Here is a 72,089-nt window from a genome sequence, read left to right on the forward strand (position 1 = left end):
CAGATATCAGGGTGATTGAAGTCTCCCATGAGAACCAGGGCCTGCGATCTAGTAACTTCTGCGAGTTGCCGGAAGAAAGCCTCGTCCACCTCATCCCCCTGGTCTGGTGGTCTATAGTAGACTCCCACCACGACATCACCCTTGTTTCTCACACTTCTAAACTTAATCCAGAGACTCTCAGGTTTTTCTGCAGTTTCATACTTGAGCTCTGAGCAGTCATACTGCTCCCTTACATACAGTGCAACTCCCTCACCTTTTCTGCCCTTCCTGTCCTTCCTGAACAGCATATATCCATCCATGACAGTACTCCAGTCATGTGAGTTATCCCACCAAGTCTCTGTTATTCCAATCACAGTGGAGCTACATTAATTTACATATGTTGAGGATCTGACCCCTCTGGTGTTGTGTTTGCCATATTCTAGTCCCAAGTAATCAGACCTGTCATCAGAGACATTCTAAAACATTTGTGAAGATATTATTAATGTCTGTCCTCATTTCCTATCAGAAATTTCAAACTTGTATTTTTACTCACTGTTCTCAGAATGACCCTTGGTAGCTTTGAATCTGAAGTTATTTCCTTTCCAACCAGCACAATGGTTTGTAGGGAGATTGTTGTGCCATACGGACAGACCAGGCAACTGCCTAGTGTAACAAATGTTCAGTGGATGTTAACTTTATGCCTAAGTTTAAGGCTGGACAGAGAGGATGGAAGATATTTTCTGGTTTGATAAGGAAGTAATGACAATTATGATTTGAGCTGGCTGGAAAAGGGGTACCTGCCACATAGTAAATGTTGACTTTTTGGCAAAACATCTCCCCCGCAGCAGCCCCCCTCCCCACCCCCAAAAAACATAGATTTGGAAATGCTGGAGTGCCTCATAGGAATTGAAGTTTGGGTGTCTTATGACCCCCCTCCCCATTCTCCTCTATGGGCTGGGCTCCCAAAATCTCCCATTGTGTACCACAGTCTTCCTTTTTGCTGAGCCACCTTGATGCATCATGGGCAATATAGTCTAGCTTGAGAACCTGGCCTGTAAAGAAGAACTAGGGCATGAAGCATCTGAACTAAAATTTCCATGAGGCACTGTCGTGAAAATTCGAAATCAAACATTTCAGCAGAAAACTGAAAACTTTTAGTTTTTCAGGTTTTCAACAAAAGGACAGAATTTTCCATGGGAAGCAAAAGTCAAAGACTCACTTTGACCAAAAAACAAGTTTCGATGGAAAATGTTCAATCAAGCCCAGCAATGATACTTTTCCAAGATCTGCTCACTCACGATACCATGATGAGATACCATTCACAATAGATAGTGCATGTCTGGATACAGGATTCAGGGTTGAATGAGATCATCTCGCTTTTTAATTTTGTTGACATTTAAAATGTCATAATTGGGCTCAGAGCTGACACCCCTTAAATGAGGTTTGTTTCACACATCTTACAGAGTTATTATTTCAAGTTGACGGAAGACTCACATAGAGTGAGTGCTGCTGTTTAACCTTCAAAATGTGATCTGAGGGTATCTTCACAACCATAATAGCTGGAGAAAAACAGTCTGGAACAGGAGATGTTAGCCTCCAGAAAAAAGTATCCGTTCAGTAAGCCACTGTGAGCCACCTCATTCAACCCTCAACCGTGTCTAGTGCACCCAATCTAGTGCAGATTTCCCTCATATAACTTCATATATTTCAATCTTGATCTTCAACATCCCTGCTATCCCAGGGCAGGCCTTCTCCTGGCCAGAGATTCTAAAATATTTCCAGTTGTGAAAGGTTTTGTGATATGCATAAGTAAAGACTAGGTTGAAATGACCATATTTAGTTCTCACCCATATGTTAAAAAGAGGTTTGGATTTCAGGTGTTCAGCTGTGAAAGGCTAATCCACCAAAGCACTGAGCCACTTACAGTAACCACAGATGTGTCTGATGATGGTAATAATGCTTGGAATCTGTAGCATCCAAACATCGCAAAGCACTTTATCGGCATTAATTAATTCAGACTGACAACATCCCTGTCAGGTGGATATTATTATCTCAGCTTTACAAAAGAGGAAAAGTGAAGCTCAGTGAGGTTTAGTGAATTGCTCCAGGACACCTAGCACATCAGTGTCCAGGATGAGAACAGAACCCCAAGCTCATCACTCCCAGTTATAGGGGTTAGCTATCAGGCTCTACTTGTCTCCTTTTGTGGGCTGATTTACCTATCCTTTGCCATGTCAGGAACTATAATGAGAAATCATGCCTGTGAAAGATAAAGGCCTGGTTTTTCATTCTTTTTGCATGTGTAACTTCTTTTGAAATCAATTGCATGGGAAAAAGCTGCAGGATCAGAATAGCCATTAAACAATTCTGTTCTCCCCTAATTCACTTTCATCGGATCCTCACTATCATTTGTTAGTGGGCCATTTTTTTGTCTGCCGTGAAAATTCCATTAATGAGTCTCTTAGACTCAATATTCAGAATTTCTTTGTGTTTTTATAATGACCTTTTTGACTTGAATCTGTTTACTTTGTAGGTATCCCTTTCCTTTTCTTTACTAGAATATTTTCTAATTGATTTATCTCTTAATCATATGCAGATTCGTATCACTCACTAATAGTTGCTCCCCAATACCATCTTTAAAAAATAAAACTATTACACATAGCTTATTTCCAAGTACTAGGTCCTGTGTAATCCTGTTGGCTCCTCAGTAAACTAAGAGCACTTCTCTGGAAACACGTCCCTTTAGCTTCTATGTAGTTATTATCCCAACCAATAGCTGTGTAATTCAATTAATCCATTTTCAAATTCTGGCCTTTCTTATCAGCAATTTTGTTGTTCTAATCTACCTAATTTCTCTGCAAGTCTAAAGGAACATCAAAAATCACTTTTACTTTTCTTAAATCCTGTCCAAGCAGTATTTGCCATCTTACCCAAAATACTTGATGCCAGATTTTGTGGCCTTTAGTTGAACTAAACTCTCATTGAAGGTAGTTGGAGTTTGATCACGCTATTCTTTGTTTATGAAGATGACTGTCCCTCCTACTCTGTTCATCGTTTGAGTAATCACTTTACACACAGGTATTTCAAATTGCCATTCCCTTTCTTGATTTTTCCCTCTATCTCCATCTAATGAATATTGGAGATGGGGCGGGAGCCAGCCCTCTGGTCCAAACACGTGAACTTTGGAGAGGTTTGATTAGTTTCTGAACTTCAGGACTCAGAGCAAGTCTACATTACTGGCTAAGTCAATCTAACTTATATCTAACTTATGTGTGAAAAAGCCCCCCTTGCCCCAGTGTGACACAAGTTTCATGCTGTTCACACCGGCGCTATATCGACAGGAGATGCTCTCCCCCTGACATAGCTTACACTTCTCGACGAGATGGAGTAATGATGCTGGTGGGAGAGCGCTCTCCGATCGGCATAGTGAATCCTCACAAGACATGCTACAGCAGCGCAGCTGTGCCGATGTACTGCTGTAGAGTAGAGTTGCCCTAAGGCCCATACTTAACTAACAAATGCAAGCCATGTAGTTTCCCATATTAGTGTCTAATCTTTTTGCTTCATTTAATTCAATTATCATGTAACTATCCCTACTACATTTTGGAAGAAGCTGTTCACATCCTATGTGCCAACAGTGAGCTAGGCTGTGTCTCTGTGACCCAGCCCATTGTAAGGGGAGGCATGTAGCTGGGTCTTTGGGGGGGAAAGAGTTGTGTATCAGGGACCCACAATACCCTCTTTCTTCTCCCTTCTAGTTCCCTGGGGGAAGTATACCAGAAGCAAAATACTGTTCCCCTGTGTTCGCTGAGGTGGAACTAATGAGGGATGGCTCACTCCCTGACCACATACTTTATAGCAGGAGTAGATGGGTGCTGCTTATACTTGGACCCAGTGCTGTGTAGACTATGTAGAAGTGAAGTGGGAGGGGTTCTTATTCCCTTGCACACATGTATAGGCCAAGTCACGATCTGCCTTTGTAGCTTGCATCAGTTATTTACTTTTTAAAAGTTTATCATTTTCGAAAGAAAATGCATTGTTGAAATAAAGGAGAAGGTGGGATACAAAGCCAAGGTTGGATAGTAATGAATTGAACTGATCATCTGAGTTATTTTCAGTACTTCACAAACATTAATTAATTAAGCTTCACAACAACATCCCGGTGAGGTTGGTATCACAGGTGCATCTCCTCTGGCTGTTATGTGCCATTTCTATTTCTCAAAATCATTTTGTTCATATGTATTCTTGATGAGTGCACTGAAATGGTGCCTGGCTAGTAGAGATGATTCTGCATATATTTAAGGTGTGAATATTCTGTATAATGAGCACTCTCATGGAAAAAGTGTTGTGTTTTTTTATGCAGCCTAGTTCCCACATAAAAAAGTATATATAGTGAAACAAAGGGGCTGCTATAGATATGTAGTTATATATAGTGAATACTTTATATTCTGTTACTGAATCAGACCTAAAATCTACTCTCCCTTTTATTACTAAAAATGACAGTGCACTTTACGGGAGATGCATTTTTCTTATTTTGAAATATAATTGTTACAAAGAACTAACTTTATAATTGTAATTGCAGCTGTCGTACGTTTGAAGTGCAAATTAGTTTCTGATTTTTATTAACAACAAATTGTGAAAGTTTTTTTCTTTGAGTTTTCATCATTAAGGGAAATACACTTTACTTTTAGTATATATTTAGAGTTTTGACACTTAAAGAGTGCTTGCCTCCTTTTATTTCCACCATGCCACTCTAAACAAGATGTTGTTTATTACTAGAAACATTATATGTACGTCCCAAGAATATGTTAAATATGATTGAAGTTTTGGCAGACTTTGAGCAACTGAAGTTTCCAGAAATTTTGCTATGTTTAAAAACCAAAACCATGCTTTAAGGAAAGATTTCTACTTCCAAATGTGTGGTTGCCCAAACCTTTTACATTTTCAAGTCAGATTCTCCTGCCAAATAACACACACTGTACCTTAACTACAATATAAAAGCATAGACTCTGTGTTTAAAAAAACATTGCAGGAGCAACTACGATCATATTTCTTAAATTTATTCTATTCATATGCACAAATGTGCATTTTATAGTAAGCTTTCGATTGCACTGGTCACTTACACTAGTAGAAAATGACATGTACAGACACAAGGTTGGCACAGTGTAACAAACCAAACTGGTAAAGTACAGGAATCCTGAGCCAGACCAAAATATGAGGTCAAGGAAGTTGCTCTTATAATAATAGTGGTTATCTGTTTAATGTGTGATCTGGCAGTGACATGTTGTTGACCATAAGCAATTATGCATGTTTCTAAACTGGCTGTATAAAAGCCCAAAGTAACTGTAGGCAAGACAAGCTGTGAGGACTGGGCACTCAGTACATTTTTATTGTTCTTTGTACTTGAGTTCATCAATTAAAATGTACAATTTAATAGTGGCTACAAATTCGACTGAATTTTTAAAAAATCCCTATTTCATTCGTTATATCAGTTATCATACACATTACAAACTCTAGCCGAGACCACCCTGATGAAGCAAACTTCTGTCTGACCTGACAAATACCGAGTGCCATTCTGATCCACCTGTGTTAAGCGCCTGATTTTAGTAGCTGTCTTGAGTGTTTTTAAAAGGTATCTTTCACTGTATTAAAGATGTTAATTTCAATGGCCAGGAATGATGCCCATGTTCTATAAACTGTAGTATGTTTATCTTGAAGATAGTGTGCAAAATTCTGGGCTGTGTGTATGTGTGCCTGCATGTATGCACATGCTTAGTTTTCAGTAAAGATCTGCCAATGCATCAGAGAACAGAATTTGACCTGGTTTAGGCAGAAGGGGAAATCCTTGCAATGCAGAGAGAAGTGTAATCTGACTACAGAGTTGGGATCCAGGAACTCCTATATTCTAATCTCAGCCCTGACACCGATTTCTTCTATGACCTTAGTCAACTCACTGAGCTGGGAATCTTTCCATTGAGCTTCAGTGGTCTTAGATCAGGCCCTTAAAATCTCTGCCTCAGTTTTCTCATCTATAAAATGGAGATATAATAAAGTTTCCTCACAGTGCTGGACATTTTTTAAATTATGTCTGTAGAACCAGAAGTGCAGAAAAGCTAAGAGAAGGCTCCCCTTTTCTACTCACAGGAGGCAGTCACAGTTTGGCTATCTGAGCATCAGAAGGCCCTGTGAATACTGCTGGCAGAATTCAGTGGCTTGGGCCATTTGTATTTGTACAGATGAGGTGTAGTCATTGCCCTTTCCACACACCAGACATCACTAGAGAGCTTTGCTTGGAAAAGTGCATGCTACCGCCTTTAAAAAAAGTAATACAAAGGCTTTTGGGGAATATGTTTTCCCCAGCCATGCTGCAGATAATCTGGGTGCTCCTGGCCTTTGCAGGTAAAATGTCTTGTGTAAACAGGTAATCATTTTCCTAGTTACCTTGCATTTTTTCTTGGCACGTGGAACTATTGTGGTTGAGCAGGGAGGTGAAAACATCTTTATGTTTTAAAGGAATTTCAGTGACCAAAATAGCCTCATAGAATTTACTCATTTTTGTACCCTTCCTAATAAAGTGTCTAAGGATAACCGACATAGAAGAATGATGGGTAGATTCTGTGTTATTGAAGTGAATGGGAACTTTGCTATGGATTTCAATAGGGACAAGATCAGGACTTCACTATTTAGGGAATATAATGTTCTTTATATAATAGTGCTGCAGCTATAGTTGTGGTAATATAGGCTGTGGTAATATTAACTACAGCTGGTTGAAACATCTTTGATGGAACAATTTTCTGTTGGAAAATCCAAATCGAAACTTTTCTTGGAAATATGTCAATTTTGGTGAAAGTTTTGATGGGCAAAAAGTCTAAACATTTCATTTTGATCATGTCAAAATGTTTCATTTTGAAAATGTAAAAACACTTCATTTAGACTTTTTTATTGTAATATTTTGACATGATGAAAACAAAAGGTTTCTATGTTTCCAAATTGAGATTTTTGGGGATTTTCTTCCCACAAAATTGTTTTGACTGTTTGTTCCAATTCGGAATGAATACAGATTTCAAGATGTCAGAATTTCTTGCTGGAAGGAAATTCCATTTTCTGACCAACTCTAGTATTAACTTAAATTTATAATATTATTGTAAAAACTCTGTATTTAAGAAGTCCTTAAGCTCAACCAAATGCATTATTAAAATTAGTACTCTGTCCCGAGATTGAACAAGATGGGCTTTGTTGCAAGGATAGGTTCTTTGTTGGGCCTGTCCTGTAGTAGGTAACTTCTGGGTACTCTTCTGGCTCTGTCAATCTGTTTCTTCACTTCAGCAGGTGGGTATTGTAGTTGTAAGAACGCTTGATAGAGATCTTGTAGGTGTTTGTCTCTGTCTGAGGGGATGGAGTAACTGCGGTTGTATCGTAGAGCTTGGCTGTAGACAATGGATTGTGTGGTTTGGTCTGGATGAAAGCTGGGGGCATGTAGGTAAGCATAGTGGTCAGTAGGTTTCTGGTATATGGTGGTGTTTATGTGACCATCGCTTGCAACAAAGCCCGTTGCCAACTGTGTCCACATATCTATTCAGGGGACACCATCGTAGGGCCTAATCACATCAGCCACACTATCAGAGGCTCGTTCACCAGCACATCTACCAATGTGATATATGCCATCATGTGCCAGCAATGCCCCTCTGCCATGTACATTGGTCAAACTGGACAGTCTCTACGTAAAAGAATCAATGGACACAAATCAGACGTCAAGAATTATAACATTCAAAAACCAGTCGGAGAACACTTTAATTTCTTTGGTCACTTGATTACAGACCTAAAAGTGGCAATTCTTCAACAAAAAAACTTCAAAAACAGACTCCAACAAGAGACTGCTGAATTGGAATTAATTTGCAAACTGGACACAATTAATTTAGGCTTGAATAAAGACTGGGAGTGGATGGGTCATTACACAAAGTAAAACTATTTCCCCATGTTTATTCCCCCCTCCCCCCCCGGCCCCATTCCTCACACGTTCTTGTCAACTGCTGGAAACGGCCCACCTTGATTATCATTACAAAAGGTTTTTTTTCTCTCCTGCTGGTAATAGCTCACCTTACCTGATCACTCTTGTTACAGTGTGTATGGTAACACCCATTGTTTCATGTTCCCTGTGTATATAAATCTCCCCACTGTATTTTCCACTGCATGCATCCGATGAAGTGAGGTGTAGCTCACAAAAGCTTATGCTCTAATAAATGTGTTAGTCTCTAAGGTGCCACAAATCCTCCTTTTCTTTTTGCGAATACAGACTAACACGGCTGCTACTCTGAAACCTTGGGTTATATTGCAACTCTGTGAGGAAAACCTTGCAGGAGGAAGATGGAGGATCTGGGAAACTTGATGAGCTTCATCTCATAGAGCTTCCTTCTAAGGAAGAGAGGTTATGGGGGAGCCAGAGGGGTCTATATGTCCCAAACTGCAGAGCCTAGGTAACCACATGGAGCTCTGTTTCCAACACTGGATCTTGGAGCATCTTGCAGGCCTTCTGTGGTGTTCTGTTGACCTTCCTCCTACTCTAGCACAAATTCTTCGGGAGCTGTGCTAAGCCTCCCATTGTGGTGGTGTTTTACAAGCTTCTTAAGGGACATCAATGGAATTAAAATGCCACATTAGCGGATAGTCATGTGGCTATCTGCAAGGTCCTGAGGTAATCACTCAGAGTGGTTGCTCCCTGTTCCCATGTCCATCTGCCAAAACACATGGGGTCCTAAACCCCACAGAGCTTGCATGGGGGCCTTCTTGGTGAGGTATTGGGAAGGAAGGAGCATGTCACAGCAGATTAAAGAACTAGTACAAAACTTTGTTCAAATCATATACTGTTGTCATGATTGTTAGTTGGCCTTTTATACAGTAAAGGCAGGTCTTCCTACAGAACTACAGCAAAATTATCTTTTCCAGGACAGCCTTTGGAAACTTGTATTTCTTTGAAGTAATTCTGGGATTTGATGTTTTCTTACATGTTGATATTTCTTTTAAATGGCCTTTATAGGTCTGATCCAAAGCCTATCAGAGTTAGTGGAAAGCCTCCCATTGTATTTATAGACTTTGCATTAGGCACTATGCTATATTGCATTGCCAAAATATAGCATAAGTACCTTGATTCTTATGCAACTTGCAGCAGTTTCACATCAGTGGAACTCACCATGACCAGTGATGTTAGTGGAGTTACTCCTGATATACAATGGCTTAGATGGGATCAGAATCAGGCCTCTAGTCTTATCTTGAACGATAAAATTTGATATTGTTTTGAGAGAAATACAGTAGTTGCTTTTTTAAATGATTTCTGTTGTGTTACTTTTCAAAGTAGAGGGGAAAGTTGGAGGGGAAGGGGAGGAATTGGTAAAAATGCATAGCGTGTTCGTTTTGGTAAGGAAACCTATATTATAACAATTTTCAGATCCTGTTTATTCTCAAGGATGTTTATGTATTCATGCTGAATATGCGATAACAGACCGTGTAAGGATATATAATATTAGAGAAGGAGAAAATGACTATTCTAGTACTTCCTACTCTCAGTTTCTTCTACAGTAATGCCCTTACACCTTTTCTTTTTCAGGCTTTTTGTAGCATCCTAAACAGAAGGATATTGAAGGGAGCTGATTCTGCTTTGATCCTTATGCTTGTTGTCAAAGCGCTTGGGATTGAAGAGACTGTTGGCTACAATTGACTGTGACAATTAGGAGATGATCAGAGCCCTAGAGTGGAGCACTTAAAGGGTAATTTACATGTCAGTTTGTCAAATAAAAAAAAGATATTCAGCTAAGATTTTTTTCCCCCCTCAGAGCCTTGTAAACTGCAATTTGTGCTCTGGTAAGAAAAACCTGGCAGAGGAGTTAGGATAGCCATTTCCATTTGAAAAGAGGCAATCATAAGGCCACTGCTGAGCCTATTGTCCACTAAAAATGCTGATTTGCAGTCAGTGAGTGAAAGAGTGGAACCATCACTAAACAGAACCTTGTGCAAGGTAACTCCCCCTTGGTGGCTTTTTAATGTTGGGTAAAGGTTTTATATACCTTAAATCCCACATTTACTGTCATTATAACATTGTTATGAATGTCCTTTATCATAACAAAAAATGAATGTATTGAGGGGGAGGTAGGTGGAATGCTAGCTAACAGCAAGTTGATAGACTAACACTGGGTATCTGTTGTTATCAGATCTTTCTTATTCTCTTGCCTTTTGTATTCCATCACAATTTTCTTCTTGTAGCCCTTTGCACCTTGCCATTCAAGCTCTTCCATAACAGTTTTCTCATAGGTTTTCCATACTTGTTTACACTCTATTTTACCCATGCTCCCAGCAGATTATTAACATTTCCCACATTTAACCTAGTGGGATAAGTAAAGTGGGAGGGAGGTGACACGAGCAGATTTAATTCAGAATTTTCTGTTCTCTAACTATTCCATGATTACTGATTGTAATAAATATTGTGTATGTACCAAAGTGAGATCAGCACAGTTAAAATAGTTGATTAAATATACTTGTCAGTAATTAATTTGTTTTCTCATATTTGATAGGGGTCTGATATATCTAGTCACTTTGACTGCAGTGTCGTACGTTCTTTGTCATGTAAAAATCGCAGTTACTCTGGTGGGTCTGGGCTATAGCATATGTTATATTATTAACAACAGTTTAGGGAAAGGATATAAGGGGATTTACATAACCCTCAAATGTTCGTATGTGCAAATGTGTGTATAATAAGCTTTTCTCTCAGAGATAGCACCAACTCTGGTTTTATGGTGGATCTCCCCAAAAGAAGATCTAGTAATATGCAAAATGCCAGTTTTGTGTTACGAGTTAAAATCTTTACTTTGTCATAATTTTGACTTCCCCTGCCATTTGCTGTCAAGAGCTAAAAGGCTTTGCCATTAACACCCAGAGGCTACACTTTCAACAGATCCCAAGCATGGACACAATATGTTTGATTCTGACCTCCTGGACACTGAAGTAACGCCATTGACTTGACTAGACTCCTGATTTCTGCTGCAGTGAGATACGAATCAGGCCACATATCTCCATAGGGTCATCCAAATGCCCTTTCATTAGTTGTCTTCTCTACATCCTTAGGCACTGAATACGTTAAATACCAAACAATGAAGCTTTTATTTCCAAATTTGTACTTGCAACATCTTTTAAAGTGACTTTTGTATTTTGTAAAGAAATCTTCTGAAATTCATTCTAAGTTGAATGGAGCAATGTACACCCCCCCCAAGTTTGCATTTAGAAATGTATTATTTCTCTCTCTCTCTCTCCTTTTTTAGCACAAGTTTTCTTGTTTGGGAGAACTGTTCAGTTTCATCAAGGAAAAATAACATATAATGCAAGCTGGAGATCTTGGCTTCTGCTCTTACTGCTCCCTGCACACCCCCCCCCCCCCCCCCCCCCCCCCGTGTTTTAAACTTCCTGAATGCCCAGGTTTTCATGTGTGCGTGTCTTTCTAACAAAGAGAGATACATAAAGAACAAATGAATAAAAGAAGATATGAAGGGCAAACAGTGTAATGACAGAGGGAGTCTGGGATGTCTTTGGCTTAGCATGTATCTGCAAAATCGAGGCAGTCATAAATCTGTATCAAAAATAAGGCACAGCAGGAGGTGTTCGTCTCCCAGGTAATGGCTAAATGACGAGCAGATGAGCCATCGTCATATTGATTTAAGCATTTTGTTCCAGCCAGTCACAATTAACTTTGATTTGTTTTTACTTTCCTCTTACAGGTTTGCATTTAAAGCACCCTCAGAGCACTAATTGTATAAAATTCTAGTAACTGCACATTCTCTTGCTGGAGAGGTAATGAATGAATGAATAGGCAGGAATTATTTGAGATTCTAAGCAGGGTTTCTCAGTACACTTCTAGCTCTGACTGAAATTGTTTCTGAAGATGAGCAGCAAGGAAGAAGAAAGTTATATCCAATTGGAAATGGCTGTTAGAAATTTCTTATTTTAGGGATGTGGGCCTTGGCTAAAGAATTCAATAGGAGTGTGTTGGGATGCGAGATTAAATAGGACTTTACTAAACACTTGTTAAAAAAAAAAAAGTTAAGGTTGACAATGTGTACCAAATGAGTCTAACCCCCAGAAAATGCATTTTTACAGTGTCCATAGAATAATTCTTCTACCTCAAAAGCACCTCAAAAGTGTGAGAGGCTCAAAATGCAGTTACGGGATGCATCTACCAAGATATATATTTTTCTTCATCTCGACCTGGTCTATATGTAGCTTTTGTACCAATTTAACTGTTTTAAAAATCAAAATAGTTATACCAGTATAATGGTGCCTTATAAGGATGTAGTTCCCTAAATTTATGGGGATAAGCGCCATTTTACTAGTATAACTGTCTCTGCTTTATGGAATTGTACCACTTTACCTATAGTGGTTTCAAACCAACGTAATTAGTAAACTGTGTGTTGACAAGTCCTTACTATCATCCCATACAATGTACACTGTCCCACTCAACCGGAACTATGATCCTTTGCTGCATTCTGAATTAATATCATGTTGGATATAAACAAATGACATAATATGCTATTTATTTTAATTAGAACTAAAGATTTCAAATCTGATTCAGTCCCAGGGTGTACTAGCATGTCAGGTTTCAGAGTAGCAGCCATGTTAGTCTGTATCTGCAAAAAGAAAAGGAGGACTTGTGGCACCTAAGAGACTAACAAATTTATTTGAGCATAAGTTTTCATGAGCTACAGCTCACTTCATCGGATGCATCGCCATGCAAGTTCTACTAGTGCAATATGTTGATGGAGTAGCCAAATGTTTTTATGAATAAGAGAGGAAAACATATTGTAACATTTTTCAAACCTAGATGCCTAAAGAAAGTCACCCAAATCCAAGAGGCATTTAAATGAGTGGCTTGATTTTTCGGAAGTTTTGAGTTCCTGCAACTCCCGCGAAGCCAATAGAAGTTGTGGGTGCTCTGATCACTTATTTATGTATCTAACTTTAAGCAATCTCCCTCCACTTTTGTTTTCTTAAATGAACAACAAAGTTTAAATCAAATTAGCGTATAAGGTCTGCAGGAGTGGGGCATCCCTCCGACAGCTCATGTGGGGACCAAAGCAGGATGAAACTTTCCCTAAGGTTATCAAGTCAATGTATTATGTGTGATGCTGGGAGTTGTACCTGTGTAGGATGTGAACATAGCGAATGGTATAGTAATGGAGTGGAGGAGGTAGAAAGGCTTTTATCGTTATGAAAAACTTTAGGCACTCTGACTTTCCCTGTCCCATTCCCTATTGGCCCAATTCACTGTTGTCCTATGGCTCCTTTGCACCCATGCACCTCTCACAAAACGTCAGAAAAGCAGCTGCAGGAGTTTTCTGGAGGATTGTCCCAACTCTCCTCCTCTGACACTGTGCTCTCTGCTGCTGGGGCCATTCTGGGGAAGGCTGGGGGTGGGCTGGGAGTATACTGTGGGGTGAAGAGGAATGGTTGGGACATTTTTATGTCCAATGTTTCTGTTCTGTTGCAATAACCCATAGGGCTTCCTTAACCTGCACAAAGGTCCAAACAGGTCCCTGCAATTTGGAGGCAAATCCTAGTTTAACCTAAATTCTGAATCTTTTGAGATGTACTCATCCCTAGATAAAACTTCCTTTACAGTAATTTGTTATAGTAGGATAGGTGATATATTTGTAATTGTTCTTAGGAATAGGCTTCTAAATTTTACAGCATCTTATTGTGTATGTTAGGGCCATGTCCGGCACATGGATGTCTTGGCCCAGTACAATGTATGGAGCTGTCCAGCTTGGGGGTTCTCAAATGTCATTGCACATGACCCCCTTCTGACAACAAAAATTGCCACCACCTGGGGTTGGGGGGTCAAAGCCTGAGCCCCAGTGCCCTGAGCCGGGGGGCCAAAGCCGAAACCCAAGGGCTTCAGCCCCAGGCAGGGGGCCTGTAACGTGAGCCCCACCATCTGGGATCGAAGCCATTAGGCTTTAGCTTCAACCCCAGGCGGTGGGGCTCAGGCTTCGGCTTCAGCTCCGGGTGGTGGGGCTTAGGCTTCGGGCCCCAGAAAGTCTAAGCCAGTGCTGGTGATCTCATTAAAATGGGATTGCGATCCACTTGGGGGTCCTGACCCATAGTTTGAGAACCGCCAGTCTAGCCTATGGAAGTTATCTAAAAAGAGAATTTGGACTTCAGACTCACACTGAAGCTGCCAATATTCTGTCACCCTCAGGATGTGATGGGAGTGATCTGGTTTATGAGTGTCTCCTATGTATCAAAAGAAAGGGCCAGATCTTCAGCTGGTGTAAATTGGCACAGATCCCTTAACAGTACTGGAGCTGAGGATCTGGTCTAAATTATTTTTGCTGGGCCTTATTCTGATCTCACTTATGCTGGAGTAACTCCATTGACTAAAGTGGAGTTACTTCTTGTTTACATCTGTAAGTGACAACAGAATCAGGCCAAATAGGTAAAATACATTTACAACTAGAATGTTTAAGCTTTTTTTTTTATTTATTTAAAGAAGTCATTCTTTATGTGTGGAACATACTTAACAAATGAGAGATCGTCACATGCATATAAATTCACTATTTAGATTGGCCAGCTTTTAATAAATGGTGAACAGTGGTCATGGTGATGGCATGAATAATAAAGCAGAGTCAGCTGAAGCACCATGAAAGACAACACGCTCATTTCTAGCAAAACAGAGGTAGCAGGTCACAATTTTATCACTCTTGCCCAGATACATAATCCAACAAGCCAAGCATGCCAAATGGCATGACATCACCATCACTGGCTTATCCAGGGCCTGAACACTCACATGTCATACTCTAGTGATAGGTCTATTTTCTGATCTGGTAGAGTTGCCGTTGGCACAGATCTGGTGGTGGGGAAACAGGGAGATGGTGTTATGCCACTGCAGCTCCCTGCCCTTTCATTGACTGGGGGCTGGCACAAGTTAGAGCAGTCCAAAGGGCTGCTCTAAGTTGCCACCAGTTGAATATGGCCCCAAAGGATCATTCTAGCAGCTGAGGATCACTGGAGTCACATCACATACCAGGAAAGGATGATGTAAATCTAATATAGTAGCTCTATGCCATCCGGAGATTCTTGCCATGCTGACTTCATTGGCACTATGCTGATTTACACCAGCTGAAGATCTGGCCTTTCGTAACTCTTTTGTTGTAAATAATCCGTCCATTAAATATCTAAACGAAAAGAAAAGTTCTTAATTGAAGAGCCTGGGAAACTGAGCATGTTTTATTTGTATTTGTCATTAGCTGACAGACAAAAAAACATGGAAAGATTATGCACTAAAGTTGAAATTCATGCGGCTCAAAGCTACTGCAGAGTGCTATCCAATGTATCAGAGCCACCACTGTGTATAAGAACGTACGTTGATAGTGTGCACCCCATGCACATGGAGAATTCGGATTGTATACTGGCTCCGCTTAGATCAGTACAGAAGAGAGGAAGGATTGAAGCGTGAGCTGAAGAAAGGGAAGGGATATAGTCAAAGGATCTGCAGTTATGTGGCTCTAGTGTTCACAGACCACTGTATAGCGTGCGTGTAGGGGGTCACAATCCAGGGGTTCTTGCAGAGGCTTGTGGGGCTGCCCCTACTCTGCATGTTGGTGGGGAGGATAGATTTTGTGTACCCTGTTCCCATACACAAAATCTGTTCCCTCAGACTTTATGCAGGGACTGTGTGTGTGAATTTTACTTTTAATGTGTACTAAATAAAAACTGAGTTCATAATGCATGCACATTTCCTAAAATGAATACAGCCTCTAACACGGCTATGAAGAAATACTAATTGGTCTTTATCAGGAACCTGATTTTGTTATATGTCGAATTAGATTATTAGAGTTTTCTTTTGGAATAAATAGAGCAAAAGGCGGAGTTTCATTAATTGGCTGAACCAAATTCTGTTCTCATTTGCATTATTGTAAATCTGGAGTAATTCCATCCAAGTGAAGGGTGTTACTCTAAATTTACAAAGGTGTATTTGACAGCAGAATTTCTCCCTCACACTTTTGGGCCCTGATCCTTATTTCCATGAGGCCTCTTTGTACCATTCTGGCAGCAAAAAGGGGCCTTAAAGTGGAGCAGGGTGTGTAAAGTGGCCTTAACATCTATAAGAATTAGATCTCTGTCTTCAACAGATGCGTGCTCAAACTTGTTAAAAAGATTTTTTATATATATCTTACTTACTGTATACATACATCTCATAAAATCCAGCAGTGGAAGTCCAGTAGATTTATTTCATTTAGATAACTCAATGTAGGCTTTTGTTATGTTCCATAATGATAACAAGGTGTTAGAATCACAGAAAGTACAACTGCAGATTTCTACTTGGTATGGTGCCAGGAACTGCAGGGTCAAAAGAACCTGCAGATTTATGTACTTTTAGTTGGATTTTTACTATTAGATCTCTGGCACTCCAATAATTCAGAACCAGATTCAGATCTCATTTATTCTAGTGTAAATCTGACAATGGAGTTACGCTGCTGTCAAACCAGGCTGCGTGAGAGGAGGCTCAAGTCCTGTGTATCCAATTGTGTTTGCAATTCTTTAGATAATGTTTAAGTTGACGAGAAAATTAGCTTTGACATTCTGTATTCATGCTGAAAGTATAAGGGAAAATAGGATTATTATTAATAATCAGTAGTGGAAGTCAAGTGTCTATAAAGTTAGATTTGAATATAGTTAAATTACTTTCATACAAGACCCTAAAATTCGTATTAATTTATGTGTTTTTCTTTAATCGCTGATTTGTTAAAAGTGTGGATTTTTTTTTTTTAAATAAATGGTTAACATTTGGCTCCTCCCTTGAAATGCAAAGTATATATCAGAACTTGGAAAATGTTCACAAAAGATTACTACTACCTGTAAAGTGAAGTTGCCTTTCAGACCAATACATTATATTTGGCCATTTGTGATTGTCAGCAACGGCTATTGTATTTTTTAAAAAATTGCTACCATATATCTAAATTTTCATCAGCATCTCCAGCATAATTTGGTATGTATTACCACTGAACTGTAAATTACACATTTCTGGGAATTTAGGGCCAAATTCTTAGCTGGTATAAATCATCAAAGGTTTGTGGATGTCCATGGAACTATGCCAGTTTACACCAGCTGAGCACTGGGCTCAGCCATTCACCCTGCCATTCCAACTGTACATATTTATTCTGAGAAAAATATTTTCACAATAAAAGGACATATTTATGATGATTGAAATTCTTTTTTCTTTGGTATTTTTTCTCTTTTGCCCTTTACCTAGTAAGGAAATAAGCTGCTATTTTCAAACCACAATGTTTCTTTTCACATCCTTTATAGAATCCCTCTCTCCCAAAACAATTAAAAATAAAACCAAGTGACATTCTGAGTGTGTCAGGATCATGAACAAGGTAGGGAGCATGGGGAAGAAAGAGAGAGATGTGTGTATTCTGTCTATGCCACCATTTTGTTGCAGCTCTAGAAAGCAGCAAATGGTGGATATTGTTTCATTGCAGAGTATGGTTTTGTACTGGATCCATCTGCAAAGAATAAACATGTCATCAGTCCTCATTTGCTATATCAAAAAAAACATTCCCCATGTCCATATTTGATTTTCAAGTGCATCTGTGCACTGGTTGAAACCCTCCCAACATGCGGCTACACAAATGCAAAACCCACACATTTCTGATTTTGAATCAAGCACTGTTATGCTCCTGCACTCCTGTATCAAAGTTTGCTTGAGAGTTGCAGTGCGTGTTCTTTTAACACATTTTTTCTTACTGAGAGATCCCTGTGTTCATCTTAAGAGCATGGTGCAGTCTTTCCATTTTGTTCTTATTTTTGCCTTTGGAGCCAGCTTTCATTTTCACTGTTTATGTATCCTTTATTTACAGCCCACATGTGCTTTTAAGCAACAAGACCAATATTTAAACAAAGGAAGTATAAGCCTGAGTTTTAATTTAGGAATTTCTGGTAATCAATAAGTTGAACTACATGTAGCACTGACTTTACTATCAGCGTAGAATTTAAAAGAAAGAGAAAAACCACCACCACACTGAGCCACAAACTTCCTAAAAAGGATGAATCTGATATAAAATATCATGGATTATTTTTTTTTTGAACATTGATGAAATTGTTAGATAAAAAAACAAGATCAGTGCAAAGCTGAAATTTTAGAAAGAATTTTGTTGTACCTAATTATTTTGTGCAAGCCCAAAGTCCAAGAGTTACCTTAACTGTGAAGCTCTGTAGTAGCCTTTGCCTGTCATTTTTAATCAGGTTGTTTTAGGTAATTTTTGTTATGCCCCTCATTACTGAATTGTTTATCAATAGGTGCACCAAGTGTCACTAGCTTTTCTCATCAAGCCAGGTCTGACAAAGAGCTGCAGTGCATGGGAAAGAGGCAGCTAGGTGAAACTAATGCCATAGATGTTTGATTCATTAGGAGCTTATTGTTAACGGGGATGTCTGATTGTAAAGGCTCAGTCAAGCAAAAGAGTGCAGAGTAATCAGTCGGATTTATAGTTTGCAGGGCTCAAAAAAAAAAAAAATCAACATAAACCTTTGGATATAGCAGAAACAGAAAAATCCCCTTTGGGCAGCCCTAACCTGAGACCAGCCAAATAAGGTCATGCTACATGAAGGTTGCCTGTTAGGTGATGGAAGATATAGGAGGATTAAAGCCATATGGCACGGCCTATCATACCTTCTGACTTAAGATAACAAAGCCAAGCTTTGTGCTTAGCTGTTTTTGACTGACATCATCAATTTTATTTTATGTTGGTCACCTCCGGTAACAGGAAAAAATGGCCTAGGGTTGATAACACATGCCTGTTTTTTTAGTATTAAGATGCCTTACAGCTAGTTTTGTGCTGTAAAAAATTTCAAAGAATTAGTAGCTTGTTCTTCTATCAGCCATCCTCCAGCAACTGTCAGCCTCCCCCCTTCCCTTGTTTTCAGTTTGTACCTTGCAAATGAGAGACAGCCGTATTCAGAACCAGATGTAAGGCTCCTAGAGAATGAGCGTAAGCTGTTGTACTTTAAGCCTAATGGGAAGTTTTATATGCAAGGGCCTTGAACTGATTAGTATAATTCCCTCTTTAATACAGCTGTCCCTCCAGATTAAGGTAAACCAAATGTTGCAATCAGAGATTAGTGTACCTTGCCAGTTATTAACATCCCCGGTTGCTCAGCAAGCACGTCAGACACTAATGCTGTGTATTTATTTGCTACTTCCCCACTGTAACTTGAACTTCTGCACCTGTCAATGCATTCCAGGGAAGAGAGGGGTATTATTGGAAAGCAAAAGTTTTATACCTGTTACACCTGGTTTGGTTTGTCACAGCCTAAGATTTTCTTCTTTTCTTGCCAGGATTGCCAGGTGGTTTAATCCGTTACTCTGCTGGTTTTATGAAAAAAGTCTTTGTATGCGAAATTGCATTTGTTACTCTCATCTGCTCTCTCTGCTATCGAAGCTGAGCTACTCACCTAAACTGGGCCTTTTCTTTTCTTTCCCTTCTGTAAGGGAGTTTTTTTTTTTTCCTCCTTCTTCTTTTTGTGTATGTAGAGGATGCAGCACAAGGCTAGAAGAATCAGCACCCTCTCCTGCTGTGCTCTAATCAGTTAGTGGTGCCTCTCTCACAAGGTGGGTCACACAGTTGTCTTATTACATTTGGCAGGATATCCTGTCCACCAGCAACACAGATGTCAAGAAGGACAATGTCCTGGCTATCGCAGAAAGATTTTTGCTCCCCCCCCCAACCCAGTCTGATTTTACAGATAATGTATACCGTAAACATACTTAAAAAGCTAAGAGGGGTGAGTGTCTCTTGTGCTGTGTGTAGGAAACCAGTAAAGTCAGGACATTCCAAATAACTACCTCTCTAAAGCATTTACCGGTAATTAATTTGGCAGATGTGTTAAAATAAGTGTAAATAACATGTAGTTTGGGAGAGAGAGAGAGAAAGACTTCACATACAGAAGAAAAGGCTACCATGGAGCTATCAGCTTGTTTTACTATGAAAACTATTATCTGAGGATAGCAGGCAAAAAGTTAAAATAAATAGCAGAAGACAAGTACATATCTTTGCTTAGGAAAAAAAATACTGTTTAAGCATTCCATTGTTTATATATTGAATTCAGGATTGAATATCAACTATAGTTTCTGAGATGTTACTGTTCCCTAACCAAGATTATGCTAAAATTTTTATTACTGAATAGGTTCTTTCTTAAATAGATAATTGACATAAGGTAAAAGGACCATTTTTAGCACACTCCCCTTACAGAACTGGGTTTTCAAAGTTCATTGCCTGTTGTACGCTGTCTGCACGTTATAGCTTAATTGCAGATTTTTGAAAAGACAAAATATGTTCATATCTTAGGAATTATGTCTTGCAGCCTACTAAATATGCTAATGCAGTACTAAGCAGGGATAAAGTTCTTGCCATACCACCCAACAGTTGCGTGGGACACGCTGCCAAGTTATTGTTAATTGTAAAGCACAAGCAGGCTTTGCAATCCATCTTAATTGTCATACTTACTTCAGGTTTTGTGATAAGGCTAGATGTTCTGTTTAAAGTGACAGTGTTGACAAGGGGAAAGGGTGTGGGCCTGAGCTTGTGGTTCTAGAGGGGTTATATGTTCTGACCTGCCGTAGGTTGATATGGACAGTCTGCAAGGGGATTTTAGTTGTCATGGGGTCCCCAGGCAGTTGAATAGAGTGACTGTCTGTCCTGCTTTTTCCTGTTAGGATCCTGACACGTGGAGCATTGATGAACTCAGCATAACGTTGAATAGGAGCTTTTTGGCAGCTGAGACACAAGGGCTAAGCTGCAGGTCAGAGATAACACTAGTGCAGATCTCCTCATGCACACAGTTAGTAGCATGCTTTCTTCCCTCCTGAGTGCAGGAAATAGCTCATGTTAAATACGTTCACTTTTCAGTTTTCCTTTCTTCTAAAATGGAGCTTGACAGATTGGGCTTTTCAGCTCCCCCTTTTTTTCACCACCTCTGCTTTCTACCTCAGAAATACTCTTCAGGAAGCAGGAGTTAATCTTGGTGAGGAAACGATAAGGTGATACTTGATTTTTCAGGGGAAAGCAGAAGGATATGACTGCTTAGTAACTGCACAGAAACGTACAGGCCTCTCTTTTTAAGGCTTCCCTTTGCTTTTCCTTTCACATCCCTTAAAGCTGAGAACTGCAGCAGACTGAAGGCCTGGTTGGTGGGATGCAAGAATAGTTTAAATAGCATCTAGAATAGGAAGGAAGTGTTAGGAAGGTACAATGATAAAACAGCTTCCCTGTACTTTTCTATCAGCTAGTAGGATCAGGTGAATTGGGTCGTTAGTTTCCCTACTTTGATGCATCCTGGCTGGCACAGAAATGTGTCTTTTGAAGTTGTTTCATACTCAGCCAAGTTTTTCACATGATTCCAAATACTGGATAACAAAGAGAGAGAGCATGAACATTGTCTTTATTAAATGATGTCAAGCCGGCATCCTGTACATGGAGACAATGTAAAAGTTTTTGTCTGTTTTTGGCATTAGGATTAAAACTGCCCTAAAATGCTTACATTAAAAGGCCTTGAATAGGACAGAAATTTGGGAGCTTATTCTTTAATAAGTGTATGTGTTGCTCATGAAGGATAACAATTGAGGCCCTCACCAGTGTGCTATAATCATGCCATGGAGAGATCACCTCTAGCGGTGAGGGGGGTTCACTTATTCTCAGTGCCCAGTTAGTTCTTGGTCTTTTTGCTAAGACTGACAGCAAGAATGTTAGTTAGGAGCAATTATGATAGTGGATTTTCTATTGACCCCTGTCCAGTGGGAGCTGGACTGAGACCACCAAATTCATTTAACTGAGCATGGTGTTGGACTACTAAGAAAAGTGAAACTATTGATAAGTTCTCCCTACTATATACCCAGATGTATTCTTTTCTTCCCTACAGGCTCAGCTCTGCCTCCTGTACCTGCGTGCAGCAGTGCCTTTCTCTGTGAAGAGTCCCATTAATTTCAATGGGGCTACTCATAGAAGAGAGCACAGATCAGCATGAGTAAGAGTGGAAGAACTGGGTCCTGACCCTGCAGGCTTTTCCGCATGGGTGGATTCCTGCACCCATGTTTAGAGCTCTGTTGACTTCATTGGGTCACTGTGCTGAACAGCTTGTAGGCTAAGACCTAATACTGTGTAGGTATGTGCGTGTATTGTTCCCATTGATATCAATAGGAGTGATGTGGGAACAGGGAGAGGAGAATGGACATAATACTGTATGAGCTACAGTTCTGATCATCTTTTGATACTTGGATTTATTTTACTATTTGCCAATGAATGGCCTGGACAGTTTTTTTTCTGCTCTCTGCCCAAAGAAGGTCTTTGCTCTCACGTTCTTTGATTTTTAAGAAAAAGAAAATGGGTGGGAAAAAAATGACTCAGGAACTATTAACTCTTACTTTTATGTCTTGTATATGTGAAGTGAATAGGTTGAAGTGTGTGATCCATAGATGAAGTGCTTCTATTCTTTTCTTAGAGTAACTTTTATTCCTGTGGTTGGTTTACTCTGAGGGGAGAAAGAGGCATAGAGTACAATAGTTTATGCTGTTTTATATACAAGGACTAATTTCAAACTGCTTTATGGTGGCTTCAATTTTTCCTTGGAAAGCAGCATTGGGAGCTCTATGTACTTTCCTGGTTAACATGTGAATCATTCTCAAGTTTATATTAAAAGAGCTATGATAGTGCTAATATTACCACAGAGCTGAGCTTGGCCCTTTCATTCCAGAGGTTAAGTCACTGGACAGGGAATTAGAGGATCTGGCTTTTGTTTCCAGCTCTGTTGCAACTTCCTATATGACCTTGGGCAAGTCTCTTAATTTCACTCTATCTCAAAGCTTTCATCTGTATCATGGGGAAAACAATACTTGCCAACATCTCAAGGAGGGTTGGGAGGATATATGAAAGAATGTCTGTGAGGTGCTCAGATATTAAAGTGGTGCACACCAGAGAAAACCCCATAAAATAAATAAATTCATAGATCTCATGACACAGTACCTCTCCTTGACTGAGTTTGTAAATATGGGTCTCAAATGGTTAATGATAGAAGAAAGCCCAACTTACATGAATCAGTGTCTGGTGAGTGTAAGCCTGAATTGGGCAAGGAATTTTCTAGTGAAGTAATAAAGAAGGGGAAAAAATGCAATGAGTTTTGTAAACAGATGTCGATGAGTGCAAGCAGAAAGAGCATGTCTGAGAAATCCTAAAACCTGACATTAGGTTAGGACAAAACAACATTAAAGACTTAGATGCCACATGGTGGAATTATACTAGATTTTGAATCTGTGTGTAAGAATGCAGACTTTGTTAGTTTTATAGATGTTGATGAAGAAAGTATATTTAATAAACCTGCTGAGAAAGAGGAACTTGTATTGAGATGAGCTTTTCAATTAAACAACTCACTCTAATTCACGGAACATAGCAGATGACTGTCAGTTCAAGAAAGCAGATGACCAAATTGCTTAGAAATGCTGGAATGTGCACAAGCGTGCACGTGCGCACACACACACACAAATATATATGTGTGTGAGAGAGAGCTCACTTCGCTTTCATTAGGGAGATGGACCAATCTATTTGCTTAAGAGAACTGTGCTAAGAAATATCAATGTTTGGCATCCTTTTGCAGCACTAAATCTACTAATAAATACAGGAAAATCTAAGACCTTTATTGTAAGTAAAATGGGCTGTCCATATCTAGGAAACAGAATGTAAGCTCTTTGGGCTACATGCTGTAGTTAGTTACTGTTAGGGGAAGAAAGAAAGTTGTACAGTATGAAATCCAATATCAGGAAGCCCCAAGTAAATAAAAACTATCTAAGGCTCTTTGTTACTGGTATTTACCAATTTTCATGCAATTTCCCCAGTTTTTGAAAGAGTCAGTATTCAGATTTTACCCATTTTTCACCCGAATGTTGGCTTTTCTGGGACCTGAGAATTTTTTTGCAGGGGAAGTGGGTGGGCTGCATTGAAGGCCTGGGGTCCGGAGGAGGCTCTGCCAGCAGGGGTCAGTACTCAAGAGTTGCAGCTTTCTGCTCCCCTCCTAACCCTGGCCCTTCAGTTGGGCCCTGTTCACTTCCTCTGTGTAGTGGGGGAGTGAGAGGGGCCAGGAGTAAGGTCCCAGCAGCTGAGACCACCAGATTGCTGCAGGGAGTGGAAGGCTTCCTCAACTGCTACATGGTGAGTAGCACCCTTTCCTCCCCTGTATGGGTACTGGGCCCCCTCCCTCCAATGCCCTTCATTTTTGGTTTTACTGATTTCCCCCACAATCCTGGGTTTTTGCGATTTTTAAATAAAACCTGATACATTCCTGGGAGATTAAAACAAACAAACAAACAAACAAAAAACCCTGAAAAAGAAGGGCCTTAAAAATGTCTAAAGAGCAGTCAAAAGAGCATCCTAAATTATTACTGCTTCAATCAATATTAAGTTGTGGGGCACAGGTCTGGGAAAACGGTGGTAGATGCTCAATGGCAAGGGAAGAGTTAGGAACCTGTAAATGCATCTATTTCTTCACCCAGTTCTTTTATCAAAAATCTTTTACCCACTCTTATCCGACACCAACATTTTGTTTAACCTATGAGAATATTTCTGGGGAGAAAATGCCCCAAGCAACCAAATCACTTATTATTTTTTATGAAAAGAGTGCTTAAGCTTTACAGACAGAAATATAAGGACCCTGCCCACAAAGAGCTTACAATCTGAATTTTAGATGTGGCCTAATGAGAGAGGGTAACGAACAGTAGAGAGGGACTGATGGACGGTAATGGAATCATATGGTTACTCAGTTTAGGCATGCTTGCATCTTGACGGTTCAGTTATGGTTTATGTATGTATCTTTATAATGTGAAGAGAATGACTGTTTCTCTCTGTCAGGCTGATGTGCAGAGCATCTGTTCCCCAGAAGTGGGTGGTCAAACTGGCTCGGTTGACTATATACACTCTCTAGTAATCCTGATACTATTACTTTTCTTCGAAGCCTGCCGCCTTATCTTCCCTGCAGGTGTACCAAATGCACATGGTGGACCAAGTTTTGCCCTCAGCTATACTGGATTCCAGTGACATCATTGCAGTTACTCCAGATTTACATGATGTAGCTGAGAACAGAATTTGTCCCATTTTGTTGATAGAATAAGGGGATACGTTCGATGGGACATATTCTGATCTTGTTAAGTTTGTCTGGAGTAATTGCATTTCTTCTAAAGAACTTTTTGGATTTGCAAAGGTGTAAACAAGATCAGAATATATCTCTGAGTCTCTGTATCCCAAAATAAGAAAAATGAATTCGGAAGACACATGGGGCTGGGATCCTGATGAGAGATCAGAATTTATTAATGGATGATCTATAACTTTTGTAGCTCAAAAGCAGATCCATGCTATTGAACATTGCTTTGGAAAAAGATCATTTACTATTTCATTACTTTGAAGTAATGCATGAGGGTCAGTGGTTCGTACGGAAAAGTGCAGAGTGCATTCCTGCAGTCTCCCAAATCCTACAATGTCTAGTGGTCCCCATTGGGCGCACAATACATTATAATGGACAATCCTTCTGGACCTGCTGGAATGGACCTCTCATGAGGGCAGATATGGGTAAGCTCAAACATAAATAGGAAGCAGCATTTCCTCTGCATTGTCTGAAGTTAGTGTATTTGTTCAAGAAAAATTATAATACGCTAATAATCCAGATAGATGAATCCCAGCTTTCCATATCTAAAAAGTGGACCTTTGACCCAACACTGTTATGTCTAAATTACAATTCTTAATATTCAGATAGACAGAGTGTCAATATAGTCAGAATAGGGCCCTGCAGGCTAAAATATGTTAAGGGTTCAGATCTCTTTAAATAAGTCTATGCTGATTTGTTTGTTCTTTCAGCTGAAACAGCTGGATGGAATGTGTGTGTGTGGGGGGGGGAAGGGTATCAGAAATGTCGGATCTAAAGGGAAAGACAGAGTGGAGAGTGCCTCTCTTGGAAATACTTTCATCTGCTGACAATTAAATAGCAGTACCAACACCTCTCAGGGCTATGAGGTATGACAAAATAACTCTCAGCAGCAGTAGCATTGCTGTACTTCATTCACTGGTGCTCTTAAACCTGGTGAGTTTTATGAGGGGCATAATCTACATTTGTTTCACACATGGAATATACTTTTCTCATTCCTCGTTTGTTTACTATTTTGTTAGCTTTAAAGAAGGACAAAAGAAGGAGAAATATCCCTCAAATGATGGAGAGGAAATGGGTGAGTGTGAGAGACCTTCACAGTTAAATCAATCTAAGCTTAAAAAAAACCCCAATGAATTTGTTTTTGTGTGCAATGCTAGTTGCCTTGCCAGTCTGAAGCTGGCACTGTGGGTTTGCTGTAATCACTGAGCTGAGAAAAAGAGACAGTCCTTTTTTTTTTTTTTTTGTCATCACAAAGTCAAGCAAGACATAAGAAGTCGCATGCATAACACTTTTCTTGCTGCTTTCAACTGCCAATCTTTGTTTCTGGCTTCCAAATGCTTGTCCCCTCACCACTCCCAATTTTATTTTTGACCCTCTGTTACGACTATGATTTAAATATCAGTATTCATTTGGAAAATACTTCCTTTAAAAAAGGGGCTTTGGTTAGAGTCAATTAAATGTGTAAGTATGCATGTGGATTCTTTTCCTGAGGCTGTCCCTGTCTTTTGTTTTTTGTTTGTTTGTCCCATGTATTATTTCTCATTCTGAGCCAGTTGTCAAGTAGATGGGTGGTACAGATTCAGAATGGCATCTTAAGTTCAGTACAGCATGACACATTGGCAAATTTCCAGAATCAGATTTTTTGGACACTGCGCAATATATTGTGGAGTGACGAGTTCAGCGTGGGGTCGCTACATAAAGTAGCTCAAAGAAAAATAGAAACAAAAGTAGATGAGGGAAGAAACAACAAGATGACAGACAGCAATACAGGGGGAAAATTACCTTCAGCCAACCAATCAAGATTAGAATAGTTTCATCCTTGGTACCAATACTCCTATAGCACTGAAACAACAGCTTCAGAAGGCCTGTGGCATCAACTATTTTATGTCTGGTTGTGTGTAGACCAGATAATGAGATCACCAAAACTGTGACAGTTGCCAGTCAGCCAGCACATTTTGAGCTGCTAATTTGTTCCCATCTTGAGTCTTATAGCCCCATGCTATAATCTGGCCCTAACGGCGGAAAATTTATCCACAACCTCTCTGAGGTGCGATGATGTAGTTAAAGCATTGGACTGTGAGTTATTAGAGCTGGGTTCTATTCCCAGCCCTGCCATTGATTTCCTATGTGACTGAGCCCATCTCTCCATCTCTCGATGACTTAAGTTTCTTGGGGACGATAGTGCTTGCACACCTTTGTATGGTGCTTTGAGATCTTTAGATGGAAGGTGCAATAAAAGTGCAATGTGTTATTAAAGTCAGACTTGAGGGAGTAGGAGACTGATCTGCAAAAGGATTCACCTACCGAATTTGTGCCTGGGGCCCATGATTTTTACATAACTTATGGTGACAGCATTGTGCACATGCCCAACTCTGAAAAAAGTATTAAGGAATGTGAAATCATCATAACTAAATGTATTAGAACAAAGTCTCTGCAGAAAATTGTTGCTAAGCTGAGGTTAATGAGTTTGGCACAAGCAGAGAATATGTGCATGAAGTCAGTTAAAAGGAAATACGGGCATACAATGAAAATGGCAACATGCTGGGAGTGTGTGTCTGCATGTGCCTGAATTAAGAGAGATGAATGGGGAGAAGGCATGTCAATAAACTGAGAAGCTTCTGGAAGACGCATGAGGTTATAATAAAAGACAAGCACATTGCTCCAGGGAGAGTTAGAGATAATGGCAACTTCCTGAATTCTATGTAGGAAGGAAAGAGGTGGCTTCATAGCTGTATGTGAATGATACAGAAAAGCCACTAGTCTAGAAGATACTTCAGGAGGTTTAAGAGGAAGACACTGAGAGCAAGGGTGTCTATGAGAGACGGAGCTCTAAAACCTATCCCAGACTTGCCAGGAAACTTTGGGGACCAAATCCATGATGCAATCCAGAGCGAATGTTCAGTCAAGTGGAAGAGATGCTCTTGCACTCTTGCATTCTTGCTATCTTGCTTTTGTATTGTGAGGGTAAAAGGTAGGCCACAGCTGGGATTTAATAGGAATTGTTAGTTCCTAGTGGACAGTGAACCAGGAGTGACAGTGAGGGGTGCCAAGGGAACCAACTGAGCTTCCATTTCTGAGAGATTTGACTGTGAAAGGCCATTGGGACAGTGAGGGGAAGTAGAGAGAAGGCTGAGACTGGTAGACTTCATCACCCCCATTCAGCTTTCCTGAATCTGGGGATGGGTATTTTTGAGAGCATCCAGTTTTCCCCTCTTGTTGGACTCATTCTTCCATAGCTCCTCCAGAATGATTTGTTCTTTTGGTCCCAAAGAAGGCTTCCTCTGTGGCATGGGCCCTTCAGTGCTTGTATTGAGCCAGCCAGATGGGGTTGCACAAGGCATTCTTCTTCTGTGAGGGGCTGATCATGTTGCCCTCTTACCCATACTTTGTGAGGGTAAAAGGAGGGGATCTCTACAGTACTGCCGCTTCCTGCCAACCCAAGAGCTTGGGCCCAAAATAAATTTTATCACTGAAATAAGACCATATGAAGTTTTAACTTTCTTCACAGTTAGAGAAATCATTCCTACAGAATATCTTACATGGGGTTGGGTGACATAGGTGTCAGTGCTATGAGCCTGAAGTGCAATATGTTAGGTCCCAGTCCAGCAGATCAGTTAAGCACATACTTAACTTTAAGCATGTGAGTAGGTCCATTGACGCCAATGTGTCTGCTCAGATGCTTCATGTGAAACGTGCTTAAATGCTTTGCTGGACTGGAGCTTCACAACACATTGTTTTTAAAAATGGAGACTATAGGTATGTAACCAAAAGTAATTTAGAGGCCTCTAAGCAATCTTTGCTAATGGGTTTTGAGTCGTATCTGTAGTTTACTACCAATATTGGTTTTCTGTTTTATTTTGTTGGAGGAGGGGTATTGGTATGTACGGGCTCTTTTTCCCCTCTCTTTTTAAGGTGTTCTGTAGTATTTTAAATAATGTTTTGACATCGAGAAAAATTTATAATTAAAACAAACAAAGAATGTGTCAAATAGTCCCCCAGTCCAGGGGTGGGCAACTAGTGGCACCTGGACTGCCATATCATTTTATTTGGCTTGCCCACAGTCTTTCAGTAAAGCTGCTGCTGCCTCAGACTGCTCTGCTAGCCTCTGCTTCCCCATCAACACAGGCTCTGACTCCACCCCACCCCACACGCTCCATTTACTGCCTCCCTATTGGCTGATTGTTTGGGAGCTGAGAGCTTCTGGCTAGACCCATCCAGCAGTGGGCAGGTTGTGGAGCATCTCTGCCAATGAGGAGGAAGTAACCAGAGCTGGGTGGTGTAATGGCGGAGTCCCTTTCCTATTGGCATAATGGAGGGGTGGCCAAACCAAATCTGAGTGGCATTGCGATCCAGTGCATGGGGTCCTGCTCCCAGTCCTGGACTCCACCCCACATGGCAGAGCCTATGTCCATGGGGAAATAGAGTGGAGGCAGAGACTGGGAGCAGCAGAGGAAAAATGTTAAGAACGATGTTCTGTTGTTTTGTTTTCATGTATTAATTCTCTGCACATCAGCAGAGAATTAAACCGTTTTGTGTAAACCCTTTTTAAGGTTGTGCAATAAGGGGTTTTATATTTAAGAACTTCAGTTTTCCACTGTTAATTCATGGTTAAGTGTTTGTTAACATGCCATACTGTAGCAAAGATTTTTGAGTTATGTAATATGTAGTCACTTAAAAAAAAAAAAAAAGTACGGTCTGCCAAAGGGTTTAGTGGATTTTGTGGCCCTGTGCTGCCTTAAAGTTGCCCATTCTTGCCCTAATCAATCCTAGGGCAATCAGAATGAGGCACTGTATTCTGCAGAAGATGGGGATTGATAAAGTCACTGCTGGCCCATGTGTATATATATGAGTTTTAGCAGTACTATGCTTCCACTTCTCTGGCCCTCTCTAGTCGCCCGTGGAGATAAAGTTTCAGTGAGGATCAATGCCTGATGCACTCACAATTGTGGAAACGCACGTAATTTTAAAAACTATCTTCAAATATCAATATTCATTTTAATGGTCAACACTTTCTGAGTTTCTCTCTCTCTCTTACAGTCATGTGAAGGCCAGCCCTACCGGAAAGCCCTGCTTTAAAAGAAGAAATTATTCAGACTAAAGGAGTAGTTTTCCTAAGCAACCAGATCAAAGTGAAAACTCTCAGAATAGCTCACTCACAGGTTTCCTTTTGCACACAGGTTCATCAAGAGTGTCAGACACTTGGTGGGCAGTTCATATTCCTCTGACAAACTAAAATTTGGTGGGAAACTTCATAGGAACCCACGGTATCAGTAAGCCCTGCAAATATCTTGGGATCTCTCTTCTTTTTAAAAAAGACTTTAAAAATAATTTGGTGGATCTCTAATCTAGTTATCTGCTGTAACTACAATATACTGTGTATGTCTGACTCCCACAGACGAAGGCCTCTGTTTCCTTTCTGCCAGTACCTTAGTATCTGCCTTGCCCAGGAGTCTGCTGATGAAGACTTCCTGTTTGTTTTGAGTCACTGCTGGAGTGATAAATATACTTCAGCTTTCTCCTCAGAGAGGAAAGAAACCAGCTGCCCTGAACTAAAGAGAAAATATGTAGAAATTCCACCAAAGGGCCCTGTTATCATGGAGCCTCTATGGAAGCATAAAAACAAGAAATATAAGCTACGACAAAGGAAATAATTTACATACTAAAACATCCTTCCACATGAATCGACATATTTGTTTTCCTTTAATCATTTATTTTCACTCTATAACTCTAATTTAAAATGGATTACAAATAAATAAATAAATGCAGGGGGTGGGAGAAGGGGGGAAAGAACCAACCCCATAAACATACACTACACAATAATGTTTGGCTGGATAAACAAACAATTATACTTGTGGTTTCTTGATCTGACCACAAGCTTTAAATGACATTTTTTTGCATGAACCTACAATGCTTCTGGATAAACAATTGTGTTTATATTGTCAGGAGCACCCAGTGCAGTGTTGTGTAATTTCTGTGTGTGATTACCAGGATATAGAATAAATTCCAAAATAAAAGAAAGGAAAGGAAAATGAGATTATTAGGTCATTTTTAATAAAAACAGCATAGTTTGGAATCACTTATAGCTTAATTTGTAATTTTAAAAGAATGCAGCAGTGGCTTTTAAGTTTCTGCAATTATCTTTTCATCTCTTTTTATCCTTTTTTTTTCTTTTTTTCTTTTTTTAATTAGAGATGGGACCCAAACCAAAAACCTGGATCCAAACCCAAGATCCAGGCTCATATCAGAGTTCACAGCTCTAACCTAGTTCCTGAAGAAGTCAGCTCTAAGCACTAGGAACTTCAGTTTTGAATTTTAAACTTCCAAGTTCAGAAGCATTTGAATCCAGGTGTTTTGGTTCTGCCGGATATAGGGGTAGAAAGTTTATATCTTCATCAGTTTCAGAGTAGCAGCCGTGTTTCGCTGTAGCTCATGAAAGCTTATGCTCAAATAAATTGGTTAGTCTCTAAGGTGCCACAAGTACTCCTTTTCTTTTTGCGAATACAGACTAACACGGCTGTTTCTCTGAAACCTGACTTAGGTTTGCGAGGCTCAGGCTACAGGGCTGTTGAATTGCGAGGAGGGAGGGTCCCAGAGCCTGGGCTCCAGCCCTACCCCAAGTGTCTGCACAACAACTAAGCAGCCCTGTAGCCTCAACCCCACAAGCCGAGTCAGCTGAAATGCATTTATTTGCAGTATAGATGCACCCTCTGTTTCCCCTCCCACCCTTTCTCTGCCTTGTCTATTTAGATTCTAAGCAATTTGCAGTAGGGACTCTGTGTTTCTACAGTGGCAAGCATAATAGGTCCCTGATCTTGGTTGAGGCCTCCAGGCACTACTGTAGTACAAATAATGAATAATAACAAATGAGAAGACATTCCAGGGTCAGTGGGTTTGTCCAGTCAGAATCTGCAAGGTGTACACTTCACATTCCAGAATCCCACAAAGTGTCCCTCTCATGGAAGAATCAGAAAGAAACTTTGACCTACAGATGGTGGCATTTTCTGCTCTCTCATCTTTTTTTTTTTTTTTTTTTTTTTAAAGACATGTGACCCTGGATTGTTTGTAAGGGGGGACGGACTTGTGTGTGCAATGTCCACATTATTTGGGGGAATCAGTTTTTATTAAAAAAAGGCACACACAAAAGCTCTGCTTTGGCTAAATAATATTTGAATTACCATTACACGAAAGGAGAACCTTCTTTTTCTTACATTTTTTGTACATTTTCCCTTAATTATCACACGCCCTAAGTATTGGGAAACAATGTACACGCTCTTGTAAAGAACTGCACATATACATTCCTATAAGGTAAAAGGGTTATGTCCTCTATATCACTCAGTGAAGTTATGTGGAACAAAAATAATCATTTATAAGTGGTTTCAGTTTTACCTTTTTTATGGTTTACCTCTACTAACTCCTAGTAAAATATAATTTCTTCTGTTACAGCTGATGAAAAAAATCATTATGGCTTTAAAGCATGAGACTATAAAAAGCTGCAACTAGTTTAGATATCAGTTAGAAGTTAATTCTGAGTCACTGCAATTGAAAACATCAGTTTACAACATTTACTGGGTTGCTATAAAAATGTATTCCCCTGTGTTACGTTAAACGTGAGAAACTACACCTCAGTGTTTCCATTATTTATATATTTATTCATATCTTGCTGCTTCTGATTCAGCTGTGTAACTGTATGCAAAACAAATAACTACTGGGGAACAGAATAATTTGTATTTTGAGGGGAATAAATATCCTGAAGGATATATTTTTGTGGGTGTGGTGGCACCTATAAAGAATCACATGGATTTTGCAAACAAAATATGAGAGAGAAAAAGTGGGTGTAAGAACCTTGACATTGGTCTGTTATGGAAAGGACATTTTTTGTTTGTTTGTTTGTTTTTTTAAATCCTCAAACAAATCCACATCTTAAAACACAGCGTGAGCACCCTAGCATATTTTACAAAGGCCCTGAAAAAGATTTATTATCAGTCCCATACAAATAGAAGGACAATGGGCCAGATCCTGGGGACTGCTCATGCTGCACCCATTACCGCTCTAGGGTAGGAGAATTCGGGATGGGGTATAAAGGTAGCTATAAGCCACCTATACATTGCCCTGATCAGTTCCAGGATTGTTAGGTATTGGTCTGGTCTTCACTGCACGACAGAACAGAGAGACCTGCACTGCCCTACACCTGGGTGCCTACAGCCTCCAAGGACTGTTCCAGCAGCTAAGGATTGGCTCAAAGTTGTGGCCCCCTGTTCTCGGAGTTAAAAGGAATGGCATAGAAAGTGGCCAGTGAAAGATATTTATTTTTTAAAGGCTATTCATTGTCCATCAATCTTTCTATTGAAGACTGGAGTTCATGGCAACAAAATAACACACTTTATTTAAGAAACATACACAGCAAAGTCATACATGTGTCTTTTGTGACCAGCCATTTCTGGGAAACTGACATTTTATTCCTCCCCCTCCAGCATCTGTAAATTCATGGAGTGCCCTGCATTTGACTTCTTTTCTACTGTCTTTCACGTCCTCTACACAAAAGATTCTCATTTAATGAAAACCATGTCGCTAGTTCCTTTAGTGCGATCCAGAGTTGCTCCTGAGTCACCTAGAACTGTAGCTTCTGCTGATGTGAAGACTTTCCGCCCCACGGATAACACGGCATGAATCCCTATGTGCCCCAGAGCCTGATTGGTGTGGATCTCCCAGCACACAGAAAGGTGACATGAGAGACTGCTTTCCTTGGGGATGAGTGACCTTCTTTCCTCTCTTCCCCACCCCTGCATTTATTAACTCTAGAATCCAGAACAGCAATGGGCAAATACTGAAAAGTGGGAAGGTGTGTTTGAATTGTCACACACTCATGGGGCTGTTTGAGACCGATTTGATTTATTTTCCGTGAGTGTTCATGTGATGTTTTGTGGGTTTGCAAGGATGTTGGTGGAAAGTCTCCCAAATATTGATGCCAGAAATGTTTGCAGAGCCATCCTGAAAATGACCAATGCAGCCCTTAAGTGGTGCAAAGATGGTACAGCAGGGCAGTGAATCTGCCCCAGGGAGCCTCTGAAAAGTCCAGGATGCAGGCTCCTGAAGCTGGTTCTGAGTAACACAAAGCACTTCCACCCCCAGGGTCTGAGTGTGCTGTTTCAGCACTCTGTATCTGCCTATCAAATTAAATCTTGCACGAGTGTGGTAATTATGCATTGCAGTTTGCTATCTCTCTATCTTGGGTATTTATATAGCCTTTTTTACTGTAGTATCTGAATGCCTCACAATCTTTAATGTATTTATCCTCACAGTACCACTGCAAGGTAGGGAAGTGCTATTATCCCCACATTTTACAGATGGGGAAGGAAGGTGCAGAGAGGATAAGTGATTTGCCCAAGGTCACACAGGAAATCTGTGACAGAACAGGGACCAGATCCCATGCCTTAATAATCCTTCCACCCCTACTAGTCTGCCATACTGGCCCAATCTTTCCCACATTTAGGATGAGTCCTTAAATTATTCTTATTTTGAAGGCACTGTACAGCCAAAGACAGTAATAGTACACACACACAAACAAAAGAAACATAAATAGTTGATCTAATATATTAAAAGTAAAAATAATACTAAAAATTAAGAAGCCTTCTATCTCTTATGATCACAGTGTTTGCCTTAGTGAGTGGGAGTCATTTTCATCGGGACTAGTCATATGTTTTTGTTTTTCTTTTCTTTCTTTGGTAGAGAAGTTTTCTAAGGTATTTTTCAAACTTTCCAGTTTAGCAAAGTGTTGGCTCAGATTGAAAAAGAGAACTGGGCACTAGGTCACAGGCAGAATTAGGTTTGCACTAGTGGAGGAGGCAGGTTGCTGACACAGCTACAATCAGACAAAAACATTTCAAACTTCTGGCTTTGTACTTCTCAAATGCCTCTCTTAGAAAATCGCTTAAGTTGTTATTAACATCCACCACCCACCTTCCCTTTCTGGTCCTGACATTGTGTAATAATAGATAATGTTGACATATGTTCCCTGCTGGTCAGAAATACTATACTTCTGTGAAAGGTAAAATTTTCAAGCAATGACAAAATGTATTTTACTTGGATAGAACATTAGTTATTGGCCTAATCTCACAATGTGGGATGTGGGGTAAAAGTTTTAATGTTTTAGTTGTGGGAGAGAGTTTGTTGGGACAGTGAAAGCATCAGTATGGGGTGTATTTAGTTTTTGCCATTTCTAGAGGTACTGGCTTTGTATCAAACTCTTGTGTCCTTAGGAATTTAAAAGAAACATTCCCAGTATGTATGAGGAACAGCTGTCTATGTACTCAGTGCAACTTTTCAAAATGACTATTTGAACATTTTCTCTAGCAGGGATTACAGAGCAAAGTTACATATGTGTCCGTTCCCCACCCTCCACCTACCCACTGGATTCTTTTTTACAGATCAGTTTTTAAAGCCTTAGTAACTGTAAAAAGATCTAAATTTGTATATCCATTTCCCATTAGACAAAGCTGTCTGAAAATAGAAAAAGAGGAAGAGACTGCAAAATCTACCAAACAAATATGAAGAAACTGTTTTTGAAAGTAATTTAGGGTGCAATTCGATAAAAGTGTGTCTAGTTTGCACGCTTCTGACGTCTGCACAAGACTGTGCAAGCCTGGAAAAACAGAGTTTTATTTTAAATTGTGCACGGGTTTCCCTGCTGGGGAAGCTGGAAAGAAATGTTTTATTTAATCTCATCTTTTGTATTTTATGAGTCTGAGCTGGTGTTAAAAATCCAGAAATCATCATGTTGGTTTTGTAACGTTCGGAACTAAACAGCTCTTCTCTGATTTTGTTCTGAATGTATTGTCTTTCATCATCTTAAAAGTTGTGGTGGGGTTAGCAGTCACAGAGCCAGGCATTAGGCCCTGGTTCCGTTTCTATTGCAGGGTGTAGGCTGGCAATGCTAATACAGTTTTAGAGGCACCAATTCGGCACCCAGCCCATTTAGCTGGACTGGGTAGTGAGGAAATGCACTACAGTGAAGGAAAGCTTTAAACCCCCCTCCCACCCCCCAGGCAAGAATTAAGAGAAAGACAGGAGGGTCCTCAGGCTCACCTGACTCGGCCTCCTGCATGCTGTCTTACAGATATCCACCATGGAGTTGAGCTTCCACCATGTAAAAGTGAGTACCCTCTGCCTTACTTCCAAATCCTCCCCGCTCCCCATACAGTGAAATCACATCTGTCAGGGGGCCACCTACGGTTCTTGAGGTGGGGACAACATCTACCCCTTGGTCCTTCCACATACGTACATTCCCACTGATGATCTAGCTAACAAATGCTCTCTCTCCTTCCCTTAGGAGATGAAGAGCACACTTAGAAAACATGGCACACATAACAGCAGTATGTGGAGGCAATAGGATTGCATGACACACATACAGCAGTAAACTCAGATCCACCTGAATGGGCTTTGAGCTGGAGTTTGGCATTCTCAACCTGGGATTCAGATGTTGGCCCGAGATTGGTGGCACATTACCCTACACCTCTGACAAGGTTAGCAGGATGTTCCAGGTATGTTTATGCTGCACAGCATTGCCATGATCCTTGCCTGAGGGGAAAGACATACATGAAATAAGGAGCCCTGAAAAGAAGAGGACATAGAAGCTGTGAAGTTTAGGAGGACATAAGCATGCTGGACCAGGAAGATAATGGGGGAGCAAGGACACCAGCTAGCATTCCCTGAGCCCCCTGATTCTCAGAGACAGTCTGATAGCCAAGGTGAGTAGGGATAGGTTGATTATTGTGCATATGTATTTGATTAATGGAGGGGTGGGCTAAGCAAATATAGTCTGTGTGATAGACAAATGGGTGTAGGATAGGTTCTTTAACTCCAGTTAGTGCAGAGCAGTAAGGTGGCTCCCCATCTGCTGATGATGGATAGGCATCCTGCCATTCTGTGTTGCTGGTGCACAGAGGGCTCTGGCTATGCAAAAGGTGGAATCATTTGTGGAATGACTGCAGTATTTCAGGGTTCAGCATGGGTTTGTGCCTTACTCCTTTGAAGAGGTAATGAACTGCAGTTGCTGAGGGAAGGGCGTGCCTTAATCAGTCTGCATACCGGTGACTACTAGCACAGAGTTGGGGGTGAGTAATGTAAAACAGAGGGTGTTGCTGTGTCTGGCTTAGCAACTGCCTGGCACTGTCCAGAAAGGATGCTGTAGAATCTGCAAGCATGCTTTCAGCCCCTGCCTTGGACAAAACACTCTGATGTCTGTTCTCACAATGTGAGGGGAGACTGGTAACTTCTATTAATGCTAATGGGACTTGTATGCCAAATATCCCATAGATCAAAAGGAGAATAGACTGCATGAAGATAACAAATGGATGTGCCAGCAACTCCTTGTGTGATGGGGCTTTAAGGACTGCATTTGTCATCATCGTTCCTTTTATAAAACTGAATATATGCAGTTTTTTGTCTTTTGGAGAGAGGTCGCTTTCTTAAAGCTTAAGGGACAACTTGTCCAACAGCTCCCCCAGTAGCTCTCCATTCATTCCATCTTCCAGATCAGAATCACCCTATTTGTTTTCCACCCCTTTCTGGGCTTATTCCAGGCTATGTTGCTTGGCTCCATTCTCAGTTACGCCCACTGATGTCAGTGGATTTGCACTGGTGCAACCATGAGAAGAATTTGGCTCCTCGTCTTTTTTACTCCCTTCCTCATTTGGTCCATTTAACACCAGCCGTTTCCCTGTCTCTTCTCAGAATTTTGCCTTTGTTGGTGTGAGAGTCTTCCACTCTGTAACTCCTGCCTCATGGTACAGCCTTACTGCTTCATTTTCAATCTCAGCTGATACCGGATCTGTTCTCCTGTGCCTCTGCCTCTTCTTCCCTCCCTCCCGCTGCTCTCTGTACAATGTTTTGTGATCCAGTTTGTATGAAAACACTGGATAATAAAAAGTCCTATAGTATTAATTTGGTGCAGCAAATCCAATAGTGTATGTTACTTCATCCTCTAATCTTCTCTTATCTATGATAATGCATAAGTTTAATTTTCATTAACTGCGGGGGGGGGGGGGGGTAGGGGTGGAGAGTGCTTCTTAAGCAGTTACTTCCTGGAGCTAAACTATTATCTTCCTTAAATACAGCTGTTTATATTATGCATAACATAATTCCTGTCATACAAATATATTATAACTCTTTGAAATACTTTGTGCTCTCAATTAGCATAAGTTTCAGTTTAGCTTTTATTAAAAAAAAAATAGTGAAAAAGGCCCAGGGAACAGCACTTTCTATCTCCCCTTAGTAGAACTGGCTCTGAAGTGACCTCTGGCTTTTTGGGATGGAGCCAGCAGTGCTGCAGAGCTGGTACTTTCAACTGTAGGAGAAGAAAGTAAGTGTTAAGGGTAATGGGTGGAGGCAATAGGATTTCACACATCAGTGTCATTACAGATTTAGAGTCTCACTGTTCACATTACAGTAGAGCCTCATCTGAGATCAGGGCCCCATTGTGACAGTCCCTGCCCCAAAGAGCTTACACTCTAAATAGACAAGAGAGAGAAAAGGTGGGAGGAGAAACAGGGACACAAAGAGGTGAAGTGACTTGCCCAAGTCACACAGCAAGTCAGAGCCCAGATCTATGATTCAGTACATTTGCAATTTATACTTAAGAGTTAAGTGCATGTCTTTACAAAACAGGGTGCCATTTCGAGGTGAGATCTAAGGTGGCATGAATTGCACATTGTGAATGGGTATACAGAATAGAGCCCAGGTCTGCTGTGTCCTTTTTCTAGTGTCCTATTCACTGGACCACGCTGCCTCTTTACCAGTCCTGAAGTAATCCTTACTCATATAAGTAGTGCTAATGAAGTCAGTGGGACCAGTTTCTGGAATAAGAATTACTGTATGTGTAAGGTTTTGCAGTGTGAAGCCCTTAGAAGCGGCTTGCTGTCATTTCAGTGACTGTTACTTTTTCTCTAAGGGAGGGCACATGGAATGAATGATGAGGTGACTGAAAGGCACAATGGGGCTCCTTGGGATCACTGAGGGAAGACCCACATTTCATTATAAGAATTCCTCTTCCATGCACCTCAGCTTTCCTGATAACTTATTTAACATGTATATCATGGTAACATCCAGCGGCTACAATCTGGATCAGGGCCCACTGTGCTAAACTCTTTACTAACATATGCAAAGAAACAGGGTTAAATCCTGGCCCCAGTGAAGTCAATTTCAAAAACCCTCTTGACTTCAATGGGGACAGGATTTCACCCATGTCCCTATCTTGAGTTTACAAACTAAGAAGACAAGTGACATATTAAAGGTGCAGAGGAGAGGGATGCAGTCAAATATATACATTTGCTGAACAAGGACTATATAAGAGTTAGGTATTAATATTGTTTATTATTGCTATTTTCAAGGAGTACTTGGTCCTGCCTCAGTGCAGGGGGCTGGATTAGATGACCTCTTGAGGTCCCTTCCAGGCCTATGTTTCTATGATTCTATTATTCTACATGATTTACAATTCTTACAATTATACTGAAGTTAAGTCTACGTCTTTACAAAACGGGTGCCCTTCAGAGGTGATAGGAAAGGTGATGTGAATTGCACGTCATAAGGTTTGGTTTATATCAATTTAGACTCCCTGGGCCAAAGTAATCCCTTGTTTGTCTTAAGTCACTCTGTTGAAGTCAGTTGAATCAAACTAGGGATGACTTTGGCCCAGGGAATCTAATCTGCTGTAAACCACCTGCTGAGGGGCCAGATGAAAAAGGTGCAGTAGGAAAAGTAACTGAGAGGTGTAAGGAGGTGTAAATAAAAAGCTGGTCTTCCGTTGCCTACTTTAACTTGTACCTTTTTTAGGCCCCTCAGTATGTAAGCAACACAAATTCTCTTGCACTCACATACGCTTACAGGTGCTTTTGCAATACCTTCAAATCACCTCTGAATTTGACCTCCCCCGCCCGATGTTGTACATAAACCCATTTATGTGACTCTCTGTGGATGACACAAAGTCAATTTGATTAGTTTACATTGTAGTTGTATAGGGTAGGTCATAGTTAGCTTGCTTTGATTCATGTTTAATTTTAAAATCTACCTTTAACAACTCAAAAGAGTAACACACAGCACTTATAAAGTGCTTCACATCTTAAAAATGCTGCATCAGTATTAACAACTAACGAATTAGCAATGAATTAGCTCAATTGTTTTCATGTATATGGTTTCATAAATAACTTTCTAAAAGGGTTGTGACATACTTGTACCATTATTTTCTATGATAGCTGGAAAAAAAATTCCTGGAAACATATGTTTATTTTTTTCCCTGCTTCTGACCACTCTGTTTGGAAAAACTGCCAAGTTTGACTCTAAACTTGCAAATACAGTAACTTTCTTCTTTGAAAATTTGAGTCTATAACCTCCGGAGCAGTTTTTGGTAGAAAGGATTGTTATGTTACTGACTCTTATGATCAATTTCATTTTCTTAAATTGATTTCATACACAAGGTTAACAGAGAAGGTCCAAACAAATGAATACATGTGCATTTATCTGACAGTATTTCATATACAAATAATGAAAGCAGTACATTATCAATTCTCCTTAGTAAGAAGTATTCTTCATGTTTTTATAAAAAGTACTTAAGAGCTGACTTTGAAGAAAGACTTTGAAAACTTGCCAAACCTTCTTTGTATTTTGAAAGTCCACATCAAGAAAGTAGTAAATAGTAATTGAGTGTAGGAAAAAGGAAACTATTAGTATTGTTTTCTTTTAAAGATAAAAAGAAAAATGCAGTGCAAAACTTCATAATCTCTGAAATGTGTATTTGTTATTTGAATCAATTTAAAACAATTGTCACTATTAACTTCATGTTAGCTTGCCTACTGAACTGTACAAAATAGCTCTGTATCTGCTGGTTTCATGTATGTGAGGTTTTTTTTCCCCCCTCACTCTTTGGAGTTTTACAGTTTTAAATTATTTCCATTAATTGCAGAGTTAAAGCTATGCTAAGACTGTGCTTAAAAAAGTCCAGGATTGTTCAAACCTATATTCATTTTTCTAATTTAAGGACATCTATGCTTGATTTCCATAAACCAACAGTTCTTCAATACTCCTTTCTTGACACCCCATTTTTATTTAACTAAACTAAAATATCCCTACTTTTTGCTTAATTTGTAGACAGATCCTGGGCCAAATTCTTTGCTGGAGTAAATTAGTGCAGCACCTATTCAAGTCACCACTCGATACCAGCAGAAAATGTGGTCATGTGACTTCCCTAGAAGTTATTTTTAATAAACATTTTGATATTTGTTTAGTGTGAAAATGCTCAAATGGAGATCAACTGTGTGCTTGGAAGGAACTACAGTGAACCCTCCCTATATACTGCAAAGGTTACAAGCTATCTCTCATGCTTGCATTGGTTACAGGAATTTATATTGTGTAATTATATGTAATCAAGTGGTTAACTTGTCTTTTATCACTGATAATGCAGGTTGTACTTATGCATATATTAATTGCAATGCCATTAAGCTGTCCCATGTGTGAGGTAGTATTATGAGGAACTGCCTGTTCACTTTAACTTTAAGTTCAATACATGTTCAGCTGAAAAGGAATCTACAGTGTATTTAAACTGTGAGAAACCGACGAGTTCACTGGAATTCTGGGTGTGATGTAATGTATAGCTGCCATTTAAAAATGGAACATTTGCCAACAATTTCCACACGGGTGTTCAGAGATTATTCTGATGGACATGATATAAGAACCAAGAGAGGGAGATGGATAGGTAGACACAGAGGTGCATACAAAACTGATTATAAATGTTGATTTTTTTAATGGGGACCACTGTATTATTCTATATAGAGAAAATATATATTTGTGTATAGAATGAAGGTGGGATTGCATCACAGGTTTTACTGGAATGAGTTTGAGTGACTACATTTCTTAGGAGTTGAAGAAAGATGCTGGATTTTCAGAGTTTGCAAAGACCCTTTCAGGCTTACCAGTGCATCATCTCTTGTCTCCATCTTATTTTCACACATGTTGGCTCCGGACATCTCCTGCTTTTACTATTTTCAAAAAGTTTGTATTTAATTTTATAATACTCAAGAAAACATGACACAGATAAAACTGTGATATACAATATATGAATAGAAATATAATGCAAACATATATGAAAATGCTATCATACTGTCTGTACCTCCATTTGTCCATTGGTAAAATGGATTTAATGATGCATACCTAAAAGGTGAGTTACGAGGCTTAAGTCAGATCATACCTTCCTGCCAAAATATTTGTGGGATGTTGACAAGATGACCAGCAAACTCTGGGGATTATGGGGAGAGGGTTTAACCAAATCTTCCACTCAGTGGAGAGGCTTAGTTGTCCTATGGGTAGGGCAAGAGAATATAGTCTCACAACTCTGTACATCTGTGGGGAAGTGAATGCCTAGTTGTGCAAAGGGGCATTCATTTTACTTTGCTACACTGGCTTCAACTTTGTTGGCAGAGCAATTCCTTTGGGTGTGGCATTGTCATAGGCAATAGGGAGGGATGCAAAGGGAATTAAGGATGCATCCAGTGAGAGCTGTTCTTCCCCATCACCTACTCCCATACCCCAAATCCTGTGCTGGAAGACTCTGAAGTAGAGTAACTTCCTTAGGATCATAGAGCATTTGGGGGATGGTGCCACAGAGCTGGAACTCTTCACACCCCTATACTTCAGTGACAGCTTTATTGGACCATGCTCCTCTATGCTTACAGAAGCAGAGGAGACAATCAAGGCCTTATTTACTTAATGTTTGTAAAGTGCCATGAGACCCTCAGATGCATGTTACCAGCATCTCATTATTATTACTCACTAAAGAAAAAAAAATCTTGCTAATATGAATGTTTCAGTAAAAATACACTGATTTTTCAGATTTTCCTTCTCAGTTTGACAACAAAATTTTTACACTTACAGAAGAAGTGAGATTTTAGAAGGGCCTTCTTCTGATACCCAACACCATGCAGGACACAGGTGATGCAGAATTTCTCCTTTTCTCTTTATGGTGAGGATGTACCCAAATAACTCTGCAAAATCACTAGCATAGAAGCTATGAGTGTCCACCAAAAAGAAAATACATCCTCATATAGGGTGAAATCCTGGTCCTACCCAAGTCAATGAGAGTTTTGCCATGGCTTTCAATGGGGCCAGGATTTCACCCATGATATTTCAGAATTGATGTAGCTCCATGGAGTTGAGTAGGAACATTTTATAAAGTGGTGCTCTTTAAAATTTGATTTTTAAAATTTAAAAATGTAAAAGACAATGGTCCATGGTCATCCCTGGTGAAGCTCCATCAAAAACAGTTGCATTCCATCAGGGATGAATTTGGACCTGTTTGTTTATTTAGAGGTTGTTTAAATGTTCTTTACCCTTCTCAACTACAAAAGTATACTGCTTTATTCCTGACAGTGTTGTAGTTCTTATAGGGAAGCAGAATTTCATCAAGTTAAACTTTTCTGTTTGCAAGGTTAAAAGAGGAGGCAGAAGGCCAGATTCACCTCTGTTATGCCAGTGACATAAAAAAAGTTAGTTTGGCTTTACACTGGTGTAATCAAAGGCAGAATTTGTCTTACAGATTTTTCATACATAAAGTTCACTTTGCTAATTCTCAATATGTAAAGCCACATTTAGAACTGAGCCACGCTTTACCTAGCCATAATGGATTGGAGTGGTGCCTTGTGGATTATCCATATTATCTATGATATCTCCATTCTAAGTGACTACTACTGATTAGTACATAAAATAAATTGCTTTTATTATTTCTTCTACTGCATATCTGACTGTTGTTGCACCACATTCCTAAGCAGACATCCAAATTTACCTTATTAAGCAATGATGCAAATAATACAATCCTAAGTGTGTTTTTGTTTTGTTTTTTGTCATAATGATGACCTCAACTGTGCATTCCTTGTTCACAGAATGAATTAATTTTCAGTGTGCAAGGAATGCTGGTTTGGGCCCTATATCTTTGGGAAATACTATTCTGGAAAGATGCAGTTATCCTATGTGTTGTTATGATAGCGAGTCTGAGTGGAACTCCCTGTCTCTCTGCATTATTCTGTTTTACCTTAGGTCACTGTAGCTGAGTGGTTGATGAAATATGATTTGAAACTGTTCCTTAAAGCCTGCTGCAAGGGGGCCCCACCCCATCCTTCCCTTATTTAAAACATTCCTAAAGCCATTTTCCAATGAAATCCCACTCAAGTGGACTGACTCACATCAGAAGACATTCCAGAAAGAAGAATAATTACACCATTGCTGGAATTGATGTAATGGTGTTTTTCAGGATACTTTAATAGACATGAGTGATGTTTTGGCAGGCAGTTGAAATAACCCTAGATATCTGATTGCATTACTGACTACAACCAAAGGGCATCTCTGGGGAAAGAGCATTACTTGAGGTACTTTCTTCATATTTGTAACTTGCTGTAGTTATCTTTTAACACAACACAGGATTTTTTTTTTTTAAAAGACAGACCTATGGAGAGTTTAATGGAGAAGTAGAACAAAATGTATTTACGAACTGAATTCTAAACATACACAGATTCCAAGAGACAGGCTTATGTAAACATCAACATAATTCTCTGGGTTATGTGCTGTTTAAAATAACATTAAGTTATGGATTTAGCCCAAAAGGTTGTCACTTAACAGCAGCATTTCTTTTGTAATCTGTATGGTTTGGATTTATTGTAATTTTAATTTGATCTTTAAAAGGTAATGGAAATGGTTCTTCCCCCTTCTGTGGAATATTCTGAACATTGCATTCATTGCTCTCAGCTATTTAATTGAACTTTGGTACAATTTAACACTTGTACTTCTCGTATATGTAGTTTTGGGGCTGGATGTTGATTAGCTGTAATGTAGACGAGAGGAGGGTTGGCAGGCAGTAAGGCCCACGACGCCTGCGAAGCTGCACTAGAATGACATGTACTGTGACTCTGCAAGAGAGTAGCACCAGGGCAAGTGAAGAGGCAGGGAATGTGGGGAGCCAGGATAAGCTGGTCAGAAGAGATGACTGCACACAAGTGAGTTAGGGAAGCTAATGGCCTTATTTTCAAGGCTGTAATAAGTTATTTCCCTTCTCCCACTCCTGGAGCAAGAAGGGAGGAACTGTGAGTCAATTCCTTCCCAGGGCTATTTCTGAGGTAGTGCAGCTAAGTGCCACCCGATACTCCAGGCTGTCCCTAAAAGGCCTAATGTTATCCTAATTTATTAAGAATCTGTCTCTCTCTCATAGAAATACGTTTATTCTTTCTCTCTCTCTCTCTGTATGTGTTTTAATACCATACTTATCACTATGGTATTCTTATTATTAAAGGTAGTAAACACACTGGACCAAAGTGTGCCCTTGTTTAACATCTACACCGTCCCACTGAGAGCTCAATCATTGCCTTCACATCTAAGCTATATATTAAAAAAAAAAAATCTGAGCATTGATGTTCCTGTTTTTATTTCTCAAAGCCTAGTCATTTAGCTACTTTCCTCAGGTAAACAGGTCTTTTTCTTGGTCTGGCATGCTGATAAGCCTTCACACTTGGCTGGGCCTGAGGTGCGTTTGTGCAAAGCCAGATTGTTTTAGTTAACATAATCAGTGAACTCACTGTTCTACCTGGATGTCTGGGAGAATTGCCAAGAGATTTCCCAACATTTCAATCAGAGACATAGGCTATAAAGCTGTCAGTTTTCTTGTAGGCCAATTTGCCTTTGCCATGGTTCTAACATTCTATTCATTTATAAAGGAATCAGTCCAGGTCTTTTGGGGTAATATTTTATGCTGGTTTCAATTTGAAGAATGATTCTTTCTTTCTTAAAGATACATTTTAAAAGAGCATTTCCTGACACAGGAAAAAAAATTCACACTATGATTTTGACGCAATAGAAAAAAAGAGAGCTTCCATTATTATTATTATTTATTATTATTTGCAGTGCTTGAGCCTGGCTCTCTTCATATATTGCCCCAATCTCAAGTGGCTCTCTTCTTAAACAAAGAAATTGAGCTATTCAGGTCAAATATTCAAGGATAATATTGGTCTGAGAAGTAATTACAATCAGAGATATGTTAAACTACCTGAAAATAATTCACTTTCACAGTAAAAAATATACCTACAAGTCTATGGGTTGTGGGTCATTGTCATCCACCCTCTTCCCATTTGCTTTAATAAATTTTGGTGAAATAGCTACTACTGAGTACTGAATTTAAAAGATTTGTTTTCCCAAGCATTCCATATTCACCACGTTGTGCCAGATTACATCATGTAACCTCCAACTATGTCATGTCACTTTTTTCAGATGACTTGATGCAGTGGGACGTAGTATCACATCCACTTGACATTTCTTTAATAGTCTTCATGGGAAGTTTTCAATATTTGGTTCCTTGGATATTTTTCAAATGTATCAGCTTGGTATTTTTATGACTTGACCGGGCAATGAAAAGTGTAGATGATTCATATTGTTCAACAATACTTCAAATTGCATTGAACAGATGAAATATGTGATGGAAGTGGAGAAAGAATGTAGAGTACGGAAGCATAGCACTCAGTAAGCCTGCAGGAGAGGTAAGCAGAACCATCAAATATAGTTTGTAGGAGTTCTCCTGCTATTTAATGATTTTGAAGTTTTTTAGGCCTGCAGGTCAACATCCCAAGAAGATGTCGGTGCAACTAAGAAGGAAGATCAAGAACCTGGAAGATAGGGAGAGACAGGTTCTCTGGAAGGGAAAGCTGGAAATGAAGCAGGTTAAGAGCTTCACCTGTCACAGAAAAATTACACTTGCAATAAGGCAGATGTCAAAAGGACAGTATTAGCTTGGAAGACTTCAAAACAGGTGTTTGGAAGAAGGAGGGAATCTCATTCATAACCTAAACTGAAAATATTCAACATAAACAGCAACTTACTTGCATCAAGACTATATCAAGGCTTGACAAGTTCACCTGTCTGGTGCCTCATGCAGCTGATTTATCTGCCTGGACAGGTGGAAAACTGCCTAGACTTATCCGTGAGTAAAGTGGAGTTGTTAGTGCAGTGCCATTGAGGAAGTGCTTTCTCTCACTGCAACAGTCGGAGTATGCATGTTACAGTGCTACAAATTAGCAGACCGCTTTAAAACAGTTCCCAAGCATTGAAATTAGAAATGCTTAATGCAGAATTCATATTTTCTAGCTCAGGCACAACGGGACTCTGGTGAATTTAATTTTTATTGCTTTCATGTTTTAAGTCATTTGTCTTTTGGAAGCAATCATGGGAGCTGCATTACAGCAGGACATATGAAGATTCTTGTTTGCATCTTGTAATCCTGATGATATTAATTCTTTACTACAAGCAAATGCCACCTGGAAAATAAAATTCTGTTCTTCCACTCGTACTCATGTTGCACAATACTCCCACTGAAGTAAATGGATCTCTCTATAGAGTAACAGTCTATTCAATGTGATAAGAGTAGCAGAATCCGCTTCACAGCCATTTGGATTCTGGAGAAAATAGTTTCTATCACAGAATTAAGTGGATACAGAAATATCCAAGGTCATATCCTTAGGTATTAACTGGTGTAGCTCTACTGACTACAATTAAAGTATGTTGATTTATACCAGCTAAGGATCTGGCCCATAAACATTTAAACGAGTGTTGTAATTTTTGGAAAATATCATCAGTCTCAGTAAAGAGTTACGTGATGTTATATTATTTAAAATCGTGTACTAAAACCAATGTTTTTTATAGTTATGTCAATCTTCCCCCATCTAAAATGTGCCAGAATCTACCGTTACCAAAATTTACCATGGTGCCATGTACTGTATGTAAGAAATCAGAGACCATGACTGCCATGCTCATTACTGTTTCATTGCTTGATGATTGGGAAATCTTTTTTCTGTCATTGTCTGATTTTTATATTGTCCGCAACAAGGCAAGGTCTTTGATGTTTTGTAACATTCTTCAGCATCACTAGAAAACAACTTGTTTTCTTAATTTTCAGTGGTTTATAACTGACTATAGAAGATCTTTTGGATTTAACCCCTAGTCACATATAAAATATTAAATATGGCCATTCTGAACCAGTATGGGTTTTAGCCCTGATGTCTCTGGCAAATTCTAATTTGGGTAATTAAATCCTGCCTACATAAATTCCCAATGCAATTTTAATTGGATACAGGATTTTCCATTTCTAGTGCTAAATAATTGTGCAGTATTGATGTATGCTGTTAAACAGCTGATATGTTCTTTTCCAGAGGTCGCTGAATTTCATTGGTAAGTGAAACCACCCCTGTATGTATAAAGACACAAATCTTGAGAAATGCTGGATGGTCTTAGGATCAGGCACAAAGTTTGCCAAATGTTTTTGGCATTGAGATGAATGGTACTGTAGAAGTGTAAAATATCATTTGTTATTTCTAATCAAGTTATTCCAAATCTTCAAAGCTGTAGCCACACTAATGAATCACAAAAAAACAAAATAGATCTTTATACAGTATAACTTATTAGGTGACTACAGGGGTTGGACTGAGTGATCTGAGAGAGAAAGTTAGGCAAACATGGTTGTCCAGATATTGGTAAGGAACTATTATGTCATCCGAACAACCCCCTCCCCCCCCACCGTGGATGGTATTGACTTGGGAAAAAACAACCAAAGTGATAAGGGATTTATACTATTTGTGGAAGCAATACACTTACTTATTTTAAGAGATATAAAACATTGTCTCTTTTGCCCCCTTTGGCTGATGGAAGCGGGGCAGACCTGTTATCAGATAAAATGTATTGCATTATTTGTGGTATCCTGCAGAGATTTTTTCATGATTTTCTGTGGGACCGCAGAGACAACTTGGAGGGAAAATCACTACACTTTTGATACATTTGCCATATTTTTCAGCCGAGGGTGTAGTCCTAGCTGAATGACTTTGTACATAATGGTCACTCACCCGTCATCCTATTTAACAGATTCACTCAACAACATTTAAATGCTGAAGGCATTTAACCAGCCATAGTGAAATCTGTTGTGGATATGTAGCTTTTTATGGGCAACCTTAGTGATCGTGCTAGCCCCAGGTCCTGTGATGGATTCTGTACTCTGACAGTTTTGATGGAAAATGTTTTACAGGGAAAGATGTTTGGCATGGAGTGGCTGCAGTATTAAATGAAGCTCATTGAGTCACCCCTTGCTTGTGTGACGTATCAGATTGTATTAACCTGGCTCCACAAAGGGAAAAAAATCAATATGTATGCAAATTTGACAAAGTTTTAAAAGCTATGTTTAGTCTTTACTGTTACCATGACAAAAGATGTCTCCCCAGCTGTGAGAGGCCTATTTACTAGAAGTTGACCTTGCTCATGTCCGTGGGGTAGATGGATCAGTTGGCTTGCCAGAAGATCAGCAGAAGTAAAACTAGTGTTAATCATTTACTAATGATCGTCTTCTATTTTGAGAGCCGTCACATTTTCTTTTCTCATAAAAAATGATGCTAAATTAATAGGCTACCCAAAACATTTGAAATCTCACAGATTATTTAAACATTTACAATGGACTACATACCATGAGTGACATTCATACCTGTACATAGAGACTGCACACCACTTAAGTCTTCAGAGTATACAGTCAATATTTTCATGAGAATCAATATTTACCTAACATACCAGATTTCAGTCAAGTGGGTTTTTCAAGTTTCTGGATTCCACAATCCTAGAATTTAGAACTATACTGAAGGAGCAGCCATAAAATAATATTAAAAGGTTGCATGGCAGACCCCATCAAGATGTTTCTTCAGGGATAATGTGCCCTAGTTGATATCAAACCCAAAATTTAGTTCATGAGGGTCATTGCTGGCACTAAGAAATATTTAGGAAAGTGATCTTGAAATGTTAGCATCCTCAGAAGTCATTTGAGTTTGGTTGTCCCTTAGCAAGGTTCTCTCAGTCTAGATTTTTTTTCAGATTCTTTTCTGAAGATATAAACAGCGGATTCAATATGATTACAAGGGCCTCAAAATGTATCTGGAAAAAAAAGGATACATAATGTATTTTCACTGAATCAGCCTCAATATTGTCCACATTCGTATCCATCACTCATCAAAGAATTAGTATTATCCTTGAATCCCTATTTTGTAAAGTATGTCTGTAAAGTACTTACTCCGTTTTCACTATCAAAACTGAAAAGAGAACAGGCATAATGTTGGAACTAGAGAGAATAATGATTCTATTAGGTTTGGGATTTCAATTTAACCCTAACAAGGCTAGAGAAGTTTGGCTTAACACAGCAACAGGGTTAGATGCATGATATATTTAGGACACAGCTTCAAAATAGAGGTCTCTCCAGTTGCCTAATTAGACAATGTGTGCGTGTGTAGATATGGGAGTGGAGAGGGGTGTGTCTGTGGGTGGCTGGCTGTGTGAGCTGGTTTTCAGCAGAGTAAAACTAAAAGATGTTAACTGTTAATGGAATTGGTATCTCTTCCATACAAATCTGCTAACTCTGGCATAGGGATGTGGAAACCTGGCACACACTAAAAGTATGAGAGGAATTTTGGATTGGTTTGAAAACAAATGCCTGAGGAGGCTCGTGAAGATCATATGGATGGACAGTAAGGATTTAAACCATTTAGGAGATGAGCAGGTAGAGATAGTAGGCAGAGGTGGTGCAGAATAGGAAACTCCACTAGTCAGGGTAGCAGACTGTTAAGATAAGTAAAGAAGTAGCCCTTCAAGTATGGAAGGGACCATGTCTGTTGGAGAGATTTAGGGCCTGATAAAGCAAAGAACTTACACATACTTAACTTTAAGCATGTACAGAACTTAAGTCCTATTAAAATCTACATAAATATCTGCTTAAAGTTAAGTAGGTGCTTTAATACTTTTCAGATGCAGAATTCGGGCCTCAATGAATCATGACCCAGGTATAAAGCAAACAAAGAAAAGCCACAATAAGAACTGGTGTCACATATAAAGAAGTGGAGAGAGAGCATTCTGAATTTTGAAGGCATCAATAGGAGCTCATGATGATTTAAGGATTATGATAATGATGTGCACCATATATGTGGTTATAGTCACTCTCCGAATTAAAAAAATACTTTAGTCAATGATACTTGTTAATCAGTATCTTATTTACATAAAGAGGTAGAATCAATGGAGAGCCTCCAGAACATTTGAGGAAAATCTGTGGATTTTCTTCTGGAGTTTTAGTTTTCATTCTCCTCCTGTATTTTAGACTAAGCATCATTACATAAGAACGGCCATAGTGGGTCAGACCAAAGGTCCATCTAGCCCAGTATCCTGTCTTCCGAGAGCGGCCAATGCCAAGTGCTTCAGAGGGAATGAGCAGATCAGGTAATCATCAAGTGATCATTGTATTACAGAAGGTACTGCAGGTGGTTCAAAAATATTTATTAATTTTATTAAATTGAACTACCTTCCCTGCCACCGCATCACATTTTATGGGAAAAGCACACAAAACTTCACTAGCTGCACTGCAAAAGTCTGGCCCTTTTTGTTGAAAGTAATATAAACACTACTTCTAGCTCCATTGTTAGGAAGGCAGTAAGCACTTTATGTATCTGTTATATCTCTGATTGCACATTGAGACATGCAGTCTTATTCCTATCAAATCAGTGGAACTCCAAGGTGTGACAAATATACCCACCCTGATTAGCATTCACAGGATGATTCTGGGATGGAGATGAGCAGTGCACAGTTTTATAATGTTGGCGCTTCAATATAAGGCTTCAAGTTTAACACCCCATTAAGATGAATGGGCAGATTCACATTTCTCTTAGTAGTATCATGTGTCAGTCTGTCAACAGACCCATAAAGGCAACAGTGAATTGGTTTGTACTCTCAGGGTTAACATCACCATATAAAAAGGCTGGAAACAGAAATCGTTTAAAATGCTCATGAAACAATAAAAACTGGGGGGAAACCTAACTCCGTGGAGTGTGTTAAACTCGCACACCTGCAGATGGCTGCCTTCACAGATGGTCACTTGCCAGAAAGGCAGCAAACCAGGCAATGATTTGCATGGCTTGTGCGAGCACAGTCGGTCAGGCACTGTGTGTCTGCAGACCTCCACCCCTCTGAGGGTGGTGCAGAGCCCAAGTGAAGGCTGCTTCTGGCAACATTCCCTTGTGGATATTGGTCGGCATATATTCTACCAGTAGAGAGGAGAATGCTCTGCACAGTAGCTTCTCGCTAGCCCTCCATGAACTCCACGAACCCTGGAGCCCCAGTCCCAGCGAGGTTCCACAGAGGGGCTCTTCTGGAATGACGGAAGGGGGAATGATGCTGGGGACTCAGCACTACATGCCCCATCCATCTTCTGTGGAAAAAGCATGTGAAAATTTAATAAGCATGAATGATTTTGAGCCTGGGTGAGGTTGGTAAGTCTTATTTCCCCCATTTACATATGGGGTAAAGGCAGCACCGAAAGAGTAAGTGACTTGCTGAAGGACAGGCTGCTGATTTCCAGTTCAATGTTTTTACCATTACCATATCTTCCCTTCTTCCTCCACACAGTATAGCACTTTCTGACACATTCTGATGCCATTGCCGAGCTATACAATGTGCAGCTTCACTGGAACAATAAATCCACACTTTTGATTTAGCATAACAAGCCACTGAAATTAGCATTAATTTTTCTCACCAACCCCTACCTACTGTACCACATCTGCAAGGTTACAAGTCTGTAATATTTCATCTATTACATGACTCTGTTATAACTATAGCCAATGATTAATGTAGGGTTAATAATTTTGTCTGATGGAAGTTGGTATAAGAGAGCGACTGTCGCTGACTGAAACCTTATTAGGCTCCCTTTTGCTTGGTTTAGAGAACAGATTACTGTGTGCTTCACCTACTCAGCAACAAGCTTTTCCATAAAAAGACAAGAGTAAGAATATACCTGGAGGAACAAACTGTTTTTAGCTTGAAATTAACATACACACAATAGTCTGACACATCTTCAATTTGGTGTATCGCAAACTAGCTCATTATGTTCAGCATATATTTGTAGCATACAGTAATAACTCCTTCCGAACCATTAAGGGGTAATGCCACCAAACCACTATGCATTTGACTAGCTTTGCCCAAACTATGCCAGGTTTATGTGACAAGCTGGTGAGTCAAAATTGTATCCTCGATGCACATCTCTCCACTGTAAACCCTGTTCCTGTTTTAAAAGCACATTGCTGTTCTAGGGTCAGATAGAGGAAGTCTTGCAGCAAAGGGTCACAGTCCTATGAAACCAGTGCCTCTGTGCTGTGCATCTTCCCACATTTGGGATTTAAGAACGTCTGTATATAACTGAGGATCTCCAGTTATGCACTCATCCTACTCACTGAAACGATCGGCTCCTCAGATTTTTTTGCATTTGAGTCTGAAATGTACAAAAGAGGGTTTGGTTTGACCAAAGCAGAGTGAAAGCAGCCCCAAATGCCCTCAAGCTATATTACACCTGCAGACAAAAGGTGAATTTATAGGAAAAAATTGACCATAACTTAATGTCGACATTAGCGGAAGTAACTTGCACTCTTCAGCATGCACAGCTGTGCTATCACTAGGGAATTTTTTGGCTACATGTGAATTTACACATCTGTCAAATAACTTGGAGATCCATAGGCAAACTTTAGCACTCAGGAACATTGTGTGGATTTGTGACACTTCCTGTAGGATTTTGAGTTCACAAAACAGTGAATGGATTGCAATTTTACAAGACTTTTTGCCGATATAGTTATAGGACCAAATTCTTGTCCCAGTTACACCAGTGTCATCTAATTGAAATCAAAGCCTTGACTCCAGAATGCTGAAGCCCACCTTTCTACATAGTCCAAGAAACAGAACAAAATTGCTCTTGTGCTTAGGTGCCTCCACGTACTTCCTACTCATTTTAGCATCTATTTCAAAATTGTATGTGGGTTTCCTCGCATGGAGCTTGTCTCTATTGTTATTTGTATTACAATAGCAACTATAAGCCCCAACCAAGACTGGGACCTCATTGTGCTACGTACAGAGCCAGGAACTGAACCCAGAGTTCTACTATCTTAGGTTAGTGCTTTAAGTACAAGACCATACTTCCTTTCCTCTGCTTTATTCCTGCCACATTCTTCTATTCCTTCTATCTTGTCTCACCCCTCTTTGTGTGCACTGCAGTTTCCTTCTCATTGACTCTTCAGCTCTTTTAAAAAGCTCACATTGAAGCTTCTTTCCTACATTTATCATGGTTTTTATTTTCTGTCTTTCTCGTAAGCCTTCATATTGAGGCAACATAGTCTAGTGGACTAAGCACAGGACTGGGGAACCTTGAATTACTGAGTCCTAAATCTGATACTGCTATTAGCTCATTAGGTGGTCTTAGGAAAGGCACTTAACCTCTTTGTGTCTCAATTTCTCCATCTGTAAAATGGGGGATAATGCTAATGACCTAGATCAGTGTTTCCCAAACTTGGGAGGCCGCTTGTTCAGGGAAAGCCCCTGGTGGGCCAGGTTTGTTTACCTGCAGGTTAGGCTGATTGCGGCTCCCACTGGCCGCGGTTCGCCGCTGCAGGCCAATGGGGGCTATGGGAAGTGGCGCAGGCCGAGGGATGTACCGGCTGTCACTTCCTGCAGCCCCCATTGGCCTGGAGTGGCGAACCGTGGCCAGTGGGAGCCGTGATCGGCCGAACCTGAGGACACGGCAGGTAAACAAACTGGCCCAGCCCGCTAGGGGCTTTCTTTGAACAAGCGGTGTCCCAAGTTTGGGAAACACTGACCTAGATCATAGGGATGTTGTGATGTTTAATTAGCTAACATCTATGAAGTCCTATATTAAATGCTAAGTATTTGTATAATTTTTAGGATAGAATGCTTTCATTCATTCAAAATTCATTGTCTTTATACCACTGTTTTCTGTAATTTACACTGTAGACTGCTGTCATGTATTTAAATATGTAAAGCATTTTGGGATACAGTTGATATGCTCCACTATGTAAAATATGGTTGTATTGTGCATATGGCAAATCATTTGGCATCATTTTTTAAAACTTCATAATTGTAGGACAAACACAATGAGTAAAGTTTTCCTTTAATTGTTGCATATCATAGTGTGATAAGCACAAAAGAATGGAAATGGCTTATCAGAATTGTGAAGCTGAGTTGTAGAATATTGAGATATGTTGTGCATGTTGGTGGTATGAGTTGCAGGTGAAAAGTGGATTTTTAAAATTAATTTATCAACTAGTTTGTGCCATGGCCTAGCATGCAGGGTAATTGGGACAGACTCCAGGCTTGAGGTTAGGTTGCTGAATTTGGTTCAATTTAAAGCAGTGGACAGTTTGACTTCATACCATGTATCTGTCTCTTTGGAACCTGGCACTTAACAATTCCTTTTATACTTGGCAGGATAACTGATATATTTTCAGGTCTGAAAATTATTATGCAAACATGTAAGTGTTTGGATCTTCAGCAAGGAGTCTTGAACGAAGACACATTTTTTAAGTTTAGAAGCTCGAGATACAGGGCTAAAATATTGGAGGAACACTGACCGTATATTTCTATATATATCTTAAGAGATGATCTGCATGCACCTCCAATAGCCTACCCATTTACCAGATCCAGAAACACAAATCCATCAGCATCAAAGGGCAGAACTTAAGAAGTTCAGCTGTCACAACAGCACAGAGAGGTCCACCAACGTTTTGGTGCAAGACCTTTTTTCCTCCCAAGAGCAACATCTGCTCCTTAGCATCCTGCTCATTTACATGGCAATACTCTAGTCACTCTTCCAGTGCGCAGCTCTTGAATAGTAGTGCTGGTGTCTGAGCTCTGGAAGAAACCAAATGGTTTGGGTGTGCTTTTGTGCGCAATGAGTTATTCCTACAGTGTGCTTATTTATAATAATGGGCATTCATTATCATGAGAGAGCCTTTTTGGCTCAGGAGTCATCACAGTACATACTATGAATACATCTTGACAATAGTTTGCATTTGTGTATTATGGACCCATAATACGTATTTCTGTGTGTATATAAATCTGTAATACTGAATGAATAGTAAAAAAAAAAAATCCTTAGGAAATTGCATGAACAGTAACTCCTTTTAAAATATTATATGTTGGCCAATTTTTTTTATTTCCAAATATCCTAGTCCACATTGTAGACTAACAGCCTGCCAGTTTCACTTAAAAGTAGCCAATTTTTAAGTTACAGAAGCACACAGAGCAGTGGAATATTCTTATTTTAGGACTCACTCCTCTAACTTAAACAAAAATTATAACATTTTTATTGCTTTGCCCAAATCTCTGAAAAATGTTTTTACTGTAATTCAGGCTGGATCATTTTTTTCCTGCTCTGTTGTACACTACAAAATTTAGAGCTTGGTTTTCTTTATAAATAGAACACATTATTCAGGATCTATATTGATCTATTTAGTTCCAAGCCCAGATTTAGCAAGATCTATTAGGAAACATGAGTCACTTTGTTGTATGTTTATTAATGGTATTTAATTCTTTCTTTGTTTCTTTGTGTTATTATTATTATTATTATTTTTTCTGAAGCAGAGCGCACTTTCCAATTATTCTGTGAGCTACGAGAGATTTTTCTCCACATACTGCTGTTCTGTATTGGTATCCTTATAGATGCTTTATCTTTCTCTTTTGAGATTGTAACATGATATGTTGTCCTGCACACAATGCCATAAGAAGAAAGTTTAAAATGATGTAAAATAAGAGATGCTGACAGAGTCTCAACCATAGCAGAGCTAGTTGGAAGCTGCTATTAAAATGACTTAAAGGGAGCAGGGAAATAATATTCAAATTGCAGGCATAACCACAAATGTTTGCATGAAAGGTTTTTTTTTTATTTTAACTAAGGTTTCGTTGTCAGGAGAAAAAGAATGACCATCTTTTAAGATTTCTCATCTACATACCTAAAAACATTATCTACTGGCATCAAAGGAACAAATGCACAGATTCATTAGAATAATTATAGAGAAAAGAGCAGTGAGCCTCCTTAGATTTTTAGTTTCATATAGTGACTGCCATGTTAGGGGGAAAAAACAGCTAATTAGAATCGCAAAAGACAGTACCAATGCTAAGAAAATGTGCTGTGTGATGAAGGTGGCAGAAGTTGCAAAAGATTTATATTTAATAAGAGGTAAGCAATGACTATCAATGTACAATAGTTTAAAAAGAACAGAAATTACCATTCAAATGCTTGGAAATTTGACATAAATGTTATCTAACCTTAAAAAGAATATGGTGGTAAAAATCATATATATTTATTCTGCATAGTTGAATGACTTCTTTCTTTCCTTCGCTAAAACCATGTACTACAGTTTGTTTTATTTATTCGGAGTATAGCTTTTAGACTGTTTAGCCAATCAGATAGGCTGTAAAGGCCTAGGACCAGGCTTGGTGCTGAGCTCCAAATGCGATTCCAGTCCTGACAGGGGGATTATAGGAAACAGATGACTTACGCTTCTAATTTGTGGCCTTAAATTGCAAACAGAATTTCAGGAGTCGAGCAGAGTAATAAATGGCAATAGAGAAAGCCACACACAGCCAAATCAGTATGTGGTGGTTGTAGGTTAAACTAAATAGGAAGAGACAGGTTATGATGGTTTAGTGTATTACAGAGAAGAAAGTCTTAAATTACTAGTGCTGAGAGGTATTGCACTATGGCAGACAGTATTGCATTGTGTAGTCTACAGATATCACAAGCAGAACAATAAAAAAGCAGGTTTAGCATAAAACCTGTTGCTGGACAAATCTTTTTCCCCTCAGAAATGGAAGCTGTGTTTTATGTTTGTTTTGACCTTAACTATATGCTTGCCCCTTAACATCTGTTTTCTACTGTTGCAGTTTTTCACACCAAATTAACTGTCAGGGATTCAGATAAAATAAGTGTAAAATACTTCAAAATTATTTTTGTTGACTTTCAGGACTAAAAAAGTGCTTCGATACTCTTTCTGTGCTGTATTGTAATACTTGGATCTCAAAGACATAAAATATGGTCAAACATTTTCAAAACATTAAAAATCGATGACGGTTTTTAAAAATGAAGCTTACGGCAGCCCTCAGACACATGGCTTTTTGACTAATTAGTATAATGATATCAAAATAGGTTTTGGGTTAGGTTGTTGAGCTTCCACTCTGAATCAGCTGACAAGTTTTATTATCATTTGGAGCTTTTTATTTATTTAATAAAACATTGTATCAAAAGGTTTCAGAGTAGCAGCCCTGTTAGTCTGTATTCGCAAAAAGAAAAGGAGTACTAGTGGCACCTTAGAGACTAACCAATTTATCTGAGCATAAGCTTTCATGAGCTACAGCCCACTTCATCGGAATGCATCCGATGAAGTGAGCTGTAGCTCACGAAAGCTTATGCTCAAATAAATTGGCTCGTCTCTAAGGTGTCACTAGTATTCCTTTTCTTATTGTATCAAAAGTTTGTTTCGTAGTGTTAATTGGGTCCTGCTTTTTGTGAGCCTTAAATTAGAAAGATATACACTGGGAATCTACAGAGGTCTAAAGACTCACATGCAGAAACTAATGTTGAATTTGCTTTTCTTATATCGGTATAATTGAAATGCAAGAGAGATGGAGAGACAGAGAGAAGGCTGAGTTTTCAGCATGTGGAGTAGCTGGTGCCACAAAAGCGTTGTACTGTACAAAAAGTGATCCATCAACTGTTAGTGCTTCTTAAGCTTCTTAATTTAAAGGGGTATTTTAAAAAAATAATATAGCTCTTTTATTTAGGAGTATGGGAGTTACAGAGTCTGTTCAAGTGCTTTGAAAAATCCATATCAAATACCAAGTATCATGGTAGGGATTTCTACTGTAGAGATAATACTGCTTTAAAATGACAATTGATAAGGCTTAGAAATAATATTAACTCAAGGTTAAAAAAACAGACAAAACAAACTTTTGACCCATTGCAGTACCTGAGCCTGCCACGCTGCATGTGACATAGTAGTATATATACCCCACACTAGTATCCTCTTGGTCAGATAATCCATCATGCTAAAACCTTTAGTCTTTTGAACCACTGTGCTAGTGTACAACTTAGACGTTTTATTTCAGGCATCAAAGCCGGCTTGCATTAGAATGAACAAAACTGTTGTTATTGCAAAATGGTTATTGTTTTAAGCAGGTCTGTTGATAATCATTGAATATGACTTGCTAAATACATTTTGATTAATCACTTGCAAAAATTATCCTTGTTAGAGCTGCTTTATATTCTGTGTCACTGTGATCTCAGCATAGGTTATAGCTGCTATGATTTTTTTCTTTAAGTCACCTGGTGAGAAAGGAAAACAAATCTTAGTTGAAAGCTTTTGTCTACCGTACAGTCTCCTCTTTTCATCCCTAGGTTCTTTAAAAAAAAAAAAAAGCTCAATTATTGTCCGTGCCATAGAGAGAGGAATGGGGCCTATATGGGACCTGAACCTTTTTAGACAGGAGATAGCTTTTGTTTTTGCATCCCATCAACACTGATCACCTAATTAAATTTGATATCTCTGGCTGAAGCAAAATGATTTGTTAATTGTTCTTTGGGAATTTACTTAATGAGTTTAGATGTCTTTTGTATGGTACATGTGGGGGTATTTTGCAAAATGGAGCTGAAAAGAAAAACGGGGGCAAAGGCAGAAGAAAAAGAGCACCGAGAGAGCAAGGTGTAGTTTGAACAGAAATGTTGGTGAACTGGAGTCATTCATTAGTCAATAACAGAAAACAGATCTGAACTGTAAAAAACCCTCCCTGTCAAATACAGCCATAGACATCTGTCAGGGATTCAGATATTACACCTTGATCAGACCAAGATAGTGACACCATTTTCTTTAACAAACACCAGCAGCCTTTCTTTTGCCTTCATTTTAACATTTCTCAGGGGTTGGATTCCCTTTCTTCTCCTGCTCTGTAGAGAGTAAAAGGAGCTTGTTAACTTGCTTAGATATTTTGACTGCTGATGCACTTTGGCCACTTGCCTGTGGTAACAGTGTCAAAGCATTACTTGGTATAATTGCTGTATTTGCAGTCTGAAGAGTGCTCGGACTTAGTGTTCAAGCGGCTGAATACAAAAGAAATTGTCATTTTTGAAAAATCTGGAATTATCCTCAAAGTTGAAACAATGCACAATGTTTAAAATGCCTTCTTTTTTCCCTTGTATTCAAAAACAAAAATTCAAATAGGTAACGTTTTGATAAATTGTTTCAAATAGCAAGTGGCACATTAAAGGCACAGTTTTAGTACTTTTTTTTTTTTTTTTTTTTAGGTAGGGGGATTAACCAGTATGGGTGAAGGGGCTCTATTTTTCAGTTCTTCTACATCCAAAGCTACTCATTGGTCCATTAAAAAATCATATGCTTGGAGTCTTGGGCTTTCAAGGAATGCAGGATCAGGCCCATAAAGTGTGCAAAGTTACAAGCCAAATCATCTTTTTAGTTTCAAATAAGTGTCATGAAATATTTGAGCTCTTGTAATTAAGAAGTAACCAGAGAGTATTAAAAATATTAGTTACACTGACAATTGTGTCACAAGTTATATAGAGTATGGATTGCATGTGACAATTTTTTGATGGTCCTTCATTTAGCAAAGATGTGAATAATTTATAGATGCTCTTATGACATCCATTTTCCAAGTGGAAATTGAGAATATAATGGAGTTTAATTTTATTAATATGCAATAATAGATGGCATTCTAAAGCCATATTTGTTATATACTATACCTCTGTGATATAGTTGCATGCATCACTTGCTGTGTGATTCTTTTTTTCTTTTTCTACATAAAGCAGATTGTAAGCAGGATTTGGTCTAGAAAAAAGCCTATGTTTTATGTTGAAACGTATGGACCAGATCTAGTGAGGCAAGCTACTGAATGCCCTCAACTCCCACTGATCAGCACACTGTGGAAGGAACTCCACCCCATGCATGATCAGGCCTTCTGGTACAAAGTAGGTGGAATCAGGATAAATTTGGCCTATAGATTCTAGACTTGACAGCCATTCTCAGGGGTCATCCTGACATGGATGCAAGGAAAGGGGTAAGCAAACACTGCTTTCTCATGGCCCTTTTTTTTTGGTTAGGCCAAAGCTCTATCCTGAGGCACGTACACCGTGAAGAAAGCAACAGAGCTAAGCCTGTTTTTCTCTCCATAGCTACATAGTATTTCAAAGCCTGCTTTTCTGACATGAGGTCCAAACCTGTGCTGAGTTTATTGTATTATTTTTTTCAAACCCAGCAAAAGGTCTATTCAGGACTCTTAGGCAATATTCCTTAGCTGGAGACACATTAATGTGGGGATCTGGCCCAACAGGAGAAACTGACCCCTGAAAGAGCTCCCTGACGTACCAAAATAAACTTCTTCAAAACCGTGTCCAGATCCCAGACTACCCCCAAACCTGGGAAAACAGATAAGCCTTGCAAATTGGATGGTACTGTCCAATTGCCTATATAGGGGCCCAGTTCTATCATGTTTGGCTTCTCTCCTTGTTGTGGCAGGGGATCGGGGAACATGTTGACTTCACTGGAACTACATTGGGTATAAGTCAGGGCAGCATTTGGTCCATGGAAGTCTTGTAAGGCAGCACCTAGTAAAATGATGTATCCTGCATTTTACTATTGCTTGTAGGCTTCAGTGCTTTCTCTTTCTAATTCAAAGTGAAGCATACTTTGTTTTACCGCCTCCAGATACCTTCTGTGGAGGGCTGATGCAGTATGATGTGCATTTTACCTGGCATTTGGGAGTGTTTGTTTAACACTGGACATGATTACTGCTCTTACAGTGCCAGATTCTACAAGATGATGAGCCCTTTCAAAAGGTGCTGAGCTCCCTCTGCTTTCAGAGAAACTGACAAGAGTGAAGGGTGCTGAGCATCTTGCTCAGCACCTTGTCATTCGTTATAACCTAACATACATGCCAGATTTGTCTCTACTATATTATTTAGGACTAGATCCTCCTCTTTCTCCTACTGATGTAAATCTGCAATGGCTCCTTTGAACATCAATAGAGTTATTCGAAATTTACATGGTTGTACTTGGGATCAGAATCTGTCCTTTCACGTTTTGGGGTTGAAATCTCCTGAGTGGGCACGTCTACACTGCAATAAAAGATGAACAGCATGGCTGTGGCTGGCCTGGGTTAGCTGACTTGGGCTTGGGCTAAAAATTGCAGTGTAGACATTCAGGCTGAGTCTGGAGCTCCACGCTCTGAAGCCCCATGAGAGGGGGTGGGTGTCAGAGTCTGGATTTCTGCCCAAGCCCAAATGTCTGCACTGCAGTTTTTAGCCCCACAGCCCAAACCCCGTAAGCCCGAGTCAGTTGACTTTGGGTCTGAGACTTGGCGCTGCAGTGTAGCAGTGTAGACGTACCTTTTTACTGCAGTGTAGACGTACCTTACACCAGTACACCCCAGTGTAATCAATGGCAAGCACTGCCCATTTGATTGTTGCTAGTACAAAATTGCCTTTATGTTTCTGGAACACTTTGCATTTTTTTTCCCCAGTTGGCAGATCTCTCCATTTTAAAACTGCTTTTGAAGGAAAAAATATGGATTTCCAGAAGTAAGGGACTGTGAAAGAGAGCGCCTCCTCACAGGCTGGATTCACTGGGGCGGGGGTATGCTCTTGCTATATTATACAAAATTGTAACATGTAAGCTATTGTTTTGAAGCTTTACTATGTTATTGTCCTTTCTCATCTGAATAGGATGAGCAAATCTCTGGTGGATGTAGGTTAGCTAAGTAAGTCATGCATAGATGGAATTTATTAAGTTTGCACGGCTGTGACAGCTGTGAGTGGGAACAGTAACTCTGAATGTGCCAAAGGCTGAGAGAGGAGGAATTTTTGTATGTGTCTTAAAGGAAAACTGCAGTGTAATTATGAAAGCTATTCAAATCTCTACATTCAATTATGAAGGGGAGAAAGTCACTAAAAATGATTTTTAAAGAGTAGTAATCTGACAGGATGCTGTCACTTGGACAATCTCCTGAGGCAGATTAGAGCAGAGAAAAGTCAGGTTCCATTAAGAACCATTGAAAATTGGGCATTTTAAAGATAAATCCATTTAAATGAAGATATATTTATATGTATTGGTATAATGTAACAACTGGTTAAATTATATGTTAAACTGACTGAAATGGTTATTTTTTACACAGAGAATTTACCTCAAAATAACTTTGAAACAAGTCTGATTTTCAGCAGCTTCTAATGGAAACGTAAGTCCCATTCTGCTTTCTGAGATGGAGTTCACCCTCTTTGCTGTATCATTAAAATGGCAGCTGTCACTTAGAAAGAGACAAATTCCAGTCACTGGGCCAATCCTGCTCTAGCCTTCTGCCCAGCAGTGCCATTCAATTCAGTGGGAATTCTCACTTGAGTAAGTCACTCGTGTCTGTAAGGATTTGCAGGATTGGACCCACTGAGGAATGCAGATGCAGAAACATTGAGAGGCAGCTAATGCTAAATAGAGGTTAAAAAAATTCATTTTTAAATTCAGTACATAGCCCAAATCCTGTCAGCACTTTAAAACCATATATGTGTTTCAGCCTTTTTAAGCCCCATAACTCAGGTTCACACCAACAAAACTGTGTGGGAAGGGTCAGGCCTGCTGCAAAAGAGGGTCTGTCTATTCCATGGTGGGGAGAAGTGTACAGTGAACTACTTCCTGTGGGCCCCCTTTAATCTTGCTATGTACACTGCCACCCTGAAGTTACAGTAGATTGAGGCCTAAAATAATCCCTATTGAGCTGCTGCAGAGGGAGAAAGAGATAACAGGATGTGTCTTAGAAAGACACCTTGTAAGAAGCTGTGTGTACTGCTGCTTTCTGCTACTCCTGTTGGCCAGGGTCTGTTTGTTTATTTGAGCTCTAATGGTCCCCTTACATCCTTCTAGGATGGAAAGTCCATCCTTGAGCTGTCAGCCAGGAGGCTCCTCTCTTGGGCTGTATGGGCCATTCAAGCTCCCCAGCTGAGTCACACACGGGGATGAAACTCTCCACTTCATCATCCCACCCCATGCTGTCACCACAGAACACCCAGATGGGAGGAGTCACCGATTCCATCCCTGTGCTGGGTTGACCTACACTAGGCCTGATTTCGATCTCGCAGAATAGCTTTATGATGGGTTTACTTCTGACTTTCACCTGTGTAAATGAGAGGAGAATCAGGACCAGGATTTGTGTCGCTTTGGGTTTGATTAGGACTCTGTGGCTGACGTATACAGATCCGAGGGCCCTCAAGCAGGGTAGATAAGGACAAAGTCTGGCTCCATCTGTGGCTTTCTATTTTTCTCCTCGGCATAGTGACTTGTCTCCATATATTGGTCCTTTATTTTCTAGACCTGCCCAGTTGTGCTCAGCACAACTTTAGAAGTGTGTCTCCGGGAAGGAAAGACACAGGTGGTTTTGAGCCATCTAGTTTTTTCAGTCCTGGGCGTCCCTGGGCACTGACACCATCTCCTATGTAAAACAGAGCAGCCTGATGATATGGTGGCTGTCAGTAGCCGACAAAGGCAACCCAGCAGCCAGGAATCAGCCATTTACAGGGATATGCCCGCCTGCACATGGGAACAGGTTGTCAAAGGACCTATGGGATCCCTCCTTTGGCTTATTAAACTGTGTTCAGGTAAAAAGGAAAGGAGTACTTGTGGCACCTTAGAGACTAACCAATTTATTTGAGCATAAGCTTTCGTGAGCTACAGCTCACTTCATCGGATGCATACTGTGGAAAATACAGAAGATGTTTTTATACACACAGACCATGAAAAAATGGGTGTTTATCACTACAAAAGGTTTTCTCTCCTCCCACCCCACTCTCCTGCTGGTAATAGCTTTTCATGGTCTGTGTGTATAAAAACATCTTCTGTATTTTCCACAGTATGCATCCGATGAAGTGAGCTGTAGCTCACAAAAGCTTATGCTCAAATAAATTGGTTAGTCTCTAAGGTGCCACAAGTACTCCTTTTCTTTTTGCGAATACAGACTAACACGGCTGTTACTCTGAAACCTGTGTTCAGGTACTTTCACTATTGGAATGGTGCAACACAACCTAACTGAATAGAGAATCTGGCCCATTGTGTTAGGTAAATATGTATCTACCAATGTAAGGAATTATCTTAATCACTGACGTTTTCCTTTGCTGTAGATACAAGGCTGAATGAGGGAATACAATACAATCATGAACAGTTTTAATAGGGATGGTTTTTTCTATTGTATGATAATTTTTGAAAATTTTTATAACTGTTAACAGCATCCCATTTTAGAGACTTGCTGAAAAAATTAAATTAATTGTCATTTTACAGGGCTCTTTAGGTGGCATCTTTTAATTTGCACCTTTTCTGGGACTTTTGTTGCAACCTAAGATTTAACTTACAGTAGGTTAATCCACTTTTTTAATGAAGCACTTCTTTCTCTGTTTTTTGTTGTTAGACCACATGGGATATGTTCTATTGATGTGTGGGGAGTTATGATTAGATGAGAATATACCTCTGAGGAAGCTCATGTTATCACACATAAAACATCATAAATTGCAGAAATGATGTTCACAACCATGAAAAAACAATGGATTTATCCGAGTTTTTCCTAGTCACACCAGAGCATCACTACAGTAATTAAGGCTGTCTGAGAGTTTGCTGGGATTTATAATTTATTAAACATTGATAAGGGCAGCTGAAAAAAATGTTCCCAAATCAAAACTGAATTTTGATTCAAACACATTCATTACTCTTTTGTGTTTACTTTGTATATTTCATGGTAAAATTCACAATTAGCAACTGTATTGGCTATTTTGATAAATTATGTGGCACTTTTGTTCCCTGGTTAGATGACTTTGGGACTAACCAACACAGACTGAACAGCAAATATTATAACTGAATACACAATTTGAAGTTTGTGCTGTGTTGATTAATGAAGTTGGTCACATGAGTTATGTGTTCCAGATAGTAACTGGCCCAAGTTTTAGTGCAAATTGTGAATTTTATGTTCACTGTTAATCGTTCAGAACCCGAGGCTCAAATAATCTTGAGGCCACAAAATGTTTGCAGATGAAATTTGTGAATATTGTAGAATAGCAAATAAATCTCTGAATGTTAAGGTAAAATTATTTATTGCAAATTGTTCTCTCACTTCATATTTTGACACAAGTCAATGAGGGCTTGATTCTGCACAATTAAAATTAATGGGAGTAGAATCGAGCCCCACAAAAGAAGCATATTTATGAGTGGAATATACTTTTCCAGAAATACCCAGGTTTCCTTAATGCCACCTAATGGATGACATCTTAATGAATTTATGAATGCCACTAAATAATGGAGGACAAATGATGAAATACATGTCACCTTTGACTCTTGGTTTCTGGTATGTGCTGTTTTAACAAAAGTATTAAATAGATTATGGTGGGAAAATGTTACCCAAATTCAGTTTTAAAGATCTATCATGTTTTGAAATCCGAGTTCTCTCTTTTTTAGTCATTGTCAGAGCAAAGAAATTCTAACTTTTACAGTGTTTCAGAATAGGCACAAGGTTAAAACTATCTTAATTCCACACAATTTGTTTTAGTCAATGTAGACTGAAATCCATTAAAAGCCCTATTACAAAAATTAAGGGCTATTGTAGGCTGTACAAAAAGCAGAGAGTTTTCCTTAATGAATCTATTGTTTTACAATATCTGTTTATTAATGGTCCTATGGAAACTTACTGAAATGCACAGTGAAATGCATAGTGAAGAAAACTGCACACACATGCTGTAAGAATGATTCCCTCTGATCCCCCTGTGGTCTCACGAATCATCAGATGTTCCTCTTCTTTGTCTCTCTTCTTTTTTTGCAGACAAGATAGCTGAAACTGCAACTTGTTCTGAGCAGGGCCTTGAAACTACACACAGTGCTCCGCTGATTCCAAGCCCAGGGATCTACCCATGCTAGATAAGTTCAGGATTGGGGCCTAAAGTCTGTTTAATAATGAAAACCTCCAATGCCTACATATGAGTCTTTTTCAAGAGCATTTAAAAAGAAATCAAAGTGAAATATGGCATTAGCTACTTGGACATAGAGAAGTGCCCCAAATACACTGATCATATCTCAGGATATGCCTGTAAAAGTGCTCACATTCTACCCATGCGGTCAATTGCAAGTAAGATTTTCGTCAAAGTTGCTCAATCGCAGATGAAAATAATTTAAAAATGAGACTGTCCTATTAATACTATGAGCCAAAGCAGGAAGAAATGGAAAAACCCAGTTTATGCTTTCTCTAAGTTAAATCACTTATCCATGTTTTACCAGCCTTTATCAGAGTTTGTACACTTGCTCCAATTAAATTATTTTTTTTCAGGGAAGCTTGCGAGGCACTTACATAAATTCTGTTAATTTCTAAGTAATGCAGTCCTGACAATCACTTAAGACAAGATAGTTGATACTGCTGTCAGGAAAGACTCTTTTTCAGAAGAATGTTTTTATAGAATATCATTGTGACACTTTGCTCAGATGGATGTCTTTAGCAGAATTTGATTAATGTAATGTAATAAAAGAGATGCACACTAAAGTGTCTGTACATGTCTTGTTAAGTATGTTTGATTCATTATATGTAGTTCTCCTCACTTCTTTTCTCTTTCCTCAGTTCATTTTTTATTATTCAATAATATATCTATAAATATGAAAAAGTTGGCACTTTCAAAGTCTTTGACATATATGGCTATTAATTCATAACTCTAAAAAATTGTATCTTTCAACTTGTCATTTTAAAACTTGTACAGTTTATTACAATAAGTAACCTGTGTTGGAAATTAGATTTTGAACTTTAGCAAGGAGATAAATAAGCTTGTGGACACAGAAGTTATGGAGAAGATACCTAGATACAGTGATAAAATAAAATCACATGAAAAGATCACTTACTTGAAGATGATAATTTCAGAGCTCCCTGAGGATCACATTAGGATCATATATTGGAAATGGGCTGCAAGTTTATTTCCAATAATTTTAATTCCCAAAAGTTTTATAATACTTAGGGTTTTTCAGGTTTTGTTGGTTGTCATTTGTGCTTGTCTCATCCCTCAGGTACCTTACATATATTAAAAGCACAGTCTTTAACTAATTACATCAAATTACTCTTAGAAAGACTCCAAAAAACCTTCTCAGCCCATATGCCATCTCCACCCTTTCTCAATCAATTTCCTGCAGCATGGGGAAAACCTGGGAAATAATAATAACCTCATGACTATTTATGACAACATTTTAGAGTCACTAGGTTACTTACTTCCCTGTTAGCCAACTGAGTCATGAAGATACAATGATAGTCCTTAACATACTTTGTTCCTGACTCAAACTTAATTTTTTTTATTAAAATAACTACCATGATTCTTTCCTGCTGAGGACATCTTGGGGCTTGTGGTAAGGGCTTCAGGAATCCTTTCAGAGCAAGTATGACAGGTTGTTGGGCACAATGTGACCCCTGTGGACTTAAGGGTGAGGGCTGAAATGGTAGTTTTGACTGGGGTATCTCTGTATTGTTTTCAGACATCACAAGGCCAATTTGGTTGATTGTTATAAATGTTGTGCTCTAAAGGCTTGTCTGGACTTAGAAGATGTGTTACTGCTTCATTGTAGTTTGACTGGTGGAAACTCCTGTTCTAGTCACACTGCCCCAGTGCAAAATGGAGCATGCACCCAGCAACATAGCAAGTTATATCACACAAGTGCAGCACATCTACACTAGGGATTTACACTGCATAGCAACACTGGTCTAGCTATACTGGTGCAAAAATACCCAGTGTAGCCAGGGACTTAGTGAGGAAATAAGAGCCTGGAGGAAGAATATTACTACCCTATTTAGTTTTGATTGTTACACCTGCTGGATTATGCCATTTGCCTACTGGATATTGAGAGCTGATATCTTGGCAGTCAACATGCCACAATGCAGTGCACTGAGGAGAATGAAAAGTTTATACACAACAAACCTAGAGAGGTGACCACATTAAAAGCTGGGTGGTTTGGAGTGTTTATGATAAAGCACAATGACAGACGGGAGGTGGGTTTGTTGGCAGAAGAGAAAAAGGAAGTCATGGTTGCCCATCCAGGAGTGATGGAAAACCACACAATGTAACTGCCAAACAGGTTTTCAAACCAGCAAGTGTCTGAGCATAACACAGCAAGCACAGGAGATGTGGTGGGTAAAGAAATGCAAAATCAAAGCACCCAAATGGGGGCAAATAAATTAGCCATAGGAAACGGAAGGTGTGAGTGGTAGGGACTCAGGATGTAGATAGTACAATGTGCAGTCATGTCTCTGACACACTTTTGGTTTGCTATTCTCTGGGTGACAGGCTATTACATTATCTGTGGATGCGCTTGTGGCAGAAGCTTGGTCTCAAACTAGTATGCTAGTCTGGGCTTGCATTAGGTTAAACCACATAGCTTATTAACTCATGTCCTTGAAACACTATGGTTGTTATTCATTATACAGTCACAGTATCAGACAGAGATGCTGGGGTTCAATCTCACGACCTACCACTGTACAATATTTCCCTAAACTAAGGTAAACCATAGATGGCAGGCATCACTGAAAATCAGAACTCGTCCCTGTGAGCCCAATGGTATGTGATGGGGGTTGATTGCTGAAATTGCCTGTTTGCATACACATCTAGTCATACAGAGACAGCTTAGAAGTATGATACTTTCTCATGTATCCTGGGGATTTAGCTTTGTTTTGAGAGCAATGTGGGGTCTAGAAAAATATTATGGGGAGCTAAAAGACAAGAAAAAGAACTATGAGAGGGTCAGGCACTAAACCGTTGTAGAAATCCCTCCCCCTGCCAAACACACACAAACACTAGGAATGCTTTAGACACTCCTTATTCCTACACAGGAAAGTATATGGTCCTGCAAAATATGTGAAGGTGATCAATGAACCTGCTGTCTGTCCATAATTCCTTTCCTTTTGTTAATTGGTTGCATAAATAAGGCACAGCACTCTTGTAAATGTTAATAAAACTGTATGTCAAAAGACTCAACTGCACTGATTCACGTCAGCATGCACAAATCTTCTTTAGATGTGTTTCTTCACTGGAGGAACCTACAATTATGCCAGGCCTGAATTTCAGAGGTGTTGACAATCTGCCACTCCCAGCACCTTGGAAAAATCACACCTCTACTGTATTTCCATGAAATTTTCTGAAATTAATTTTAGCAGTGTGTATTCATTCAAAAATTTGTTAAACTATTTTTGCACAAAACCACTAGTTATTGTATAATTACTGTTTTTCAATTCTCACTTTTCAAAGAATTGCTGTTCCACCCTCACGGTAGAAAGACAAGAGAACAAAGGGGGAAAGCAAAAGTGAGCCAGACTGTTAGGAAAGAAGAGTTCTTATTGTGATGATCAATATGTCAGTGGGTGAGTGACTTGGATAAGCTTCTAGAATGATGGCAGAAAGTAAACAGCAATAAAATGAAAAAAACAAGCATTTATTAATAAGAACACCACCACCCCAGTAAGCAGGGGTAATAGTGCACCATATTGCTAAGCACTTCAAGGCTGATGCCTGCATTCAGGTAAATTAGAATAGCTGCATTGATACTAATAGAACTATGCCTATTTATAACAGCTTAAAATTAGTTTTGAGGATCCCACTAGGAACTCACTTTCTCCCATCTTACTTCCCCTGACACTGTTATCTAAAATAACTTCTACCTGGTTGGGACAGGGCTTTTATATAGCAGTATTGGCCAGACTATGACTGGTTTTTGTTGCACCTGTGACACCTTAAATTAGCTTCAGATAGGCTGATTTGGGCCCAGTAGTAATTAATTGCCAGGGAATTACTCACACAATCACTCTCTTTCCCTGGTGTTAAACAGGGGAGAGAAGGCTTTTCTTCTGGGAGGTAAGAATTTCTACTTCCTTGAGATGGAGAAGAAAAGGAGAAATAACCTATGTTTACAGTGTTACATAACTAGCTAATTCCTTAAATAAGAAAACAGAAAATTCAAAAAGGAGAAATAAGAAAATGGATTTCCTTTCTACTCTGAGGAAAGACTGTAGACATTTAGGGTTTGTCTCTGTTTTTGCAGCAAAGAATTTAAGCATCTCCTTAAATATAAGTAAGTGAGTAGTCCCATGGAAGTTAATGTGTGTTGGAGGAAATCATTAGGGCTTTTATGTATACTTCAAGTTAGACATGTACTTAATGGCTTTGCTGAATAGGGCCAGAGATGCTTAGATGTTTGTATGCCTGAGTCCTTAGAGGACAGAAGACAGCTAAATAGCACTAAGGCCCTGGCCCAAGTGAACGGACTCTTGCACCTCTGTGGAATCCCATTAGAATCACTAGAGCTTTTAAGCAGTTGTAAGAGTCTGCCAATATGAAACTCACTGTAGGGCCATGGTCTTTGAAGGTTACATGCATACACACACACACCATGAGAAGGAAAGGATTGAAGCTCTGCTCTCAAGGTCCTTGAATAATAAGCAAGGGGGTAGTTAAGAAACTTGCCTCCTGAGAGACTTCTGTTCCCTGATCACAGTGAAACCGAAGGGGAAAAAAATCTTTATCCTCTTCCTGACTCCTCCAGCACCCATTATAAAAGCAACAGCTTAGGTATAATTCACTTATGTACAGGAAACAATGTATTGAATATAAGCTCAAACTGGACAAAGACTATTTGATTGTTGAGTCACTTTCTCTGCAAAGACACAGGATATATCTTATATCAGACTGAAAATGGATGACCAATAAATGATCATTCATTAGGTTTGTTTGCTGCTCATAGTAAATGTTCATAGTGTTGATGTACAAGACAATAAACAATTTGAAAAATGAGGAAGGGGCGTTACAGGGTGTAAACACATTGTGGAGAAAGGGGTGTGTGCTGTGCTGGAAGCACAATAAGGTCAGGGCTGAAAAATGTAACTATATTGTAAAATCCTCCTTGACAATGGAGTTTCCTTCCCTGTTTCTT

General features: G+C 39.4%; 1 long non-coding RNA gene across 1 annotated transcript; it reads left to right on the plus strand.

The window, feature by feature from the left end:
• Positions 1–19,090: 19,090 nt before the first annotated feature.
• On the plus strand, positions 19,091–51,009 carry LOC119567408. Its single transcript, XR_006284922.1, has 9 exons — positions 19,091–19,630; positions 20,735–21,042; positions 21,937–22,179; positions 25,394–25,625; positions 26,220–26,275; positions 30,238–33,920; positions 36,243–36,349; positions 36,527–36,944; positions 37,930–51,009. It is a non-coding gene; the product is annotated as an uncharacterized LOC119567408 (long non-coding RNA).
• Positions 51,010–72,089: the final 21,080 nt, after the last annotated feature.

Source organism: Chelonia mydas, chromosome 11, assembly GCF_015237465.2.
Source record: "Chelonia mydas isolate rCheMyd1 chromosome 11, rCheMyd1.pri.v2, whole genome shotgun sequence".
In the NCBI taxonomy this organism is placed as follows: Eukaryota; Metazoa; Chordata; order Testudines; family Cheloniidae; genus Chelonia; species Chelonia mydas.